This window comes from Lycium barbarum, chromosome 1, assembly GCF_019175385.1.
Source record: "Lycium barbarum isolate Lr01 chromosome 1, ASM1917538v2, whole genome shotgun sequence".
Taxonomy (NCBI): Eukaryota; Viridiplantae; Streptophyta; class Magnoliopsida; order Solanales; family Solanaceae; genus Lycium; species Lycium barbarum.
In genome coordinates this window covers 156,265,196-156,337,284 of record NC_083337.1, presented here as the reverse complement: position 1 = coordinate 156,337,284, position 72,089 = coordinate 156,265,196, and the positions used below count along the sequence as shown (strand labels likewise).

At 34.6% G+C, this 72,089-nt stretch overlaps 3 protein-coding genes across 5 annotated transcripts; 2 read left to right on the top strand and 1 right to left on the bottom strand.

Annotated features, from left to right (window-relative positions):
- Positions 1 to 645: 645 nt before the first annotated feature.
- On the top strand, positions 646 to 8,536 carry LOC132599093 (uncharacterized). Of its 3 annotated transcripts, none has more exons than XM_060312320.1 (6): positions 646 to 935; positions 1,890 to 2,144; positions 2,231 to 2,404; positions 2,536 to 2,642; positions 6,949 to 7,265; positions 7,747 to 8,536. In XM_060312320.1, exons 1-6 carry the CDS (start codon positions 789 to 791, stop codon positions 8,346 to 8,348), a joined length of 1,602 nt encoding a protein of 533 aa, XP_060168303.1. In that variant the 5' UTR covers positions 646 to 788; the 3' UTR covers positions 8,349 to 8,536. The 3 variants fall into 3 exon arrangements, with proteins under 3 accessions (XP_060168303.1, XP_060168311.1, XP_060168299.1); XM_060312328.1 differs by having other exon boundaries at positions 647 to 935; positions 1,887 to 2,144; positions 7,759 to 8,536; XM_060312316.1 differs by having other exon boundaries at positions 647 to 935; positions 1,887 to 2,144.
- Positions 8,537 to 31,933: 23,397 nt separating this feature from the next.
- On the bottom strand, positions 31,934 to 33,899 carry LOC132599082 (uncharacterized). The gene is made up of 2 exons (XM_060312311.1): positions 33,742 to 33,899; positions 31,934 to 32,945 (listed from the first exon to the last, which is right to left on the bottom strand). Exons 1-2 carry the CDS (start codon positions 33,827 to 33,829, stop codon positions 32,197 to 32,199), a joined length of 837 nt encoding a protein of 278 aa, XP_060168294.1. The 5' UTR covers positions 33,830 to 33,899; the 3' UTR covers positions 31,934 to 32,196.
- Positions 33,900 to 45,066: 11,167 nt separating this feature from the next.
- Positions 45,067 to 49,484, top strand: LOC132599071 (mitogen-activated protein kinase kinase kinase 20-like). Its single transcript, XM_060312301.1, has one exon. It carries the CDS (start codon positions 48,118 to 48,120, stop codon positions 49,366 to 49,368), a length of 1,251 nt encoding a protein of 416 aa, XP_060168284.1. The 5' UTR covers positions 45,067 to 48,117; the 3' UTR covers positions 49,369 to 49,484.
- The last annotated feature ends 22,605 nt before the right edge of the window (positions 49,485 to 72,089 follow it).

Sequence of the window (72,089 nt, the reverse complement as noted above, 5' to 3'; positions counted from 1 at the left end):
AGGGACTAATATCATAAATTTAGGTGTCGTTTGGTTTGAAATTATGATGGGATTAGTTATGCTGGATTAATTACACGGAGATTCGTCATGTTAGAATTAGTTATTCTAGTATTATTTCTTATTTATTGGTAGATTTTTATATTAAAAATAACATGCATTTCATAATTTTTAAGATGAACTTATTTGTGTTAAAAAAAAAAAAAACTCCAACCTTATTGTAGAAAAATAGTTTGAGGGATCTCAAAAATATTTTTGTTATTGTTATTGTTTTATCTAGGGATAACTAATCTCTGGTACTATATTATTTCTTATATTATGTTATCCTATTATCTTGTTGGTATTACTGTTTATTATTACTAATATTTTTTCATCTCTCCTTGAGTCGGGAGTCTATAAAAAACAGCCTCTTTGTCCATCACAAGAAAGGAGTAAGGTTTAAGTACACTCTAACCTTCTCATACCTCGGGATCGTATGTTTTTTGTATCTAAAAGATAACGAATTATGTTGTTGTTATTTCACTATCAGACAAAACTAACTTATTCAGATACTATATTTAATCATGATAAAACTTATCTCAAAATTAATAATAAAAGAATACTAAATTTTTATTCCAAAAATTATTTAAGCTTGTAAGCTGATTGCCAGCTAGTATCCAAAGTGATACAATTGAGCCCCAAAAAAGAAAAAGAGAAAAAAGGAAGTAGTAGCGAAAAGAGAGTTTGCTTTCCCTTTCACTGGAATTTTCCATCTAAGTGGACTCTGATATTTTTGGTATTTGTCTTTAGTGATGCCTCAATTGATGAACACCGCCGATGTGCCGCCGGAGTTGCGGTGGCAGGGGGGAAATATTTTGCCCGTGAAGAGAGAAGACTCTTCGGATGAACAACACTGCTCCCTCAATAAGCGATCCAAACTCATCTCCTCTTCTCTGCAAGTCAGTTTTCTCTCTCACTTTCTTCTCTTCCACACACATGAAAGAGAAAAGTTGCAAATTATACTAGTGTTTTTTTTTTTAAATTTTCACGTATATATAAATTTAATCTTAAAATATTAACTTAATCTAATCCAGTTTAGTCAACTCAAGTGACGGAGGGAGTAGTTTTTTCTGCTCTTCGTTCAAAGTGATGCTTCTTTCTGATCCCCAGAATTTTGCTGTTTCAATTCTCAACAGCACTTGTATTTGTGTTTTTTACGGGCAGATAGCTCGCAACAACACAACTTCCTATATCCACTTATCTTTCACGAGTATGTTTGTGCACTCGCTAATGATCATGGTTTAAAATAGAAATAGGTCGATTTTGTTGGAAAATCCAGGTTATAACAAGTTTCCTAATTGTGAACCGTTTAATTACTTGAATGTATCAACAGAAATAACATAGGCTCTGAATTTCACTACACTCAGGGATAGTGATGTTAGTTTGACTTTTATGGGTGTTAATCGGATTTGTGTATTATATTAGGTCTTGGGTAAGAAATAGTCTCAATAATGGTTTGATGTTAGTTTTATAGTGAAAATATCATCTTATTATATATGCTCTGAGTTTATGATGTTTTATTGGATTTGTGTATTATACTAGTTCTTGTGTAAGAAAATTTCAAAGTAATGGTGTAAATGATAGTTTTATAGTGAAAACATGTCAAGAGGTTTGAGTAGTTAAAATGTATTTGAATACCTGGAAATCAGATAGAAATAATACTATGAATTTAGTTGCATCAAACATCTGGGGACTTACCAAAGGGAAAGAGCTTGGTAATAATCATTTACCAATTTGGGAATAAGAAGTTGGTTTATCATTATTGATGCCTTGATACTGCTTAAAGAGATACCAGTGAATTTACGTCAATTATTATCTTCTCTGAGGTCTGAATCAAGGATATTTTGCAGCAGCAACTAGGTTTTGGAGCTTGTGGTTTTTCAGATTCGTCATCGCAATTTGGCCAGACAGATGAGCCCAGTCCATTAGGTTTGCGGCTAAGAAAGAGCCCCTCACTGTTGGATTTGATCCAAATGAGGCTTTCTCAAGGGAGCAGCTCCAAGGCGGGAAGTCATGGGAAAAAGGAGCAGAAAGGAAGCACTGGAATGACGGAAAAGCTCAAGGCATCGAACTTTCCTGCTTCAGTTCTGAGAATTGGGAGCTGGGAGGTATACTTTTAGTTTTTTTTTATATGATTTGTATATAATGCTCAGTCTGAATTTCCATAAGTGAATGGAATTTTTTGCATCTACAGTATAAGTCAAGATATGAAGGGGATTTGGTCGCAAAATGTTATTTTGCCAAGCATAAACTTGTTTGGGAAGTCCTTGATGGTGGTCTCAAGAATAAGATAGAGATCCAGTGGTCGGATATTATGGGGTTGAAGGCAAATTACCCAGATGATGCACCAGGAACCTTGGATGTAGTGGTAAGGGGTAATTAGCAATTTATTTTGCTATTGTCTTCGTGGAGTTATTTCCTTCACTGCATTAGCAGAATAGGCTCCAGTGTTGCTCTCCTTACTAACCTTAGTTGGTGTTATGAATCCTTGGATTGCAGCTGGCAAGGCAACCTCTTTTCTTTAGGGAGACAAATCCACAACCCAGAAAGCACACTCTGTGGCAAGCAACTTCAGATTTCACTGATGGACAGGCTAGCATACACAGGTCTTACCCATTATCCCTGTAGTTCTTTTCTTCCTCATCAGTAATTTCACACCGTTGCTAGTCGTTAGCCAATTTTATCTTGTTTTCTTGACATCTCTATGGACATCTTTTGCCTGGACACATCTGTTCTTTTCAGCATGCCTTTTCCCTTCTTTCTGTTTCACTTTGGAAAGCATTTCAAATAACTTGTTTGACCTGCTTAGTTGATGTATGAAGATAATGACATAAATCCAGAAAGGTTTTTTTTTTTGGTTTTTTGGATGACAAGGGAACTCGCAGCCGCTACCCTTCGGGTGTGCACAGGGTAAACCCCGTTCCTGTGCAATAGCCCAGAAACCATACAGGAGAGGTAACCCGCACTAGGCAAGCCCCGTGCGACGAGCTCGGCCCAGAAAGGGGTTTGCCTGAAATGAACGAACACTATTGACGGAGTAAAGTGCTCTCAATGGATCATGGCTATCACAGGGATTTTATTTATTTATTTATATGATAAGTAGTAGTCTTATTGGGTTTGGAGATTGATCTAGCAAGTAGCAATTGTTGATATGGAAAAGGCCAGGAAAAACCATTTTCTTTATTTGAACTTTTTAAAATGGTTTGGGATGGGGGTTTAGAAAAGATGGGCAGACTACATTGATTCACCCAGAATCTCTATCTTGAGTACGATTAGTTTATTTGACGAGTTAGTTTTTGTTAGGAGAGGTGAGACAAAAATTTGTGATTGAGGCTTAATTATTTTTGTAGACGAAGAGAGGCAATACTAGAAAGATAAGGTAGAGTGGGTTGCTTGTGCACTTAATTTAGTGAGTAATGGTTAATGTCTGTAGGAATGGCAACGGGGCGGGGCAGGTTTATGTGGTGTGGGGCAGGTTCAAAAATAGAAATTTTGTTATGTGGAGCCGGTTGGAGTCTTTGCGGGTTAAGGCTGAACCACACCGCAACCGCCCAGCCTCGCCCCGTCGCCATCTCTACTTAATGGTTCGCCTTGTGTCCTAATCTAACTGTAAGAGCATTTCAGTATGACAACCGAATGGAATGTCTCAGTAGATGCTGTTTCAAGTCTCACTAGCCGATTAAGTTTCCCAATTTCAGTTTAGTCATAGTAAAAAGTTAACACCAAAGCCCACAATTATTAGTAACTAGTAAATTTAAACTAAATTTAAACTAAGAAGATTTATAAAAGATTTCCAAGCTTCTATATAATGAATTCAGATACTACCTTTCTATTTTTTTTTTTTTTTGTGAGAAAGTAAACAGCTAAAAATAACACACATTAAGGTTAATTCATAACGCTACTTTACGTATCACATATACTTCTTTGTAATATATAGTTAATTATATTTTACGAATGAAACTTAATGAAATTTAATCTAATTGAGAAAATAAAAATATTTAAAAAATTAAAAGTACTAAATTTCATCTTTAAAACTGCTAATTACACAAAACAGATTTAAATTATTATTAGTTATATATTGAGTAGATGAAATTCTATGTAAATAAAATACAACCTTTTTAATTAGCAACAAAAAATGATCAGGGAAACACCATCTCTTGCCCTTGCAACGCCAATTTCAAGACATATTTGCTAAAGTCTTGGTACTTTTGTAAATAATTGCCTCTACTCAAAGCGCATAGAGTTAAGGTTACGAGACTATCGAACCTGTAACGTCTAACCATGAACACCCCTAGTAACATCACTAAAGACTATATCAATCGACAATTGTTCAGTGCATGATGTGGAAGTCCTAAGGGGTCGTTTGGTGCTGGCTAAATTTATTCTGGGATTATAATCCCGAGATTTTAGTCCTGAGACTAATTTATCCATACCTTCTATCAAACAAAGTATAAAATGAAGCCCAAACTTAATTCTGGGATATCCCACCTTATCTCGCGTACCAAACGACCCCTAAGAGACTGAACGGCTGCTTGCTAATATGCTCAAATTTTAGAAAGAAAATTCAAAAAAGGGAAGAAGGAAAAACCTTTGTAAGTGCTTCATAGAAATTCGCATTTGGTTGCACGCGAAGTTAGTGTCAAACCTGCTTCTACAATAGGGAGTTTTAGGATGTAGTGGTTGCACCCGTTTTGATCTACCTTCTTTGGTCTTTGTCTATGGTGGATATTTGCAGTATGCACACAAAAAATGGAAGTGCGGTTTTAGGATGTAGTGTTTGCACCCGTTTTGATCTACCTGTTTTGGTCTTTGGTTATGGTGGATATTTGCAGTATGCACACAAAAAATGGAAGTGCCCAGCGGTAAAGGGAATTTATGATTTCCAGCAGGTTTAAGCATATTTTTTTTTTCATCGGTTACAAGCTTACTACTCTGTCATAGTGGCCGTAATTAAGAGGTGCCTTTTAAGAAAATTCTTTGCAGTTTCTTTTTCAAAAGAGGTGACTATGCAACATTTTTAAGAAGGTACATAGAGGGAAAAAAGGCAAAATTGTGAGAAAAAAGATAAATAGAAAACTTACATAGGAGAGTGCCACGTCACCGGGCCTATGTCCCGGCTTTATATAAATACTAGTCCAGTGAAGCCCGTGCTGAGCCCGGGCCCAAGATCAAGATAATAATGCACTTCATAATGTTTTTAATTAAAAAAAAAATTGTGTACGTTTCTTAGGCACAACTCTTTTAAAATGATCGCTTCTTAATCATGTATTATTCATTAGTTAAATTTTTTGATCATATAATTAGATAATTTACTAAAAGAATTGTTATAAGAAAGCAAGTTTGCTTGGGATAAACAGATATCAAAGAGACAGAGATAACTTGATGTTTAGTAACAAAATTTAAAGTATGCAGAATGATTTCAAATTGACTATAGTCATAAATTGAAAAGGATTTTTTTATATTTTATGAATTTGTGAGCATATAATTTCTAGTTAGAGGTAGGAATAGCATGTTTTGCTATTCATTGATTAACTACTAGGGCCTATTAACTACTCATAATTTCATGTGACGATGGTTTATGCTAAACAAATATGGTGATTAAAGTCTAGGTTTAGATGAAATTCAAATTAAATTGAATTCTTTGAAACATAGTTTAAGAATTGATTTAGTTTGTCATCAACTCATTGATGCTTTATTCTTAAAAGAAAACCTCCTTACCCAACCAACTAAGGATTACATAATTTTTGACAAATTAAATTGTTTGCAAGAAAAGAAAGATGTGATTATCAATATTTAATAATTATGAGATTGAGGAGTTATCACTTGGTAAGCATCTTTTCTCTTTTCTATCCCACTTGATTAACCAAATTGAATAAAATTTAAAGGTTCTTTTTCTTTTATTTTCCAAGATTTTAATCTATTAATTGTTAAAAAGTTTTAAAATTTATTTTATATTGTATAGTTGTGTTAAATCATTAAATCTAACTTTATATTTTCAGCATAACACTTCTTTTTTTTTTTTTACCTAAAAATAAGATCAAGACGAATTTAATGTTAATTTAAGAATTACTAAAGAAAATTTGATCGATAGAGTACTCTTCTGGTACCAAATGAGTTCGTCAAAGTTATTATCATCACCATTTTAGATTATCTTTGTGCATAGTTATTTTTGTTAGATGACATCATCACTATTAACAATTTTTTTAGCATTTTTAAAGGGCTCAAAATTGATTATATTGAACAAATTGATTTGTTCAACCAAAGTAAAAATGAAATAAAGTAGGGGAAAAAATAAGAGATAGAAAAAAGATATGCTATCAAAAAGGGTTTCAAAGTATCTTGATTCATTGGAGTATACTTTGATACATGAAGTAATAAATAGCAACTCCAAGGACAATTTGAAAGAGCAAACCAATTTGATTGGGCCAATCAAATAGTTACAATGTAACTAAGTACTACAAAACTCATTACATTGCCCCATATATATATAGTAGTAATATAGATTATGAAGGGTTTTAATACCAGCCTCGCCCTGTCGCCATCTCTACTTAATGGTTCGCATTGTGGCCTAATCTAACTGTAAGAGCATTTCAGTATAACAACTGAATGGAATGTCTCAGTAGATGCTGTTTCGAGTCTCAATAGCCGACTAAGTTTCCCAATTTCAGTTTCGTCTTAGTAAAAAGTTAACACCAAAGTCCACAATTATTAGTAATTATGAAGGGTTTTAATACCATGTTGCACCGGCAGTAGCTTTTGTATTGTATCACAGTGATTGCAAGTATTATGATTACAACTAATACTGGTTGTAGGCTGTTTTAGGTCTGTTCACAATTTCTAGCATTTCCTTCGCTTTGTCTTAATGTGGTTTAGTTTTGATGTTAAAACACTCCAATTCTTGTTGTGTTCCAGGCGACATTACTTAGAGTGTCCGCAGGGTTTGTTGGGAAAGCATTTTGAAAAGCTTGTGCAATGCGATCCTCGTCTTAACTTCCTGAGTCAACAAGCAGAGATAACATTAGATTCTCCTTATTTTGATTCACGGATATCGGTATTCGAAGACTCACATGTAAGTGACCGTGAATTTGATCTGAATAATGAAGGAAGCCCCTACTTGCAAAGTGCCACTTCACCTTCAGGAGCTCAGTGTTCTTCCTCAAAAAGTGAGCAAGATCCTGTTAGTAGACCTTCGGAACGTATTCACCATGAAAAGCCATCCCCAAGCTCAGGTAAATATGTCAATTTTATTTGAGAACTAAAACATGAGTCTCTGGTGAGGTATGTCTTTGAAGATGTCATTATAGTTGTTCTCTTGGGCACAGCTTGGTTGATGATCATCATCCGTTACCCCCACTTTTCCAAAAAAAGTGACAAATTGATTGCCGTTTCCTTTTTAAGGAGTTGAGAGGAAGTCTGCTGCCTGTTTCCTTGGTTTTATTGTACTCCTATTTTGCCGGTACAGTTGTGTGTTTCTTGAATTTAATTCACATTTAGGAGGTTGTCTCTGTTCAAAAAGAGCAATATGACCGAAATCGGGTCTATGGACATGTTATCCTGTGTTGAGGTTTGTTGATCTCTGCCACTCTATGGTTTATTTGAAGTGATTAGGAGCTGGTTCTATATTGCTATCTGAATGTATGTTGTTCTTGTTAGTGTGCCGTTTCACTTGGATTTGTTTTGGTTGTCTGTAACTTTACATTTAACGTGCAGTTATTGATACAGGGGCAAGTGAAGATATGAAGAGTAGGGAAGTGGAGCAATGGAAAGGGCTCAGTAACCTCAATCAACTCAGAGTGCCTGGATTACATCCCTCCGTGTCAATGAGTGATTTAGTGAGCCAGCTTGAGCAACGCGTATCAGAGCAGAAGACATCAAAAGTCATCAACCTCGCAAGTAATGAACGGGAAAGCTTGGAAATACTGGAAGATATCTCCAAATCCTTGCTTAGTGACACTCAAAATGTGTCAGCTTCAGATGAGAAATCTCTTATGTTAAGGGTCAATTCTCTGTGCTGCCTTCTTCAAAAGGATCCTGCAACAGTTCAAACGAGTGAGAACTGTGGTGATGTTGCGATGGGTGAAAGAAGGGTTGATGGAATAAATTTCATTCCCACAGCACCGTTTGGAAGAAAAGTTGGAGAAGATCCTTCTACGCCGGAGGATGAACCAAACGATCTCTCTGGTTGCAAGCCGGCTTCAACAATGTCAAGAAAGGACTCAGTCGGGGAGCTGTTGCTGAATCTTCCTAGGATAGCATCACTGCCCCAGTTTTTGTTCACCTGTGATGACTCTGCAGGTAACCAGGCTAGATAGTTTTTGCTCAACTCTACATCAGATAATCATTAAAAAGGATGTCTCTAGTTCTGTTGTATATATATATATTTAAAAGTAGGTTAGCAACAGTATGTTCAGTTTAGGATTTGGATCTTTGATGTATCAGTTTAGGAATGTTCAGGTATAGAATGTTTTCGTGCCTTTGTATCGAAAGTTAGTGTTGTGTATGTTTTCCGATGCTTTCCTTGTTGGCACTGCTGCGTTATTTGGCTAAGTACTCCCTCCGTTTACTTTTACTTATCCACTGTACTAACAACGACGATGACATACCTCCTTTGTATAGAAAGTTAGTGTTGGGTATGTTTTCCGATGCTTTCCCTCTTGGAACTGCTGCGTTATTTCGCTAAGTACTCTCTCCATTAACTTTTACTTGTCCACTATATTAACAACGACATACCCATATTCAGTGTGATCCCACAAGTGGGGTCTGGGAAGGATAGAGAGGGAAGGATAGAGTGCACACAAACCTTAACTCTATCTTGGGAGGTAGAGAGGTTGTTTTCGATAGAACTCGGCTCAGAATAAAGCAAAAACAAGGCAGGTCAAAAGGGAAAAGGAGCAGTAACTACAACAAAACAGTACGCTAAGCGGATAAGAAAAGAAGTAGATAGTAACAGAAATCAAAGGATAAGAAACTACATGAGGAATACTACTTGTTCACTTTAGCATATCAAGAAAAAAACAATCTCTTTTTCTTGTTTTATCCTTAACATTGACTACTTAATGTCCGAATCTTTTTTCAATTCCATTTACACTATATACCAAAAAATATGGATATTATAATGAATATATAATTCATTTATTATTTCATAAAGAGAGTGCTAAGTCCATTGTAGATAAAGTAAAAGTGAAGAGAGGGAGTATAAAATTGCACAGAGCATGATCTTCAGGTCTTGCCCAAAGAAGGCAGAATAAAACATTAGATTCAGACAACACGGGACAATATTCTAACGTGCACAAGAAAAAAAGAAGAAGAGAATACTGGAACTGTTTTAAGATTCCCTTTACCCTCTGTTTGGATGGTTGTTTCCCGTGGTTCATTAATCTACAGTATGATATGGTGCAGTATGGTGTTGTATTGTATTATACTGTATTAATGAACACAATGTTTGGATAGACTGTATCGTTTGTTGTGGTTTAATAATATTTGTATTATTTGGTTTGACTGTATGGTACTGTATAATAACTTGTAAGTTTACTAAAATACCCTTAACCCTTAACTCTTAATTAGAAATTAATTTTTATATATTAATAAAACTCAAGTAAAAAATAAAATAGGAACTTTAAAAAATAAATAGATAGTGTGTGGTAGGGTCGGGGTGAGTGGGTGGTTGGGTGGGGAAAACTCACAGTTTTGATATCCAGAGTGAATGCTGAAGCTGATGGCATCAATTCCACAAACCTAATTTTAAATGTGTAGTCAATAATTAGTAGTTAATGTACATTCCAAGTGTCCCTAACAAAAAAAAAAAAAAAAAAAAAAAAAAAAAAAAAACATAAAATCCAACAACCCACTAGATTGTTATGATTGGGACATTGCATGTTGATGACCTAAAGGAAGATGAATCAAGTCAAGATTAATACTGTTACACAAGCTGAATCGGTCAACTTATCAGACCAGTATGACCTTAATTAATATTCATGGTCAACGTCTTAGTTTAACTTTTGGCCATTTTAGACATTTCAGTATCACTTCTTTGTTTTCCTCCAATTAAAAATTCCATACTTTTATTTTATTTAAACGTCTCCATGATTAAATCAATATGCGGGAGTTGCAGACTCAATGGACATGAAAGTGCCTATGTGAACGTGTACTATAACGGTGGGAAGATGCAGAAATTTCATAATCTCAAAGCAGAATAACCTCTTGCTGAATTTTCAAAAATCCTTATTCCCTTTGAACAGAGACGACCAATACACAAAAGATTGACCACTAATATACACGATAATTGAAGTCAATAAGCTGATTGTTAATGGCATTTTACTTTTCAAAGCAGTGTGTATATATTGACACTTGACAGCAAACTATACATTACTTTACTACTATATAGAAGCATGGGTCGACCCATGCTTCGTCGTCCGTTTGGCATAAAAAAAAAAAGTATGGTCCCCATATTAAACACCAACCAATATTAAAAAATTAAAAAAACCCCAACCAATATTAAAAAAAAAGTAAAAAAAGTAGAACCCACCATCTCCAAAAAAGTAAAAAAAGTAGGACCCCATATTAACAAAATCAAGCAATATAAATGTAACACCCCGTAAACTTGAACTAGGTGTGAATGTGTAAAAATCTAGTATTAAGATGATATTATATCTATATGAATCCATTCTTGATGAATTCGGGTGGAAGATGGTCGTTTTGAAGTCAAACCAACTAGTGAAGTTCTTAAGGGCTCTTAAATTCGCCTAAGTTTTGGTAGGTCTGTCTTCTGGGCGATTTTCATGAAAATGTGTTGTGAATTTGGAAAAACTTCCTTCATGAAAGTTGTATCTCTTTGAAATAGCTTTCCAACGGTAGGTCGCCCAGCCCAAGCAAATTTACGTACAAAAAGTTATGCCCGTTTTACTGAAGCTTGTCTTCGCTGGAAATTTGTCCTGTGTTACGGTGAGACGTTACGAACCGTAACACGTGTCAAAAAATACCAGAACTCTCTGGAAATTTTCACTAAAGGATGGTCCAAAGAACGGTCCGTAACACAAAGGACAGTCCATCCTTCGGGGGCGTCCTTTGGCCCGTTTTCACCAGAAAAATATAAATAAGACACTTGTTTTGATTATTCCTCCACTTTCTAAACAACCCTAAGGACGAAAATCATTCCTCCAAGTCTCCAAATCAAAGGTAAGAACATCCCTAACATTAAACCCATGATTCTTAACATGATTCTTGTGACCAAAACCTAGGGTTTGCAACATAATTCTTCCCAAAGTGATTCAAGCTAGGGTTTGGGTGTTCTTCATTAGAAAAGTGAATTGTTAAACCTTGTTTAACAAATTAAGGTATGTCTCTCTTTTAAAAACCTTATTATGGATATATGTCTTTTTTCTCGAAAGTTCTTTATTGAATAAAAAGGGTGAACTTCTCATACAAAACCTTAATGTATGGCTCTTTTAAAATCCTTTTTTTTTTTTTTTTTTTATATAAAGACAATTTGCATGTCTCTCTTTTAAAAACCTTATTATGTATATATGTCTTTTTTCTCAAAAGTTCTTTATTGAATAAAAAGGGTGAACTTCTCATACAAAACCCTAATGTATGGCTCTTTTAAAATCCTTTTTTTTTATATATATAAAGGTAATTTTTATGTCTCTCTTTTAAAAACATTATTATGGATATATGTCTTTTTTTTCTCGAAAGTTCTTTATTGAATAAAAAGGGTGAACTTTTCATACAAAACCCTAATATATGGCTTTTTTAAAATCCTTTATTTTTTATTTTTTTATATAAAGGTAATTTGTATGTCTCTTTTAAAAATCTTTTTTGACTATGAAGGTGATTTGTATGTCTATATTCCAAAAATCATCTTTTCAACTATGTCTACTCGTGAAGTACGCTTATATTGTGAAAGCATGAATTGTATTTGAGAATCCTTCCTTGATTGTTTGTATAAGTTATAACTCTTATTTGGTGGAATTTATTCTGGAATTAAAGATGGTTTCTTTTAGATAAGGTCATGCGTGTGTAGGGTCAAGCCCGCATCGAACCTTATACGAACTATACTACTTTGTGAAACTCATTTTTTGCCATTATTGGATGATTGAACTTATTTTTCTAAAGGTTGAACCTTAAACTTGTTTTGCTGTTGAATGGATTTTGTTATACTTAAAAATTGAATAAGAAACTTGAATAAGACTCTAAATCGGTTATAACTTGAAATGCCTCTATTTTGAGATGATGACTTGAGAAGTGAGATTCGGCTCTAAACCATGATTGATAATTTGGTAATATGACATGATTTGTATTTTGTTTGTGTTTGGGCTTGTATGGGCAAGCTGTGCTAGTCCAGAGGACGATTAGCCGTTATGGATCCTAACGTATCGATACAAGTATTGCTGTGTCAGTCCAGAGGACGATTGACCTCCGTTGCTTCCTAGCGCGGAGTATCTATTGCTGTGCTAGTCCAGAGGACGATTAGCCTCCGTATCTTCCTAGACCGGAGTATCTATTGCTGTGCTAGTCCAGAGGACGATTAGCCTCCGTTGCTTCCTAACCCGGAGTATCGATTGATTGATTAGTTTGCCTATGAGTGGCTTATTTCGTATATTGTCGCCTGTAAGTGGCTTGTGGTGATATTGAATTCGTAAGTGAAATGCTTGGCATGGTAAATGGTAAGGAGTTAAGTTAATATGCCTTTTGTTGTTGGATTCTTTCATGACTCTTTAATGTTGCTGACTTACGTTATTCCTGGGTTTGAATTGTGATTTTCCTTAATATCATTTTATTAATTTTATTCATCATATCTTGTTTGTAACTATTGCCCCTTAGACACTCACTGAGTACGAAGTACTCAGGCATACCATTGTTGTTTTTGATGGTATGTTAGGTAACGGAGAAGAGCAGGTTCTTAACACTTCAGGCGCTTAGGAAGGACTTACTGTTGCTGTTGATTTGGTGAGCCCACACGTTCATTCGTGGGACACCCTATTTATTTGTTTGTTCATTAATAGTTTGGGCTGCGTCCCAATGAGTCAAACTATTATTCCTTTATCTTAGAAGCTCCATAGTATACGTTCTTGTGGGTAGTTGTTGAGTTATTGATTAACTCTCGGGCACGTTATTACGTTTGACTAAGTATTGGATGAATAAAGACTTCCGCTGATTTAATTCATATATTCATGATTTGTTATACTTATTTTATAAACTGTTGGAGGAGAATATTGAACCTGGCGGGTTCAAGTGTCATTATTGCACGGTTTAGGTTCTTCCGATGTTGTTCATGACGTCGGATGCCGGTCACGTCTAGGGTGGGCTTTGGGGCGTGACAATAAAAAAAAAAAAGTGAATCCCATATTAAAAAAACAAACAATGTCAAAAAAAAAAGTGCAGACTTCGTATTCGTAGCAAACTTAATAAAGTTTTAAATATGGAGCACAAACTATAATGTTATATTAATCGTGTTTTGAACATAGTATCCCATATTGAAAAAATCAAGCAATATAAAAAAAAAGTGAATCCCATATTAAAAAAACAAACAATGTCAAAAAAAAAAGTGTAGACTTTGTATTCGTAGCAAACACTAATATAATAAAGTTTTAGATACGGAGCACAAACTACAATGTTATATTAATCGTGTTTTGAACATAGTATATATATATATATATATATATATATATATATATATATATATATATTATATGCATAAAAATACTGCAAACTAATAATGTCCAAAAGGGTGGGCCCCATACTAAACAACACCAAGCAATATAAAAAAAAAAAAAAACTATATAAAGCATGGGTCCATGCTTCGTCGTCCGTTGTCCCTTAAAAAAAAAAAGGACCCCATACTAAATAACACCGAGAAATAAAATAAAGAAAAAGGAAGAAAAAAAAGTGGAACTCACCATCTCTAAACTCATGGGAAAAAAAAATTGGACCCCATATTATCAAAATCAAGCAATATCAAAAAAAAAAAAAAAGTAACACCATATTAAAAAAAATATAATATTAAAAAAAAAGTGCAGACATTGTATTCGTAGCAAACACTAATATAATAAAGTTTTAGATATGGAGCACAAACTACAATGTTATATTAATCGTGTTTTGAACATAGTATATGTATATATATTATATGCATAAAAATAGTACAAACTAATAATATCCAAAAACACAAAGTGCACCCCATAAAGGGTGGACCCCATACTAAACAACATCAAGCAATATAAAAAAAAAAGCGGAACCCACCATCTCTAAACTCACGGTAAAAAAAAGTGGACCCCATATTAACAAAATCAAGCAATATAAAAAAAAAAAAAAAGTGAACCCCATATTAAAAAAAAAAAAGTTTAGATTTTGTATTCGTAGTAAACACTAATATAATAAATTTTTAGATACGGAGTACAAACTACAATGTTATATTAATCGTGTTTTGAACATAGTATATATATATATATATGCATAAAAATAGTGCAAATTAATAATGTCAAAAAAAAAAGTGCATCCCATATTAAAAAATCAAACAATATTCATGTAATTTCCAAAGTGTCTCATTAAATCAATAATGATGGATTCATTGCCACGTGCGTATTCGTAACAAACACTAATAAAATAAAGTTTTAAAATACGGAGAACAAAGTACAATGTTATATTAATCGTGTTTTGAATATAGTATCCCATATTGACAAAATCAAGCAATCTATATATATAAAAAAAAAAAGTGAATCCCATATTAAAAAAACAAACAATGTAAAAAAAAAAGTGCAGACTTTGTATTTGTAGCAAACACTAATATAATAAAGTTTTAAATACGGAGCACAAACTACAATGTTATATTAATCGTGTTTTGAACATAGTATACATATATATATACATATACATATATATATATATATATATATATATATATATATATATATATATATATATATATATATAGTGCAAACTAATAATGTCCAAAACGGTGGGCCCCATACTAAACAACACCAAGCAATATAAAAAATAAAAATAAAAATAAAAAAAGAAACTATATAAAGCATGGGTTTAGACCCATGCTTCGTCGTCCGTTATCCCTTAAAAAAAAGGGTGGGCCCATACTAAATAAGACCGAGCAATAAAAAAAAAGAAGTGAAACTCACCATCTCCAAACTCATGGGAAAAAAAAAGTGGACCCCATATTATCAAAATCAAGCAATATAAAAAAAAAAAAAAAAAAAAAGTGAACCCCATATTAAAAAAAATATAATGTTAAAAAAAAAAGTGCTGACTTTGTATTCGTAGTAAATACTAATATAATAAAGTTTTAGATACGGAGCACAAACTAAAATATTATATATTATATGCATAAAAATAGTACAAACTAATAATGTCAAAAAAAAAGTGCACCCAATAAAGGGTGGACCTCATACTAAACAACATTAAGCAATATAAAAAAAAAAAAAAAGTGGAACCCATCATCTCCAAACTCACGGTAAAAAAAAATGGAACCTATATTAACAAAATCAAGCAATATAAAAAAAAATAAAAAATGAACCCCATATTAAAAAAAAATAATGTAAAAAAAAAGTGCAGACTTTGTATTCGTAATAAACGCTAATATAATAAAGTTTTAGATACGGAGTACAAACTACAATGTTAGATTAATTGTGTTTTGAACATAGTATATATATATATATATGCATAAAAATAGTGCAAATTAATAATGTCAAAAAAAAAATGCACTCCATATTAAAAAAATCAAATAATATTCATGTAATTTCCAAAGTATCTCATTAAGTCAATAATGATGGATTCATTGCCACGTGCGTATCAATCCATTAGTGGGAGCAAATGAAATTGCTTTTCTTCAAAAATTAAGTAGTCAAACCATACAATTTTTTTTTTATATTAGCCTGAAATCTAATCTAGATATTAAACTGTTGTATTTGCTATTCCGCCATGTGATTTATTTGTTATGTTTACTAAAATAAATATACTTAAAATATTTATATTTTAAAATAAGATAAAATTTAATTACTTTTTTATTTTTATTCTTACTCTAATAAATGTGAAAAGAGATTAATGTCGTAAAAAAAAATATCAAATGAAGATCAAATAATGAATAAGGTAAATTAGTCAAATTATAATTCTAATCGACGTTTTCTTAAAAAACCATACAAAAGACAACATGACAAGTAAAATGAGCTAAACTGAGTGTCGCACCCCATTTTAACCGGGCCAAAATTAGGAAGTATGACGTATTGGTGATTCCTATTTATTTTGTTTTAAGGAATCGCCACCTAATTAATTTAACGGTGAATTAGGACACCTAGAGGTTAACTAAGGCAGAGTTAAAATCTGAACCTCAATTAATAGTCTGCTCAACCAGTATATTCTAGGTAAGGGCTCTATATTATCCTAAAGGGAAGGGGTTAGGCATCCTTTAGAATCCGTTGACTTACGATTATCCGACCAAACTTAGGTTAATTAATTGAGAGTAAATAAAATGTTGAAAATTTAGAAAATGATTTTTAGATATTGCTAAAGTTTTAAAAGAAAATAATGTTAGTTAAAATAAGATTTATAGAAAATATAATAATTTGTATAACAGAGACTTTGAATGCCATTTTTTGAAAATACGATTTATGAATATTGTTAAGGTTTTAGACGAAAGTATAATAGTGCTATTTAAAATAATACTCAGAGAAAAAACATAATAACGTGTGTAAGAGAAGATTCTAAAAATTTAAATGGGACTTGAAAATATTGATGAAGCCTTAAATAAAAGATAATATTTAATAAGATTTATAGGAAATGTGATAATTTGCATGAAATAAAACTTATAAGCATTGTTAAGATAAAAAATGTCATTTAAAGAAGACTTATAAATGTGGCTAAACTTTAAAATAAAGTGCTGTTTAATATAAGATTTGTATAAAATATGATAATTTGCCCATAAATAATAGCTGTTGAGAAGAGATTTGACAGTTTGAAACTTTGAATAAATCGTATTATTTGATTATAGCAATGTAGAAAATCTAAGCTTATAAATAGGAATCAAAAGGAAGTGAATTTTTTTTTATCATTTTCCTATTAACTATGATAATTATGCTTAGCTGAAAATATGCGTGATTGATTCAAACTTGAAAAGTTATTTATAAAATATACTTGAGTTTATACCTGCATATTAATGACGTTTCGAAATGTTTAGGATAAAAATGAAATATGATTCTCTTAACTCAAAATATAGTCATGCTATTTTTTCAAATCAATTATTCCAAATAAAATAATATTAGACGTTATAAATAATTTTAACATAAAAAAGAAGAGAATAAACTTATGGAATTGAGTGTTAGTCTTTCTTAAACTAACTACCCGTTGCTAAAACTAAACCTACTAATTCATTGGGATTTATCTAAACTGAGAAAACAAAAACAAACAAAAAGGTTAGTTGCATAATACAAGTGAAATGCACAAAATGAATAGAAGAGTAGATAATTTAAATGGGCTCAGCCCATTTTTTTCTTTTAAAAAAAAGAACTGCTGCAATCGGGGCTGCTGTTGGGTTTTGGCCCAATAATAATTTATATGCTGCTGCGGACGTTGCTGGACATGGAAGATGACCCAAGGAGATTATGTTGGGCTTTTAGCCCAACACCAAATGCGGAAGAAGACGAGTCCGAAGGACTCGCATGCGATGGTCATGCATAAAAACGAAAGGAAAAGGATTAGAAACAATTCTCAACGAGGAAAGAGAAGTCTATATAACCCTAATTATTAAAAGCTAGATAAAAGAATCAAATGTAAAAAATAACATATAAGGCAAAAATAATTTAGCATATTAATTGCACCCGAATTTGAGTATAGCAGCCCCACTCTCTTTTTACGCAAGTTTTAGGTGTTCAAATCAGTTTAATATTAAAGCGTAGCAGCGGCATATTTTCAGCGAAGCAACAACAGCCCATCCAATACCATCCTTGACAAGGTAGTGACTTGGTCATAAATGGACAGTATGTATTTTGTTTTTTTTTGTTTTCAAACTTGAAGTGCCTCGAATCAGCAAACATTACAATATCAGTAGTAGCAACAGATAGCTATAGCATGTAGCAACAGGATGACAATATTTCAAGGATGTAGTAGATCATCGACAAATAATGCAGTAACTATTCGCCGTGAAGTATCTCATGAATGCAACTCATTTAACCCTTTAAGGTGCAGCAATAGTTCATCAGATAGCAGCTCAAATGCAACGTCTATTTGCCACATATCGTAGCAGCACTTCAGCTCAAAATGAAGCACCTGCTTGCCTTGAAATGCCTCAGCAATTCGGCTCAGGGTGCGGCATTTGCTTTCTTCGAAGTGCGGCTACAACTTAGCTTAAGATGCAACAACTATTTAACATTAATTTTGCAACAACACAAAGCCAAAACCAGCAATTATTTGCCTTCACTATTGTCGCAAAATGCCACATATTTCAGCTCAAAACTGTAGTAACATTTCAGTCAAGATACCTTCAGTGAAACACTCCAAAAAGAGGTGTAAATGACCAAGATTTCAGCAGTTGTTTACAGCGAACCTAACAGCCAAGTAGCAGCTCAAAAGTGCAGCCATTTGGATTCAAAGATGGCATCTTTCAATCTCAAAATGCAGCATTTAACTTAATCGCATAACTCAACTCAAATTAATTAATATTTAGGCCAACAATCTGCCCTTGAAGGGCAGCGATAAATGGAAAGAAAGCAGTGACAAAATGACCAAAAAACATTGCAGCAAAGTCTTGGCCAAAATAAGTCCGTAGAATGGCCAAGCAGCAACCCAAAAAGAAAGTCCAACCTCAAAAATCATTTCAACAAACAAGCTACACTTAATCCGATCTTGAGCCCTTAAAAGATCATTTTTTTATGCCACTTCTTTTAGCAACCAAACCCAGATTAATCTAAAGATACTAGTTAACACATAAGCATAAGTACAATACTGTGGCATACATATATGGCCTCAACCCATTTTTTCTTACATAAATTTAAATGACACAAGTTTGTAGGAAACTTGCTTAATCACACCAGTTTAGTCAACAGCGCTATCATATTTATCTAAGACTGTTTAGGCTATAAATGGTATCTAAGTCATGATTATTCAAGTGCATTAGCATACTTAGTTTGTTCGATCCAAATCACAACATTATATCAATTAGCATATTTAGACTTATAGACTAACATCAGGAAAGTGTAAAAATGCATCACTGATTAATACCATATGCAAGACGTACTTTATCCTGAAATAAATTATTGAAGAATCACGACAAAATATGAACAGTTCAAACAACATATAGGAACAAAATAATACTTTAGACTATCATTGATGTACCACATACCGCAAAAGAAATTAAATAAGTGCACAGGCATTGGTGGATCATTTGATTATGAGGTATTTTGTATGCTTAACTTCAGATTGGCATAAAGGAATGGATATAGAATGCTTTGTCAAGAGACTAATGCATATTTTCTTTATATAAAGCAACTCAAGGCACTTTCTATACCAGATTGGGTGAACGCAAGCTTTAGTAATCGTACTAGAGTTTTAAATACTACTTCAGATCCATTTTATATGTAAAGGCTTCATGCAACTGATCGAAACCTTTTCAACCTCTTTGTCAGATCTAAACCCCTCGCGAACCCCTTAAAGAAAGAATTTCCTGGCGAGTAGATTTTGAGCATGCTTCTACTCGAATGACTAAATCATCTAGCATACAAAATGATGAATTATAACACATAAGGCATCCAAAGCTGACAAACTGATTGGACCTACTCATAATCCAACATCAGAGTCAAATAACAACAGTTACGCACCTATACAGACTTGGGTTTAAACTGCTAAGCATATGAACAATCCGAGATTTAATCATGCCTGAATCATACGAAAATGCATGATTAAGCAGAACCCAAGAATACTCAAGCAAAATACTAACTAGTATTTAATAGACATCTAGATTAACAGCACTCCGACTGAACTGGTCAATAAACATATCACTGATTAATACAACATATCAAATCCTGCTTAATCAAATGATGACTGCTCATGGAACCAAACCATTCTAAACATTATAGATGTTAAACTTCACACATAAATCATGTAGAGCCGTAAATTAAACTGACATAGAACAGATAAACCTAAAATGCAAAACGTAAACAAAAGAGGATTACCTTCTTCGGGTGCAGCGAAGTGGGTGCGGGGTTTCCAATCAACCTCGAAGACTACCAAATCCGAGCTTGCGAGGTTCGGATTTACAACAACAACAGAGCAGACGAAAAAATATATATATATATATATTAGTATTTCGACTCGATATTTTGAATTATCACAAACACTGAAAACTAATATTTGAGGGAATTTTAGGTGGCTCAAGAACTTGTATTTTCAGGAGAGATTTTCGATTCAAAAGCTTCAATTCTTGAGGGAGTTTTCTGAACTGTGATTCTTAGGGGGGGTTTCTTGCGATTCTAGAACTCAATTCTTTGGGGGGTTTTCTTGACTTTAAGGTTTCAATTCTTGGGAAAATCTTGAGGGGTTTTTGCTTTTCCGAATCCTCCGTTTCTTGAGGTAATTTTATGAACCAAAAAAAACCCCCTCTAACATGGATGATGAAACCAATACTTATAGACTAATTTTGGGTCTTGAGTTTGAGAGGAGCGGGGAGAGACAAGATTAAGTGGGGAACAGAGAGAAGTGGGAGTGGGGGTAGGCGGCGAAGAGGGAGAGGGGAGCGGGAAAGGGGGAGAGACGAAGAAAGGGAGCGGCGGGAGGTGAAGAGGAAAAAAATGAAGGGAAACCCTTTCCCTTATTGTGAACGGGTATGGGTCAGACCCGGCCCATTTGTGGACTGGGTCAATTTTTTTTTTTTTGGACCGGGTATTAAAAGAATGGGCTAGCGAATTAAAACACGGAATGGTCTAAAAATTGAGATCAAAATATGGGTTGGTCAGGAAATATTTATGAGTTGATTGGGCTTTGATTTGGGATCCGATAAATCAAAAATACGGCTTGAGTGCACGAAATAGTTTGGCTTCTAAATTTAAATAAAAGACCTGTTTAAATAATTTGTGTTAAAATATTGCTCAATATGAAATGTGCAATCATTAATGCTCAGATAAAAAAAATGGCGTTGTAATAGCCGTGCAATAATATTTCGAAAATCCACAGTAAAATAAATACTATTATTTAATTACGCAAAGATAAATGTGATGTGAGTGCGTAAACCGGTAAAATGTGCTAAAATGATAAAATAATAATAATAGTAAATAATAATAATAATAATAGTAACTGTAATAGAATAATAAAACGTGAGTATTAATAAGAGGCTAATAATTATAGTAAAATATAAATATATATTTTTTAATTTTCCCAAAATATTAGAAGTGTAAATAGGTATTTCGGAGGAGAGGCGGGACAAAATTGGGTGTCAACACCGAGAATATTTACCAAAAATTAAAAAATAGTATTTCTTCGTTTAAATAGAAAATCAATTTCTACTTTGTTTCGTTTTAAACATGTAAAATTAATTTAATAATTTGAATTAGAATTATCCAAATCAAAATTTGATAAAAAATAATAAGTATTTTACACCTTTAAATTAATCGAATTAAAATTGAAAATATCAACTGATGCTTAAATATTGCTATTATTTTATCTCAAAGAGAGGAAAATAGTTTCATTTTAAACAAGTCTTCTCTTTTAAAAAATATTAATAAATTTGCCGATTTTGTATTCGTAGCAAACATTAATATAATAAAATTTTAGATACGGAGCACAAACTACAATGTTATATTAATCGTGTTTTGAACATAATATATATATATATATATATATATATAATCACTATTCAAAGATAACTACATACATATAGATGCACTATAATCTAAAGTGTTGGGCAATACAACTTGAAGTTATATTTAAAATTTGGAAAACAACCAAAATCTTGTTTTTCATTTTTTTTCACTTTTTTGATTTTCTGTTTTGGACCTTTACTTTTGTTTTTCTGTTTTAATTTTTTACCTCAAAAGTTTTTATGTTGTTCAGTTTTTACCCTAAAAGTTCATACAACTTTTTTCACTGGTTAGAGGCAACTTATGTTGCTTAGTTGCTTTCCATTAATCCAATAAACATTGAACATCATGTGCTAAAAAGTCTGTAAAAGAAAAGAAGCATGTAGGAACTTTGCAACAAAGCCATATTTAGAGATGCTATATTTTCTGTGTACGCCAGTAAGCTTTCCAGTTGCAGCCTTTTGATGGAAAGAAACCATCAGTCTTGAGCACTCCATAAGCTGATCTCGAGTATAGTTGCTACATTTCTCGCACTTATTATGTTTATTAATTGTTTTGAGTGATTTTGCAAAAATTATGGCCAAACATAACTCCAACTCCAACTTTAAAAATTCTAAAAAAAGGTGAATTTTTTTTTGGTTTCTATGGCCAAACGCCTACTAAATAGTTTCTTAAAGAAAACCAAAAGGAACCGTCCAAGTCCATTCTACAGTATGTGCTTGAATATCTCGCCATTTGATTTTTGAGTTTAATTATTTTTTAAACTTCTCGTGTTTTCTGAATTATACTGTTATATGGATGTTCAGGATATATACAGGGGACACTTTACTGTGTTAAAAATTGCTAATTGTAGCTCGTAAGTATTAAGTGATGATTAACTTATGTGAAAAAAGTGGTAATATAAAATTTGCAAAAATTTGCAAAAAGTTACTACTAACATTTAAAAAATAAGTTTTACTGTGTTAACTTTCTAGAATAGTGGAATAAATTTCTAATCAAACTAATAAAAACTGTATTCGAGAAACAACTAGAGAATCATCGATCACGCACGTAAGTATTTTTAATAGGTGTGTTATACGTACTAATTATCACTTGCGGATGAACTTGATAATAATATGAATGATTCATGTTCCATATGGGCGACTCAATGATTAATTAAACGATGAGTGCTCATAGAATCTAGTGCTATGTTCTTAATTTATCTACAATCTAGAAAACTGTTTGATGTTTACAAGCACTAAAGAAAAGGCTAAGCAGGTCCCATAAGGCTAATAATGCAAATGGACAGACTGTAGATTTTCTACTTAAAGAATAGTTTTTTCAAATGTCCTTGTGAGATGAAAGAAACAGGGATTTGCATGTATTTTTGCTTTGTCACACTCTTCTCTTTTGACTATCTTAATTTTATCGTGCATCGTAGTCCAAAATCAAATTAATTTTTAAAAAACTGTATAGGTTCTTAAGTTCTTGAACTAGAATTTAATGCTTTTATGATATTTTCAACAGGTGATTGCTATTGTATTCACAGTTTTGCAAAACTAAACTTTTTATTCAAAAAAATTGTCAAATAAATTAGACAAATGAACATACCGTATATAGGGAATATTTAGACGAAATGGAACTAAAGACAAAATTAGCCCATGAAAGTATGGCTCGTTCAACCCGTGCAAGTTTGAGCGAGTTAATAAGGGGAGAAGAACACAAATGTTCATTGCACTCAAAATAATTACTCACCCCTGCCTTCTTACTTTCATACCCCTAAAACTATTTACCTGGATGCCTCAAAAACTAGGATACCAGCATGGGATCTCTTATATACCATGAGTATCACATAGTATTTCTTCCATTTCTTCAAAAACACTCATCAGCCCTATATGAAACTCATATGGTATATAATATATTGACAAGGTATCATAGAGGACCATGTTCATTCATTCATTCAAAAAAACACACTTTCCTAAAATAAAATAAAACTCTATGATACCATCATGTTATATATATATATATATATGCTGACACATGGTATCACGGAGGACTGGTTCAGTCCTCTAATGAGACATTCCCTCAGTCCTCCATGCTACCATCATGGTATATAGTATACTGAGATGGTATCATGGAGGAAGGGTTTTGGGCGAGGGAGTACTCGGGTAAATAGTTTTGATCGACTGGGTAAAAAGGAAATTAGTTTATAAGGGGCCATGACCATGTAAATATTTTACCTTTTATGTGTATTTTGTGTTGTTTACTCGTATAATAACCAGCTTAACTCGCTCATTTAGTAAGTCAGTCTATTTTGACCCCCAAATTTAATAGTACATCTAAAAGTTATGTTGATTTGGCTAATCATCTAATCCAAATTAACCTTGAGAAACACTGTTAAAATATTTTTTGAAAAACTTAACTTTGTTATTACTTACTACTATATATAAGGGACAAGGGGCTTTTGTAGTCCTCACAAAAAATTTCAATAAAATGTCAAACTTTTTAATTAATTACCTTAGGTCCTAATATTATTTTTTAAAGTCAAATTTACTTTTTGTTCTGAAGATCTACTTTTCAAAAGCTGTCAAACCTCCTATCTTATTTTCCCTATTTTTTGGTTTTCTATCCGGTGCCCCGTATTCGTATTTGTGCCCGATTAATCCAGATAATTCGCATTGTGTGGCGTCCATTCGGGGAAAGCACTCCCTCCAAAGATTTTTTCATAACTCGAACCCAAGACCCTTGATTAAGGGAGGAGCAGCTCTATCCGCTGCACAAATTCTGTATTTGTCTTAAAAGTTTATTAATTAATTTAGAACTAAATAACTTTGAAAAATTAGGATCCAGAACTCATAAACGTCAAATTCTGGCTCTGTGTTTGATTATTTGAAGAAAATAATTTCATCAAAAATGAAAGTTAAAATATTAAAGGAGTGAAATGAAAATTTTGCTTTTATATATTCAAAATATACTTATATGAAATTTAATTATTACTAGCATAAATTATATTTCTTTAATTAAAATATCTACTTTTATATCTTGAGTTTGGGCCCGGGCTTAGCACGGGCCTCACAGAACTAGTATATCTTATATATACCTATAATAAAAAGAAGTTCTTTTAGTTTTATTTAGTAATTAAATAAATTATAAAAAAAATAAAAAAAATTATTGGATAGGTTGGGTTATGACTATTGTTTAACCCATCTTGACCAAACTTTGGTCCAGTTTGAACATGATTTGAAATTAGTGACTTGAAATCGGGTTTATTTAAAGTTGGAGTTTTGTTTGGACATGCAATTTGAATTTCTTAAGTTTGTATTTTTTCTCACAAACACGAAAACTCCACAAGTTGTAAAAACTATCAAAACTTCCCCAATTCTTATACAATCTTACCAAATGAGCAAACTATAGTTCGTAACTAATTTAATACGCTATTAGAAGACAATTCTAAAAAATACAACATCTATTGATCGAACTTTAGTTCAATAAAAAGGAAAATTGAACAAGTTGTAGTGTAACTACTCTTTAATATAATCCTTCCACGTGATACCGACAATCTCTTCATGTCGAGCATGCATTTCCGATCAGATGACCAAGAAGACGAACCAACATTGTTACTTTGAGTCAAGTTTTACATTTAAAAAATATATTAACCAACTTATGGATATTTTTAAATTTATTGGTCAAGTTTTACATTCTAAAAAATTTGAAATCATGATATAAAGTTGAAATTTTGTGTAAACTTCATAAACAAATGCTGATTTAAAATTAAAATATAAAATCATGATTCCAAATCGCAAGGCCAAACGCTTGCTTAATTATCTAAGCCTAAGTAACTTTGGGCAAGAGATGTGCAATAACTCATTTATTGATTCATCTCATTTTTCACTATCCAAATTCTATCCGAACCGTACATTTACCACTTACTCCAAAGTCACTACTCTTGGTATGTTGTCCCATTAACACAATAAGTTCAATTCATTATGTTAAACGAGGCCTTGGCCTAACTGACACCGCCGACGCAACGGAAATTAGAGCTTTCAACAATGTCATTTTTCTTGTAGTAATAGTATATTTTCACTTGATCAAATACAAAATCAAAATTGCAGTCACATGTTATTTACAAGAGCATCTCAATAAACAGACAACTGGGGAGTGGTTGGGGCTGGCCGTGGAGATGGCGGAGCCATTTGTGAACTTCTTCCATAACCACTTCTTTGGTAATAACTCAAACAGTTACTAAACCATTTGTATTTGCATACGTTGTTTCTTGTACTTACACTGTCTATATCAGACAAAAAACTAATCAACTTTTTCAATGTGAAATCCTCTGAGATTTGCTTGGAAGGTGGTGATGAAACTGATGGAGTGATGGTCTTTCAATTATTTTCTTTGTCGTGAGAATTTGTGTGACATGATGATTATTTGGTAATATTCGAGCTTCAGTAGTTCTTTGTAGGAAAAAAAGGAATGTCACGAGAATGAATATTGATGAAGTAGACGTAAGTGCGGGAATCTGCATGTTTCTCAATCTGCTTGATAACAGTACTGTTTAGTTAGTTATATGAGTCAAGTGAAGAAGTGCAAGGGGTATTTGTAGATGTACTTGGAAGGGAAATGGGTGTAGTAGGTGCAGTGTGAAATTAAATGAGTGAATGTTGAAAGTCATCTCTTAAATTAAGACTTGACCACGCTCAAGAAAGGAGGCAAATTATGACCATGCTCAAGAAAGGAGACAAATTATGAGCGAAAAGCGGATTCATGATCTAAATTGTATGGGTTCAATTTTTAATATTCTTAATATTGGTCTCGTTTGATTTTTGAAGTGATGAATTCGTAACTTCATATCTCGTATTTATTATAATTTTATACATTTTTACATATAAATTTATGCCTCGCGTGAAAAAGATTGGGTTCATTTGAACCCAGCACTGACAAAGGCGGATCCATAATTTAAATTTTGAGTATTCAATTTTAAGATTTTTATACTGAACCCATTATATTTTTAAAGTTATGAGTTCATATTTACTATCTATTACAATTTTAATAATTTTTTACACATAAATTTATGCTTCGCGCCGATAGTTAGGGATTCAATTGAACCCCACTTTCTATGCTAGATACTCCACTGGTACTGATACATTGGATGCGCCCCTTGATTAGGAGTCAAAGTATTGTATTTTTCCTTTCTACGTGTTCGATCCTTTCCCTCATTTGAGTACATATCTTTTTGCTGGTTATCAAGTATCAACAATTTGCAACTCGCTTACTAAACTATGAACCAAGTAGTGAGAGGCAAATGGAGGAGCGAGCTTATACGAAGAAGGTTGGGGACTTTAATTTGTTACTACTCATTTTTTAATTTAATTAGCCTAAAATCTATTTATTTATTAGGTCAATTAGTTAAATTATTAATAATGAGATCACAAGCAACATAATATCTAAATTGTGTTAATCTTTATTAGATACGTGAATATAATATACAAAAAATGTCGTAATATGAATAGTAATGCAGATAATCAAAGCCAAATAATTGAGAAGTAAGATATAGATGAATTCTTATTGATTCTCCTGGTTTAGATAATGACGATCTCTAAAGACCTAGTGATAAACTACAAAAATGATTGAAATTAAGTATAAAGTCATGTGTAATAAGGTGAAATCAGATAATTACAATGGTCCGGAAGTGGAAAATTGTCACACCCCGACGAGAAGCATGACGGGCACCGATCTATAATCCGGATACCACCTGGCGTAACAGTTACCATGATTATCATATAACCGTTATTCGATATAATATGACTCTAACATGACTGAAAGGACACCTGCACGCAGAAAGTGCCCAAATATAGAAATATGCAATGCTCTGGCATATATATATATATATATATAAGCGAGCCGACAAGACCGCAACAAGATCATAAGTGTCATAAACCGGCAAGGCTATCAGGAGAATATCAAAACCCCAAATCAAGGCTGACAAGGCCAAACATAATATCTACATACCCCACTATGTCTATGAGCCTCTACGAGTGTGCATGCAAAAGCGTAAAGGTTGGGACAGGGCCCCGACGTACCCACAACATATAAACATATATCATACTAACATAGGTACACCAAAAGATAGAAAGCCTGGAGTAATGGTAGTTGCTGACGTCGCTGAAACTGGAAGTCCTAATGTGGTGGAGGTCCTCCGCTATAACTTTCAGGACCCGCAGCACGAAATGGAGTGTCCCGTGCAATGGGACGTCAGTACGAATAAAAGTACTTAGTAGGTAAGGCAGGAATCAATAACCTTAGTAAGGCAAAAGTATAAAGAGGATAGAAGTAACTTGAGCCATTTGAGAATGTACGATATGCAATGCATGATTTCAAAAAAACAAAAAATCTTATGCAAGTATATGCATATAGTAGTATCATCATCGTGTCATCATCATATCATCATCATCCCACGTCCGGGGTATCATCATAACATGGCTATTGCAGTGGTGTGCACATCTACGTGCCTGCTCGGCCGACTATAGCGCGACATAGTAAAATAGTGTGATATATATATATATATATATATATATATATATATATATATATATATATATATATATATATATATATATATAGGAGTGACGTAAGATTGGTAACCTCCGAATGAATTATGGAATTCATATTGAATCCAAGAAAATAACTTAATGGTGATAAACATGATAATATTTCAAGAATCAATCAAATAATTAAGGCATTAAAATTTGAAATACAAAGCATAGGAATGGGGTGAATTGTTATAGAGCGTTCGTGTTCATATTCTAGTTAGATTCGTGCCAAAGAAAGAGGGGAACAGACACTTTACATACCTAAAATCGCCGATCGCTACTTGAAGGAATTCCTTATTCCAAAGCCCGCTTGTCCCTTGCCCCTACATGACGATATATGACCTTAGCTAAGCCTTAATTGATCATGTATACCAACACATATATATAATGTATCTTTGAGGCTACTTGGGGTTAAGGGAATTCGAGCAGTATTTCCTTTACAACTTCTACTTCCACCAATCTTCCAAATGACTCCCAACTGCCAATAATAATGTCATCAATAACATAATCAAGAGATTACATTCAAACTAGGATTCTACCCAAACTTCTTTTCGAATTCCATCCATAGCCAACAACTATCATACCGTACTTTATGATCTTTCTTTCACAACTAATTTCACATTTGGGACTTGCTAAGCCTTTTTATCAACTCAACATAAGAAATAAAGTGAGAACCATAGCTTATATCTTGAACAACTTCACTTCACACAATTCACTCTAAAACTTATCCACCACAACTTCAACTAGAAGTAAGAACAAGCTCCTTCCATAGACTTGTTAAATATTTCTAAGCTTGATCTTTACTTGAAATAGTTTAAGATGTTTATGGAGAATTTGGGAGGGTTGAGAGAACTTGAAAGGTCTAGAAAAATCTGATTTTGAAGGAAAAATATGACTCTAAGTCGTGGCCCATTCTATTTATAATAATTAAATAATTTTTTCCACCACCTCACAACTACGGGAAGCTCGACGGTACCGTCGTTGTTCGACGGTATGTCGACTTGCAATTGTCGAGTAACGGCAGCCTCTGATTCTCAAAAGGCAGCTCGACGGTGAAGAACAACAGTCCGTCGATCAATCGACGGTTCGTTGACCATCTCGTCGAGTTGCACTGCCCAGTGCCTTCTTCTGTCGTCAGACTCACTTACCATCTAGTCCTTTTTAATACTTGTCATATGTTACCCATGAACTTAGACCTTTGTATACTTGAAATAACATCTCTAACAATAGTTTTAAACCCTTGACAAGAGTTCGTCATGGCTTGCACCTTCTGTAACCTCAAAAACACCGTTATTTTACGAGTATATAATACAAGGTACGAGACATGCTAGCTTTTCGGAAGACGAGATGTAACAGAAATATATAGGATAGCTAATGTCACCTGCTTCCGTGATCCTCGCTCATTTCAGCCATTACATGGTTGAGAATCTAGGGGTGTACAAAGCAAACCGACAAACCGATAAATCGAGTCAAACCGAGAAAAAAACCTGAGTAGTGGTTTGGTTTGACTTGGTTTGGTGTTGAAAAAAAAAAACCCGACCATAATTGGTTTGGTTTAGTTTTAGCTAAGAAAAGTCAAACCGGATCAAACCGACCCGACGTTACGTGTATTCGATTTTTAAAATATCCTATACATAAAAATATTTATTTGTAATCTAATTTGTAAATATTTCTTAAAATTTTTCATAGTTTTTTTGTCTTTTATCATATTATTTTAAGCTTGAACTTAGAATTTTGAATGCCAATAAGTTTTATAAGCCATGGATGTTAGTAACTCAAATAAAGTCCCAATCAAAACCAACTCAACACTAGTGCTAACAAAAGAAATTCAATTCTAACACCAGGAATGACAGTAATATTGGATATCTATTCTTTAGTTTTGCATAATTGGTTTAGAACGTAAAAATACATAGCTTAATTTTTTTTTTTGTCATGTAATTAATACTTATTAGCCGTACTTATTTTAGTATAACTTAGTAGTTAGATTAAAGTCATTTTCTTTGTGGCTTATTAATTAGCAATACTTATTTTAACCGATTTTATTATTTTTTTTGTTAAATATTTTAATACCATGTCATCACTCATCTCACATTTTATGTCATTTTCTTATGAAACGCCTTAGTCATATAGTTGTATTTTACTAGGACTAAAGAAATATTTGAAGTAAAAGTCCTATGTTTTGTGTGAAGACTTTTTCTGAAAAAACCCAAAAAAATCGAATAACCCGAGAAAACCCAAAGTTGAAAAATCCGAATTTTATTGGTTTGGTTTGGTTTATAAATTTAAAAACCTGACGCTATTGATTTGGTTTGATATTTGAAATCCGAACCAACCCGATCCATGTATATCGCTAGTTGAGATCGTGGGCATCATTTTCTGCACGTATCCTCACGGGCTCCTGTTGTCTGGTGTGAATATGGCATGTATGGGAATTGTTTCTCGTATGGTCTAATATATTAAGTCCTTGGTCCGACTGGCACTGACCACTCAACTGTAGTGCTCTTTATGCTGCGTGTATGATCAAATTATATTTGCTTTCGATATATTTTCACCAACATATGCTTGAGGGGACAGTAAATTAGGACGACTCTTATAATCTGATGAAATTTATTAAAGTGTTGAAGCAAAATAAGAAATTAATTTAATTGTTATGATATAGACAGAGATATTTTAATAAAGATAAACAGTATATTCATCTGTCAGATATGCAATCTTTTACCAATGGTGCCCGGAAATATGTTGTTTCTTTATGGACCAAGTAGGGGCCAAATGTGTTTGTCTTTAGATTTTGTTCTTCACTATTACCAACATATATCTAACTATTTACCTCAATAATTGTACGGGGAAAATTAAAGCTAGCATTAGCTGTAACGCTTGAGTTGCTACTTGGCAACTTTCTTAGCAACGCAAACATAAAAAAGAGAAATCATAACGATACTCTTACAAGGTTATATAACCTCAACAAAACCTTTATTTAAATTTGTCTTTTTATTTTTGTCATCCCTTTAAGAACTTTGATGCATTCATTAATCATTACATATGAATCTAATAGAGACAAACAAAGAGTATATACCTTTACTTTCTCGGTAAAGATAGTGGCTTGTCCGGCCCACTTCCACAAATTTTACCGAAGTTGCCATTATAATCATTTATATTCTGTCAGCTCTTTACTTTAAGAGTTAATTTTGAAGTGTATAATACTAACTCACATTCATGACTTTAAAGCCTACACGAGATGTACCCGTTTTGTTCAATCAGTTTTAACCCGCTCAAATTCAATTCAAGATTTGCCACCACTATTCTTGACATTAAGGACTGAACTAACTACACTAATAGAGTAGACTCCAACTTGTAATTAAATAGGTGATCAAAAGATCAATCAAATCATTAATTGACGACGTTGCTCAGTATTCTGGTATCATTAATATATGTTGCAAATAATTATTAGTTGTTCCATTCTTTCCGTTAACATAATAAATATCTCACCCACAATTATTGAATACATTATGTGATATACTCCTTTTCTGGATTGATAGCAATGCATTATAAGTCAAAACCAGCACTCCTCAAATTCATTTACTGCGTAGTTACTATATTACAAGACTATATATAGAAAATGCAGCCTGCAGGGTAGGATAACACTAAGTTACAACTTAATTATCTATTACACAATATTCTTGAGAGCTAGCTAACTCATCAAGTGAACCAAAACCAGGTTATATTATACATATACTGCCTTAAAAAAAAACAACTACTAAACTACTTAGTACTCAACTTAATAAAGTTCCGATGTAGAGGAAGCTTAATTAATAGGAAGCCTGAAGATGTAAGTGTTGGGCTGCACCATAGTTGCTTGAGAGTTGATTGATGGGTGAATCATGATGAGGGGAAGGAGGTGTACTTCCCTCCCTTCCATAATTACTATGGTGATCATCATCATCATGAGTAGTACTAGTACTAGAGATAATAGTCTGATGGTGCTCATCAGATGGCCTTGGAGTGGGAGGTGGCCGTATCTGTTCCTCCCTTCCATAGTTACTGTGGTGATCATCATCATCATCATGAGTATTAGTACTAGAGATAATTGTCTGACCGTCGTTATGAGATGGCTTTGGAGTTGGAGGTGGTTTTTGTTTCTCTCTTCCAATTCCATTTCCATCATGACATGAATTAGAGGAAGTTGTGATAATTATCTGACCCTCTTCATCTGCTGGTTTTGGTGATGGTGGATGTTCATGATCATGCCTCCCAACGGGTATAGGATCATGCCTCCCACCAACTATCTCTGATGAATAACTTGGAAGCAAAATTAGCACCTCATCATGACTTGTTGTCATCAAGAGCTCACTGCTATATAACTCATTTTTGTGAGGTTTAAGTCCTTGGGTGGTGCTTGTGAGTTGACCGATTGTCGGATCATGCTTAGGAGCGGGAGGTAGTAAATGATGGGGCCTCCCTACTATTTCCTGATTGTGTGGTGGAGACGATGCTGGTGGTGAAGGTGTTATATATGGCTGCCTTCCATATTCTGCCAGCTTCTGCCCATGATGTTTTTCTGAAGACATAAAGTTATTCTACGTTATAATTACGAGACAAGCCGATGAATTAAGTGCATGTAAAAGGAAATTAATAAACAAGTTTATAAGTTCTTGGGTTAATTACACTGACACATGCAATAGCTAATAGTGACAAGCGCGCATCGTTTATATTTTAAAGTTTATGAGTTTCTATAACAATCATAAGTTAATATATATAGTAACTATAATAACTAAATTCACAAGCTGCTGAATTTCCATAAACATGTAGATTCTACTCTAGATCCGCCACAAATTACTATAACAAAAAGATAGAGGAAGATCAACTCTATGAGAGGTTGATTCTTCCCAAGTAGAGGTAGATTGATGGGGGTGATCAGCCGCTTTTGGCTCAAATTATGTATACGTATAAAAAAATTGTACTATATAAATTAATCACAGCTAGTCTAACTCAGTGATTCTAAATTCTGAATTTGATGTTATCCCTGATAAGAATAAATGATAAGGAGGCGGTAATACTAGATCATCTTCTCCAGATAAATAAAATACTACTCCTGCAACTTAGTAGAAGACAGGCGGAAAAAAAGGTAAAATAGAGAGAGTTGCATGATATCTGCTTACTACACTTTAAATTCTCCATGCAGTCCACTGTACAAAAATTATAGTTTAACCTTAATATTTTCAAGTGGATTAACAAAAAGGATTTATAATGAATACTAATGCTAAGTGAAACTCCGGAAAAGGAGTAGAACTGCAGTGTCCATTGGTGTTATGAAGTGTGTGGCAAGGATATTGTAAAAATAATTAAATTAGTACCTAGCAAAGTTCTTGCTTCAGCTCCTACGAAAATGAGGAAGTAGATAAGAAAGGAATTAGCTCTGATGGAGAGAATCATTTTATTCATCGTTGTTTATTGCTTAAAACTGACCTCTTTCAAGTCTCCATTTATAGACAAAAAGGGTTCGCTAAGTGCGTAGTGCATTATCACCAAACTTTCTTTATTCAAACTGATGTTATACTGTTAAGCATATCTTTTAAATTGAACAATCTATCAGAAGATCTAATATGCTGCAAAAAACACATTTTTAATTAGTCTTATTGCGTTGGTATAATAACATATAAGTATATTATATTTAATAAGTTGATAAAGGCTAATACGCTGATCAACTCGCCCTTTTATTTTCTAGCTCTCTTTTTATATTCTGAAAAGGATTTAGCTTTTACTCCCTCTTTCTCAATTTAATAAGTGAAGGTGTTTGATTTGATATAAAATTTCAGAAAAATAGGAAGACTTTTGAAACTTATGATATAAAATAAAGAATAAAAATTTATGTTGCTATAAATTATGTCATTAAAGATAAAATAAAGAGTTTGAAGTTGAATTGTTACTAATTAAATATGAAAAAATGTCATTATTTTTAGACAGATAAAAAAACAAAGTCACGTAAATTGAAATGAAAGGAGTATATATTATAGTGCGAAGTTTTTTTACACGATCAATATTTGAACAATTATAACAAGTTACTTACTGCAATTTTTAGATTAACAAATAGGATAAGCAATTACCTTCATTATTGTTATATATATAGGCTACGTTAACTTGATGGTGTAATTAAAGTACTCCCTCTGTCCTATTTTATGTGGCACACTTTTCTTTTTAATCTGTTCTAAAAAAGAATGTGATCTTTTTATAATTAGAAACAATTTAACTTAAAAAATATCTTTTTTTACACTTAATGAAATGATTTATAGCCACATAAATGTCTAATCTTTTTTTGCGCGGATTGCCCTTCATTTGGGGTGGTCTTTAATTTTTGGCCTTCAAATTGGTGGTCTTTAAGTTTTGCTCTTCGCCTAATACCCCAATGTTGTGGGTTCAACCCCAGTTTAGTAACAAAAAAAAAAAAACGCAAGGCAGATGTTTGGATTCGCAAGGCAAAATTTTGCAAAATTCTTCCCATAAGGCAGAATTTTGCAAATTCTTCCCATAAGGCAGAATTTTGCCTTAAGGCCAAAATCCTTCAAAACTCTTGTCTTGCGAATCCAAACTCTACCTTGCGATTTTTTTTAAAATTTTTGACTGAGTGAGGAGTCGAACCCGAAATCAAGGAATTTTTAGCGAAGGACAAAAATTAAAGACCACCAATTTGAGGAATAAAATTAAAGACCACCTCCATCGAATTGCCCAATGTCTAAAACTTATTTTAGACCACAAATCTCAAAACTTTTTCTTAGATTTCTTAGACTTTATATCAAGTCAAACGGTTGTTACATAAATTTGGGACGGGCGAAGTATACGCTATCAGCGTCACGAAAAAAGTTTAAACTCACGAGTGGTCAGTCTTTCTCACTCGTTTTTGAGTTGTGACTAGATTTAATGTACGAGCATTCTTTAGAAACAGCACCACTGCAGTAGAGTCAATTACCACGTGATAATTACTTGATTTTACCCTGTAACTGTTGTATATCAATAATTAATCTCGACCACTTTAGGTGAATTATTAAAACATCCGTACAATGTTCTCTCCATTTTCACCCATTACGCCTATGTTAGGTCTAATTCAATCGGCCTACCTTCTGAGAAAAGCACCTTTGGTAAAGTTAATAGAAAATCATGAATTTATACACTGGGCCTTGGTGAGGCAAATTTTAATATTTTGAAAAGAAAAAAAAGGTCATAAATTCCACCCAAACTTGTTCACCCTTAAATTTTGCGAACTATCTAGAAATATTATGAAGCAAAACCTGAGAGAAGGTGTATGAAATTATCTCTAATATATTTAACGAACAATGTTCTTTTTGTTGCTATAATCATAGTTCTATACTTCTACTGCTCATCCTAATTAACTGAGGTTTTTTCGACAAAGGATATATAGCTCAATTTGATTGATTAATTACCAATCAAAATTTTATTAGACTTTGTTGATTCCTTTTTCTAAAAGATTATGCATCAAATTGAAGGACGAAGATTAGAATAAATGGATCAAGACATGCGATGCTCCACACATATAGTTACTTAAAGTAATAAAGCAAAAGTTGTAGCACTAAAATTTAAAAAAGATGGACCAACCAAGCAGCATATCACATGATAGGGGTGTAGGGTTGGTTGGAATTTTTTAAACACCAAACCAAATCAATTGCGTCGGGTTTTTAAATTTATACACCAAACCAATAAAATTCGAGTTTTTCAACCTCGGATTTTCTAGGATTTTTTGGGTTTTTTTCGGAATAGTCTTGATGCAAAACATATAACTTTTATTTCAAATATTTCTTTAGTCCTAGTAAGATACAACTATATAATTAAGGTTTTTCATAAGAAAATAATACAAAATGTGAGAATAGTGATGACATTGTATTCAACAAAAGAAAATAAAATCGGTTAAAATAAATATTGCTAATTAATAAGCCATAAAGAAATGACCATAATCTAAAAATACTAAGTCATGCTAAAATAAGTACTGTATTAATTACATTACAAGAAAAAAAAACTTAAGTTATGTATTTTCATTCTCTAAACCAGTTATGCAAAACTAAAGAATAGATATCCAACATTATTGTCATTCCTAGTGGTAAATTGAATTTTTTTTGTTAGTATTAGTGTTGAGTTGGTTTTGGTTTGGACTTTATATGAGTTACTAACATCCATAGGATATAAAACTTGTTGACATTCAAAATTCTAAGTTCAAGCTTGAATAATATGATAATAAATGGAAAAAACTACGAAAAAATTTAAGAAATATTTATAAATTACATTACAAATAAATATTTTTATGCATAAAATATTTTAAAAATTGAATAAATGTAACGCCATGTTGGTTTGGTACGGTTTGACTTTTTTTAGATAAAACCAAACCAAACCAATTATGGTCGGGTTTTTTTTTTAACACCAAACCAAGTCACTAGTCGATTTTTTTTTTCCGGTTTGACTCGGTTTATCGGTTTGGTGCGGTTTGTCGATTCACTTTGTACACCCCTATCACATGACATGCAAGGATTAATTAAGCTAAATATATCATAGTTTATATCAAAGATACTATGTTCAAAAAAGCTAAGATACTAGCATTAACTATTAATTAATTTTCCTGGTCATTCGTGGGATACCTGGGCAAATGAAATGTTTCCACAGCCATTAACAGGGAAATAATTAGCATATCTACAATCAAAGTGATACTGCAATAGTAGATACCAACTCCACCGCCACATGAAAGGGCAGGTAATAATATATTCACGCTCAGTATATCGCTATGGCTTCATTTCCCCACCAGGCCATTGTGTGATCATATTGGCACTTTGAAGAAATTCCAAATATAGAAGACATACTCGAGTAAAAGCTGCTTCTTGGAATTATTCCCTTTTGCTTATGTGGTCCTTACGCACTTTGGAGAGGAAAATATTATGGCATTGTTCGGTCAAAAGAAAAGCACTCAGTTATATATGCGGGTGTAGCTCGCTAGGAGCGTAAGAGGTTTATCTAACTTCTGTTTGTCAAAAAATTATACTGTATATATAAGGTCAAAATTATATTTTATGTAAATATAATAAATGTTAAATCCCATTACATTGTGAATTTCCTTAGTGAAATCCACCATCACCTAGCTAGTGCTCAATAACGAATTATCCTAAAAAGTGTTAGACGAAGTTTATAAAGTTGAGAAGATTTATCATTATCAACCCCAAAGTAAGCATTTAAGATACTTCATTTTCGATTATTTTTTAGTTTAGGCGTTAGATCATGTCCTGATTGTGTCTTCCCCAAATGAAATATACGTACAAGCGTTTCCACCTATTACACTGATCACCCTATGGAGAAATTTCTTGTATGATCTACAGAATATCTATACTTAGCCTATAGTGCGCACTCACAGTTTAGTTTTTGATATTTTTTGGAATAAAGAGGGATTAGGCTCCCCTCCATTACATCTTCCCTCCATTTCCTCAAGTGCATAGTTAGATGATTGACGCCTTATTTCTAATTTTAAAGGCTTAAATTGAATTAACTTAACAACATACATCTTAACTATGGTTAAGAGTTTAATTTGGGAAATCAATCTCCAAGAAAATCTCAACTTCCATAAAGTTAGAAACCCATTAATACCAATTATTATCGATAATATCTTTAACACCTAGCTATAAAATTTATCTTAATAAAATGGACTATGTAAATAAAGAGCAATTACAAAATTATTGCTTTTTAACTATAAAACTGATATTATTCCACATTTGATATTTTTCAACATATCTCTATAATTTTATATTAAAAAATAGCTAGTTAAGGACCACTTACTAATTCAAATCCAAATAGAAAACGATTCATAAGAAGTTTAAGATGGGATAAAAATCGACTGCCCCAAAGTACGGTGTATATTTTTTCAAACTTTTTTTATTTTTATGAATGATCGTTATATTCTTGATAATAAAAAAGGTTGATTAATCAAAAAAGAAAAAGAAAAGAGGATTACGTTGAAATTTTACTTATTTTCATTTCATTAAAAAAAAAATCTGAATGTAAAACATATAAAAATGCAAGTGATGACAATAGTAAGAAACGATATTAATGGTTCCCAAATTTATGGGAGTTTGAGATTTATCTTACCAATATTAGTGATTATTTTCCTAAAACTTGTCTAATTAACCATAGTTAATAACATTTGTTAGTTAATTCAATCTAAGCCTTTAAAATTAAAAATAAGACAAGTGTCAATCATCTAACTATGCACTTAGGAAATGGAGGGAAGTTGTTTTGGAGGGGAGCTTAATCCTATAAGGAGAACTCCTCTGTACACACTGCATAGGGAAATCATATAAAAATTATGTTATTACTCCCTCCATTCCATAATAAGTGGATTTTTAAGCTCATGCACATTCCTTAAGAAATTGCTCATTCCTAAAAAAGTAAGAGTGTTTTTACTACCTTACCCTAATCAAGTTTTATTACTTTCTAGAAACAGAAACGGTAGTTAATGAATCTTGGCTGTTTAAATAAGGGTAATCTTGAAAGAATCTGCCCAAAGTCTTCTTGAAATCCTAAAGCACCACTTACTTTCGAAAAAAATAAAATGCCTAAAATACCACTTATTATGGAATGGAGGGAGTCTATAAGATGTTCAATATTATTACTTTGATTTAGCCGTATTTAACTACTCATTAAGAGTTTTATTTTATTTTGATGATTTAAGTTTCATTTTACTTAAATAAATTTGGTAAACTTAATTAAACTTTCATAATAAGCGTTAAAAATCTATTTAAATAATATTTTATTTTAAAATGAAAATTTACGTGTTTTTTTTAAAAAAAAAAAAATTAATACTCAAAACACCTCTTATAAATGTTGATCAATTTCCCAAACATAGATTGCTAATTTTTCAAAGCATTTTCTGAAAATTCATTTAGACAGTACTCTGATTTTGAAAACTTGACCAACATCCCCTAAATTTGATAAACAAAGAATAACCAAGTTTGGGCCCTTATTGGACTATATTCAGTCTCGATCTTAAAGGGCTTACATTAATCTTGGGCTAAAAATAAATAAAAGTCCAACTACACCGTTAACATTCATTTTTTTGCGCGGATTGCCCTTCGTTTGGGGTGGTCTTTAAATTTTGCCCCTCAAATTTGTGGTCTTTAAATTTTGTCCTTCATATTTGTGGTCTTTAAATTTTGCCCTTTGCTTGGAAAGATAAGCGAATACATGAAGTTCTGGGTTCGAATCCCCGCTCAAGCATAAAATAAAAAAATAATTTCGCAAGGCAGGACTGGGGGAATGTATGCCGGATCCAGCATACAATCTTTAAGAAAAAGTTAAAGTTATGCCGGATCCGGCATAACTAAAAGTCTGCCCCTCAAGGAAAGTCTGCCCCCTCCGGCAGACTTTTAGTTAAACATAACTAAAAGTCTGTTGGAGGGGGCATACAAAATTTAAACTTTGCCTTATAAGGCAAACTTTTAGTTATGTCTTAAGGAAAACTTAGCCTTATGGGGCATACTTTTAGTTATGTTTTATGGGCACACTTTTAGTTAAGGCATTACTAAAGGTTTATCTTGAAAAGTTAAAAAAAAAAATACATATATATGCTTCAAGGCAAAGTTTGCCCATAAGGCATAAGTATGCCCCCATCGACATAAGTTTGGTAATTCCTTAACAAGTTTATGCCGATGGGGGCATACTTTTAATGGGCAAACTTTTATGCCGGATCCGGCATAAACTTGTGAAGGAATTATCAAAGTTATGCCGGAATCGGTATACTTATGCCAAGTCTGCCCTTAAGGCATAAGTATGTCGGGTCCGGCATAACTTTGCTAATGGGGGCATAGCGAAATTTAAACTCTGCCTTGCGATTTTTTTAAAAATTTTTGACTATGTGGGGGTTCGAACCTGAAACCTATGGGATTTAGCGAAGGGCAAAATTTAAAGATTTCAACTATGAAGGGCAAAATTTAAAGACCACCCCAAAAGAAGGGCAATTCTGCGAATTGCCTGTTAACATTTCATCCTTTTGGTCGGTGATCGGACCTCATATAATCATACTAGATGGCCTATGCCCGTGCTGCGCACGGGCCTAACATTTCGGATTATAGTGTATCTATGTATATGTAGTTGTGTTTAGATATATATATATATATATATATACATACTATGTTCAAAATACGATTAATATAACATTGTAGTTTGTGCTCCGTATCTAAAACTTTATTTTATTCGTGTTTGCTACGAAAATTTATTAATACTTTTTAAAAGAGAAGATTTGTTTAAAAGAAAACTATTTTCTTCTCTTTGAGATAAAATAATAGCAATATTTAAGCATCAGTTGATACTTTCAATTTTAATTCGATTAATTTAAAAGTGTAAAATAATTATTATTTTTTATCAAATTTTGATTTGGATAATTCTAATTCAAATTATTAAATTAATTTTACATGTTTGAAACGAAACAAAGTAGAAATTAATTTTCTATTTAAACGAATAAATGCTATTTTTTAATTTTTGGTAAATATTCTCGGTTGAACTCATTTTACTTGTCATGTTGTCTTTTGCATGGTTTTTTAAGGAAACGTGAATTAGAATTATAATTTGACTAATTTATCTTATTCATTATTTGATCTTCATTTGATATTAATCCATTTTCACATTTATTAGAGTAAGAATAAAAATAAAAAAGTAATTAAACTGTATGTTATTTTTTAAATATATATATTTTAAGTATATTTATTTTAGTAAACATAATAAATAAATGACATGGCGGAATAGAAAATACAACAATTAAATATTTTGAAGAAAAGTAATAATATGAGGTCCATGTTTTTTGCTGTGCAATAATTTCATTTGCTCTCACTAATGGGTTAATATGCATGTGGCAATGAATCCACTATTATTGACTTGATGGGGATACTTTGGGAATTATATGAATATTTTTTGATTTTTTAGTATATGGGATGCACGTTTTTTTTTTTTTTTGACGTTGCCTTTTTTTTTTTTAATATGGGGTCCATTTTTTTTTCATGAGTTTGAAGAGGGTGGGGTCCACTTTTTTTCCATGAGTTTGGGGAGGGTGGGGTCCAGTTTTTTTTTTTTTTTTTTTTTTTTAAGAGTGACTGTCGACGAAGCATGGGTAAACCGATGCTTCTATATAGTAGAAAAATAGAAATATAATAAAGTATTTCTATCTACTTTTTAGAAGAGTTGGTAATATAAAGTATAAAACGTCATTTTTTTTTTGCCTTAAATAAAAAAGTGGGTGGGACCACAAAGGATTTTTTTTACTCTTAAATAAAAAAATAGGACCGAACACGGACGGCAATGTTGCCTCTATAAACTGGCTCTTCTATATAGTAGTAATAGTAAAGTAATACATATAATTTTTTTATCAAAATTTGATTTGGATAATTCTAATTCAAATTATTATATTAATTTTATATGTTTAAGATGAAACGAAGTAGAAATTTGATTTTCTATTTAAATGAAGAACTTCTATTTTTTAATTTTTAGTAAATATTTTTGTTTAACTCATTTTACTTGTCATGTTATTTTTTACATGTTTTTTAAGGAAACGTCAATTAGAATTAGAATTTCACTAATTTACCTTATTAATTATTCGATCTCTATTTAATATTATTTTTTCTTTTATGACATTAATCTCTTTTCACATTTATTAGAGTAAGGAAAAAATAAAAAAGTAATTAAATTCTATCTTATTTTAATATATAAGTATTTTAAGTATGTTGCTATACAATAATTTTATATGCTCCCACTAATGGGTTGATACGCATGTGACAATGAATCCATCATTATTGATTTAATTGTTTGATTTTCTAAGCACTTTTTCTTAACATTGTTTATTTTTTTAATATGAGATTCATTTTATTTTAATATTAGTTGTTGTTTAATATATATGGGGCCCACATTTTTTTCCCAAGAGTTTGGATGTGGTGGGTTCCACTTTTTTTTTTTTTTTTTTTTTTTTTAATACTGGTTGGTGTTTAATATGGGGCCATGAAGAACTTCTATTTTTTAATTTTTAGTAAATATTTTTTGTTTAACTCATTTTACTTGTTATGTTATTTTTTACACGGTTTTTAAGGAAACGTCAATTAGAATTATAATTTCACTAATTTAGCTTATTAATTATTTGATCTCCATTTAATATTTTTTTTATGACATTAATCTCTTTTCACATTTACTAGAGTAAGGAAAAAATGAAAAAGTAATTAAATTCTATCTTATTTTAATATATAAGTATTTTAAGTATATTGCTGTACAATAATTTCATTTGCTCCCACTAATGGGTTGATACGCATGTGGCAATGAGTCCATCATTATTGATTTAATTGTTTGATTTTCTAAGCATTTATTTTTTAACATTGTTTGTTTTATTAATATGGGATTCACCTTTTTTTTTAATATTGCTTGATTCTATTAATATGAGATCCACTTTTTTTTCCCGTGAGTTTGGATGTGGTGAGTTCCACTTTTTTTTCTTCCTTTTTTTTTATTGCTCGATGTTATTTAGTATGGGGCCCACCCCTTTTTTTTTTGAAGGGATAACGGACGATGAAGCATGGGTCTAAACCCATGCTTTATATAGTTTTTTTTTTATTGGATTCACTTTTTTTTTTAATATTGCTTGATTCTATTAATATGTGGTCCACTTTTTTTTTCCCTTGAGTTTGGATGTGGCGAGTTCCACTTTTTTTTTTTTTTTTTTATTGCTCGGTGTTATTTAGTATGGGGCCCACCCCCTTTTTTTTTTTGAAGGGACAACTGACGATGAAGCATGGGTCTAAACCCATGCTTTATATAGTTTTTTTTTTTTTTTTTATATATATTGCTTGGTGTTGTTTAGTATGGGGCCCACCCTTTTGAACATTATTAGTTTGCACTAATTTTATGCATAATATATATATATATATATATGTTCAAAACACGATTGATATAACATTGTAATTTGTGCTCCGTGTCTACAACTTTATTATATTAGTGTTTGCTAAGAATACCAAGTCTGAACTTTTTTTTTTTTGACATTGTTTATTTTTTTAATATGGGATTAACTTTTTTAATTTTCTTTATTTATTGCTTGATTTTGTCAATATGGGATACTATGTTCAAAACACGATTAATATAACATTGTAATTTGTGCTCCGTATTTAAAACTTTATTATAGTAGTGTTTGCTACGGATACGCATGGTGTTTAATATGGGGCTCACAATTTTTTTTTATGTTCAAAACACAATTGATATAATATTGTAATTTGTGCTCTGTGTCTAAAACTTTATTTATTAGTGTTTGCTAAGAATACCAAGTCTGAACTTTTTTTTTTTGACATTGTTTATTTTTTTAATATGGGATTAACTTTTTTTTTTTTTTTATTTATTGCTTGATTTTGTCAATATGGGATACTATGTTCAAAACACGATTAATATAACATTGTAGTTTGTGCTCCGTATTTAAAACTTTATTATATTAGTGTTTGTTACGGATACGCATGGTGTTTAATATGGGGCCCACAATTTTTTTTAACATTGTTTATTTTTTTAATACGGGATTCATTTTTTTTTTAATATTGCTTGATTTTGTTAATATGAGGTCCACTTTTTTTTTTTTTCCCATGAGTTTGGATGTGATGGGTTTCACTTTTTATGGGGGGGCCTAAATTTTTTTTTTTTTTTTTATATATATATTTTTTTTGTGGGCTTGTTTAATATTGGGGGGGGGGGGTAATTTTTTTTTTAATTTATAGAGGGGCCCACGACGGACGACGAAGAGTGAGTAAAACTCACTCTTCTAAATAGTACTAGATGGCTTATGCCCGTGCTGCGCACGGGCCCAACACTTCGTATTATAGTGTATCTATGTATATTTAGTCGTGTTTAGATAGTGATAATATATATATATATATATATATATATATATATATATATATATATATATATATATATATATATATATATATATGCTCGAAATACAGTTAATTTAACATTGTAGTTTGTGCTCCGTATCTAAAACTTTATTTTATTCGTGTTTGCTACGAAAATTTATTAATATTTTTTAAAACAGAAGACTTGTTTAAAAGAAAACTATTTTCCTCTGTTTGAGATAAAATAATAGCAATATTTAAGCATCAGTTGATACTTTCAATTTTAATACGATTAATTTAAAAATGTAAAATACTTATTATTTTTTATCAAATTTTGATTTGGATAATTCTAATTCAAATTATTAAATTAATTTTACATGTTTGAAACGAAACAAAGTAGAAATTAACTTTCTATTTAAACGAAGAAATGCTATTTTTTATTTTTTGGTAAATATTCTCGGTTTAAATCATTTTACTTGTCATGTTGTCTTTTGCATGGTTTTTTAAGGAAACGTGAATTAAAATTATAATTTGACTAATTTACCTTATTCATTATTTGATCTCCATTTGATATTAATCTCTTTTCAGATTTATTAGACTAAGGAAAAAAATGAAAAAGTAATTAAATTCTATCTTATTTTAATATATAAGTATTTTAAGTATGTTGCTGTACAATAATTTCATTTGCTCCTACTAATGGGTTGATACGCATGTGGCAATGAGTCCATCATTATTGATTTAATTGTTTGATTTTCTAAGACTTTTTTTTTTAACATTGTTTGTTTTTTTAATATGGGATTCGTTTTTTTTATTAATATTGCTTGATTTTGGATGTGGTGGGTTCCACTTTTTTTTTTTAATACTGGTTGGTATTTAATATGGGGCCCAATTTTTTTTTTAATATTAGTTGTTGTTTAATATATATGGGCCCACAATTTTTTTTGCCTGATTCTGTTAATATGGGGTCCACTTTTTTTTCCCGTGAGTTTGGATGTGGTGGGTTTCACTTTTTTTTTTTTTTTTTAATACTGGTTGGTGTTTAATATGGGCCCATAATTTTTTTTAACATTATTTATTTTTTTAATATGGGATTCACTTTTCTTTTTAATATTGCTTGATTTTGTTAATATGGAGTCCACTTTTTTTCCCGTGAGTTTGGATGTGGTGTGTTCCATTTTTTTTTTAATATTGGTTGGTGTTTAATATAGGGCCCACAATTTTTTTTAAATATTAGTTATTGTTTAATATATATGTGGTCCACAATTATTTTTTATGGGCCTGTTTAATATGGGCCCAAAAGTTTTTTTTAACATTGTTTGTTTTTTTAATATGGGATTAACTTTTTTTTTAATATTGCTTGATTTTGTTAATATGGGGTCCATTTTTTTTAATACTGGTTGGTGTTTAATATGAGACCCATAATTTTTTTTTTAATATTAGTTGTTCTTTAATATATATGGGGCCCACAATTTTTTTTGCCTGATTCTGTTAATATGGGGTCCACTTTTTTTTTCCCGTGAGTTTGGATGTGGTGAGTTCCACTTTTTTTCTTCTCTTTTTTTTTTTAATACTGGTTGGTGTTTAATATGGGCCCCACAATTTTTTTTTTAAACATTGTTTGTTTTTTAAATATGAGATTCACTTTTTTTTTTAATATTGCTTGATTTTGTTAATATGGGTTTCACTTTTTTTTTTTTAATACTGGTTGGTGTTTAATATGGGGCCCATAATTTTTCTTAAAATATTAGTTGTTGTTTAATAATATGGGGTCCACATTTTTTTTTTTTTTACAATTTTATTTTTGGATGTGGTGGGTTTCACTTTTTTTTTTTTTTTTTTTTAATATTGGTTGATGTTTAATATGGGCTCACAATTTTTTTTAACATTGTTTTTTTTTTAATATTGCTTGATTTTGTTAATATGGGGTCCACTTTTTTTTCACGGGATGTGGTGGGTTCCACTTTTTTTTTTTTATAATACTGGTTGATATTTAATATGGGGCCCATAATTTTTTAAAAATATTAGTTGTTGTTTAACTTATATGAGATTCATAATTTTTTTTTTAGGGCCTATTTAATATGGGGCTCAAAAGTTTTTTTTTAATTTTAATGGAGCCATCAACGACGAACAAGGACCCAACTCGTGCTTCTAATAAAGTAGTAATAGATGCCGTGCAATTCTTTCGTAGGTAGTCACATATCCCTCTTCGGACAACTTTGTTGAGTTGCTCTATGAATGTTTTCTGTAAAGAAATTGGTAACAGCCAGCTTTGTCATATGAGATTGTAAATTGTTTGTGGTGTTTTAACTATCTACGTACAAAACAAGGCACAAATTAATACAATTAAAATTCATCCTGAGAGTATTGTATTTAAATCGTGATGATTTGCCTTGCTGTTAGAGAACGAATATAGTAGAAATTTTGAAGCTGTATATTGTAGATGGGTAAGAAAATTCAAAATTGTCTCTTAACACTGGTAGTTTATCAAATATTATATATAAGAACTTTATATTTTTAGACATCAATTTGAAATACGGAATGTTAGTGACGAAATTACTGCTGAGGTGAACACACTGAATATAATGCATGCATCGTCATTAACTTTGTTGCTGTTCTCATTAAAATTAACTGAAGATGAGCTCAGCCAGTGGCGGAATTAGTAATTGCATTAAGGAGAATCGAAATATAAAAAAGTAAAGAGAAGCTAAGATCTACATATACAGTGCAATTTTTCGATGAAAGGGTGTCGATTGACTTCCCTTGGACAAGAATACTTCCGTTATTGGCTTTAGCCCTGAAAGACCAAAAATTCACCTTAAATCTTGATTTATTTATGGAAGAAAATTTAGAATTTGTTACAGATTTCCTTTGTTTTACTTTCCACTCTTCCTTTTCGAAAGGAAAGTAGCGTTACAATTAAATAGTTATTGCGTATAGGGCATTTTTCTTTCTATATTTCTATTCATGTGATGCATATAATTACTTTATACCACTAGTATTTGTGCATATGAAATTTATTTACGCTCGATGTTTAGGCCAAATTGGTGAATACATGATATATTTCTTCTTCAGAAAGGCACTTAACTACAATTAATTAATGTGTATTACCATTTCAATTTTTCTTATAACCATGATAAATTAATATAGTTTCATGTGAATGTTGGTTGTGATGGGGTAAAGTATTTTCATATCTTGACTCTTCCATTCAGTCAAATAAAATGTATTAGATTAATTCAGGAGAAGCTGTTTCTAACATTCCAAGTGTTGTTGAAAAAGTCTCTGATAAATGTCAAATGGATCATTCTATGCGTATTTTACCTAAACAAGGCATTAACAAGTTGAATATGTAAAAGTCGTGCCCAAAATTTGGTAACGTGAGAAGGCAAGTTTTCTAACCAAACTCACAACTTCATTCATCATACGTTAAAAAGTACACATGACAGTTATTCCAGTTATAAATTAGCAACAACTTTTTTTGCAAACTTGCTACTTTCGTCTCTCTCTTCAAAGAAACGCAAGTCTTTCACATATCAAAACTAACCTAAGAAAAAAAAAAAAAAAAACTAAGCCCTAAATTTGCTCATTTTGTTTTGTGATACGCACAGCTTGCTTGCAAATTTTTGTTGCTTCCACATTATACTAAGGAAGCCCTAATCTAATCTGTCCTGAGGTATTTTCAATAGCTTTGTTTTGTTTCCTTCATATTTTCTTATTTGTTTTGTGTTCAAGCAAAAACAAAGCCAAGATTTTTTGCCAATTCAAGTTTTACTATATGGTGGAAGAAGGTAATTTGGTGCAACAAGAGATGGAAAGTTAAAAAAAAAAATTGAAGTTAAGGGAAAGATGGAGCTAAAGAGTACTGTAAATGAATTTGGAGATGGGGTTTCATGGTATAGAGGAGCAATGCTAGGGAAAGGAAGTTTTGGGTATGTTTATTTGACAAATTTGAAGAACCCCAAGTCGAAAAATCGATACTTGCCATCAGTTATGGCTGTGAAATCTGCTGAAGTTTCAGTTTCAGGTTCAATTCAGAAGGAAAGGGAAGTTCTCAACAACATCAAGGGTTGTCCTTACATAATTCGCTGTTTTGGTGATGAAACTACAACTGGTAAGAATGGTATGATGACTTATAACTTATTGCTCGAGTATGGTTCTGGTGGAAACCTAGCTGATAGGATCAAGAATTTAGGGAACAAAGGGTTGCCTGAATTTGAGGTAAGGTCTTATACTAGGTCTATGCTTAGAGGGTTGAATCGTATTCGCGCGATTGGTTATGTTCATTGTGATATGAAACCTGAAAATATCCTGCTTGTGTCGAATTCTAGCAAGGGAAGTAGTACTGAATTTAGGGCGAAAATTGGTGATTTGGGATTGGCTAAGAGAGAAAATCAGAGTAAAAAGAGGAGATTGGAGCCTTATTGGAGAGGTACTCCAATGTACTTGTCACCCGAAGCTATAACTGATAATGTACAAGAGTCTCCTGCTGATATATGGGCTTTAGGGTGTATTGTGCTTGAGATGTTAACTGGAAAACCTCCGTGGGATCGGAAGGAAGATATGGTTGCCGAGGATGTACTAAGAAAGATTGGGGAAGGGCATGAATTGCCTGAAATTCCAGGGGATTTTTCTACGGAAGCAAAAAAATTCCTGAAGGGTTGTTTCGTGAGGAACTCGAGGTATAGATTGACAGCTGAAATGCTGTTAATACATCCATTTGTTGAGGGTTTAAATGATGATGATGGAGTTGAAGAACTAGAGGAGGTTGAAGATATAAATGAAGTTGATTCTATGCAATTGGTTACTGACACTGACGATGAATTTTGCTATTCTCAAGAAGATTGGAGTTGCATATCTGAAGAGGACGACTGCCTCGGTTACTGGTCGGAAGATGACACGATTACGGAGGATGAAATGACCTCTTATATTTCTGAAGAAGAGATATTAAAAGTAGAAGAAAGGATGAGCATTAGAAGCTCTAGCATTGATAGTGGTTTTAGTAGTATGATTGATACATCAATGTGGGTATCTTCACGGAATCCATCAACAAATTCGTCAAAATGTCCATTAAAATTTACAATTCCTGCAGGTGTCTAGCATTAGGTGGTAGGGTGGAAATATGATTCATTTATTCCTTATTTGTCTACACTCTCTGTAGATCCTATGCAACTCAAATTGACTGAAGTTTAATAATATGTTATTATTCTTATACTTATGGCTTCCAGCTCTACCTTTTAATCTTTCTATTTCCACCTCCTAAAATTTTTTGTTTGTTCCTCCATGTTTCTTTCAAGACTTACTGCTCTTTCATTTCTATATTTCATATGTATAAAGCATAAGTATATATTAAAATAAGCTCTTTGTGTTGTCTGGAAATCTAAACATGGATTACTTTCTGGAATTAGTTATTTCTCTTTGTTATTGGAACTTTTATATTAACCACTTAATTCTCATGGTTATTGTAGGAAGCTGACCAGATCATCAGAATTTTTTCTCCATTGTCTCAAGGCACTGTGTTTCTAGTAGCAAATCTTGATAAATCTCATGTTTTCATCATTGTCTGCTTATCTTAAAATTTATGATAGTGATTTTAATAGTATGATTGATCTATCAATGCAAGTGCTTTCACGGAGTCCATCATTTAAATCGCCTAAAAGTCCATTAAAATTTACATCCTGAGTGTCTAGCATTAGGTGGTAGGATGGAGATAGGATTCATTTATTCCTTTATTCTCTACAATCTCTGCAGATCTTATGCATCTCAAATTGACTGAAATTTAATGATAAGTTTTTAATTCTTTTATACTTATGGCTGCCATTTTCTCAACCTTTTAATTATTCTATTTCCAAGTCCTAAACACACTGATTTCATGTTTGTTCCTCCATGTTTCTTTCTAGACTTATTACCCTTTCATTTCTGGAATTCATATACATAAAGAATATGTGTAAGTTAGCTCAGATTCATTCTATCAGCCAATTGTTGTTCGGCAAACTAAGCTATTTTTACATTGTCTGTACTATGCACTTGGATCTAAACATGGATTACTAGGTGGAAGCAGTTGTTTTTCTTTGTTATTGGAACTGTTATATTAACCATTTAATTCTCATGGTTATTTATGGAAGCTGGCAAGATAATCAGGATATTTTATCACCATTTTCTCAATGCACTGTCTTTCTAGTATCAAATCTTGATAAATCTAGTGTTTTCCTCAGTGTCTGCTTATACTAAAATTTTTGAACCACCTAGCAAATTGATGAAGATTTCTGTAACCAGCTTTTGCTCAACAATTTTCTGACTGGAAGCCAACGGTTAGTTTTCCTAATGCTCACTGCAGTGTGCTTATCCGAAATTTCATGAATACGATCCCGATTGTATATGTCCACCATGAAGGTTCTTTTACTAGCCATTTTTTCCAGGGACTGAGGACACTTATCCCTTCACTCTATTATCACCGCTTTCTGCATTTCCTATCTATTGAGGTCAGTAATAAAATTCTGTTTGATGCTTAGATTCACTATTAGGGAAGGAAGAAACAATAGGTACAATAAAGTAGTCAATCTTCAGTAGTCATCTGTGAGCTATGATTAAGCAACCTATACAGTGAGGGAGAAGAAGTTATTTTAGATTAAGTTTAGTTACTATAGATTAACCTATAGTATCATAATTTTTCAAGTTTTCTTCATTTGCATCACGTCAGCTTTGAACATGTCGCAATAACAGTGTATTTTGTCATCATTGCTATTGATAATGTTCTGTATAGCATAAGTATACTGTTCTCTAGATAACATTCACATGTCATGCTCATGATCTATCATATTAGTTTTATCTGTTCAAAGTGCAGAAGAAATTCTGGAAGTTAACCGTGAAAAAGTCTGTTAGAATCAGAGAAAATCAAATGAAGTGAGTGTGAGCAGGAAAACTATTTAAACATTGTGCTCCTTTCGGTTGTGTAGAACTAAAAGATCTTCCTGTGACCCCTGATATCTTCTGGTGAACTCACTTATCCTCATTTCAAGCCTCTATATTTGCATTTCAGTTAGTTTTCTGTCTTCGTAAGACTGTTACTTGTGCAACCCCTAATGAAGTAGTTCTCTTTAAATTGCAATTCTAATTTTCTTACTTAGATAATGCTCATCTGAAAGTTGAAAAACAAGAGGAATCGTCCGTCCTGTTCTTCTTTAGGAAGGGGCGATAGTCTCCATATTGTTGGTACTAGAATTCGACTAATGTTTGATCCAAATTCTTTATAACCCATTTTGCAGAAACTTAAATGATAAAAAGATGAGGGATAATTGAGAAAAAAAAAACAGCTGAATCAAAATTGCTGCTGAGACAGAAGTGAATTGCTAGCCTGATGAATGGCTTCTGAATCCAATGCCGATGGTACTGATGATGATGAGGCATGTAACTTGAAAGTATTATCTTTTCCGAAAAAGGGCCAAATATACCCCTGTACTATCAGAAAAGGGTTAAATATACCCCTCGTTATACTTTAGGTTCAAATATCCCCCTGCCGTTATGCTTTGTGCAAAATATACCCTTTCTCCGTTAACTTTGCCCAAGTTGGACATCCAATTCTACTTGACAATGACATTTGATGAGGTAGATGTCACGTGGCATGCCATCTCAGTGCCCCTCCCCTCTATTTGTTCTTCCATCACTAATATTTCTTTCCCCAACACCACTATTATGGCCATATAATTAGAGCTCTGGAAAAATGTTCTTCCGGTGGACTGTAGCAGGGCATTTTAGTTAAGGAAAAAGGGTCAAATATACTCCTCTGCTTTAGTTTATTAGTCAACTTTGCCCTCCGTTAGCGAAAGTAGTCAAATATACCCCTCCATTAGCCAAAGTGTACATGTGTACACTTAAGTGGATGAAAATCCCCAATTCAACCAAAATTAAACATTTAATTAAAAATACCCATGCCCCAGCGGTTGACCCGCCCTGACCCATCACCAAATAAATTCACCCCACCCTAATATACTCCTCTACGCGTAGACTTGGGGACTTATAATTTTGGATTGGGAGAGCACAGAGAAATACAAACATCAAGGGTAACATCGTACTTGTCCACAAACTAACTGGTTTCTCTACTAACTAGGCTCATAACTCTGGAACAAATTGGCAATACAGAGTCCCTGTAGTACTCGCTAACATATCAGGAATAATTACAGCCAGAACTAAACATTATGTATGTAGGATCTGATATTAGACCATGAGACCAGAAGTATTCTGCCCTCGAATTAAAGTCAGTAGAGAATTCGAGAACTGGATTTCCTAGCTACAACAAAACGGAAAAAGAAAACAACAAATGGGATTAAACAATATTTTTATTTTTAAATTCCTTGATGACATGTAATTTCAAACACAATGCATATAAGCAATAAAGAAATACTTATGATCTGCAGCTTATTTTTTAAACTATAGAACGCCTAGAGGGGTATATTAGGGTGGGGTGAATTTATTTGATGATGGGTCTGGGCGGGTCAACCGTTGGGGCATGGGTATTTTTAGTTAAATGGTTAATTTTCGTTGAATTGGGGATTTTCATCCACTTAAGGGTACATGTGTATACTTTGTCTAATGGAGGGGTATATTTGACTACTTTCGCTAACAGAGGGCAAAGTTGACTAATAAGCTAAAGTAGAGGGGTATATTTGACCCTTTTCCCTTTAACTAATCATCTTCAAATACAACTACAACAGTTACATTCGCTGTCACATTCTAGTTCAATTCATCACATTTATTACATCTTCTCTTCCACTGGGACATTAAGCAAAACGAACGAGAAGTTGAGAGAAATATAGAGAGAGATTTTTTAAACAAAATACAGGTCAGTTCTCCATTTTCATGGCGGGATTTTGATTTTTTTTTCTCACAGTACGAGTAAGAACAATCCACTAGAAGAGTATTTTTCCAGAGCTCTAATTATATGGCCGTAATGGTGGCAATGGTGGTGGAGGGGAAGAAAATTTTAGTAGTGGAAGAACAAATAGAGGGGAGGGGTAAAATGGGTTAGGGGCACTGAGGTGGCATGCCACGTGGCATCTACCTCATAAAATGTCATTGCCACATAGGATTGAATGTCCAACTTGGACAAAGTTAACGGAGGAAGGGTATATTTGTGCCCAAGGTATAACGGCAGAGGTATATTTGGATCTAAAGTATAACGAGGGGTATATTTAACTTTTTCTGATAGTACAGGGGTATATTTGGCTCTTTTCCGTATCTGTTCACAGTGAGAAGAAACTGCAGGTATTGCATCGATCTACTTACTATTTCGAAGTGTAGCTACTCCTCTATTTTCCTTTCCTTTTATGCTTCTTAGACAAGACTTTCCAAGTCTCACAAAGTACTTACCATCTATTTTTTCTGCTCTTTAATACTTCATGCCAGCTTGTATCTTGTTACTTTATGTACTTGGCCTCAACTCTCAAGTATATTAATCACGTGGAAGTTTTACCCTCATAATGCACTAACATGATTGGATGTTTTGGTTTTTCAGGTTAAACAGAGTTGGCATGATCGGTCAGCATTCGTTGATAATATTGAATCGATCAGTCAATGGATATGAGTGTATACGGTAAAAATCGGATATATGCTAGACCGTTGAGACCGGAGACCGAGGGAAGAAAGAAACATGCACGAGCATGGAGACTTTCTTTTGGGATCGGAGGAGTGCTTGATCCGAAGAAAGCGAAGGACATCGTTTGGTCTGGTTACTCTATAGCCGAGCTGATCGTTGCCGTTGGCCAGGTTGATCGTGGCTGTTGGTCCGGTTGATCGTGGCCGTTGGTCCGGTTGATTCGTTACACAATTGCCCCGCGTCAATACTGTTCTGCCACATTGTACTACCAATCGTACGGGTGTCAGACCGTACGACCCAACCTTATCCTTTTTAGGGTTTTTCTTTATTCAAAAGGGCTTATGTTGTAGGAGGCCCACAAGGAAAAGCTATAAATAGGAGACATTATTTTACTTTCAAGGGTTGGTTTCTTGAGTTCTAGAACATTGAAATAGCAAAATATATAAAATCTGTCTCTCATTCTCTGACTTTGGTCCGGATTTAGTTGTTATTCTTTAGCTTTGTTCAATTAAACAATACACATATATTATTAGATACATATATTTAGAATAAATCACCAATTATTATTCGCTCCTTCATAGCATATCCTTATATATCTTTTTTCAACCAAATAGATCAAAGTTCAACCACATATCCTATACCTCATTCATAAATTTAATTGATTACCTAAATTCGGGGTAAACAGTTTGGTGCCCACCGTGGGGCTAGGATAATAGTGGTCTTTGATCTTGATCTCTATCTTACCCGTCAGAATTAAAAATATCTTTTGTTCGTCTCTGTAAAAACAGACCAAATGGTTAACAGTGGACAATCTGGTCACGTCAACAACAACGAGATTGTGACCGAAAATGAAGACAGCGGGCCCCGAGGATTACCAGCAAACCCCGCTGACCCAAACCCCGTTAATTCGAGAGAGGGCCTCAACCGGCAAAACACCGTGAATCAGGAGAATGCCGCCCAGCCGGCCATCGATCCTTTAAATACTCACAATTCAATTACTTTGTCCCGGACACAGGGCCGGAAAGAACCGGATACCCCGAATGATAATATTGACTTACGTTTAATTTTTGAAATGTTGCAGGAATAGAGAGCAGCGATTGTCGAACAAGGAATCGCAATAGCCCAGTTGCAAAACAGAAGAGATAAAACGACCCCGGAGAAGGCGAAGGGTGTTGCTGAACCCAGAAGGGATGAGGCACAGATGGTTGAGAGCAATGGGTCCAGAGCTGGTTCATCCACCGAGGTTCTGAGAATGCTCGAAACATTGGCGAAGCGGGTAGACTCGACCGAAAAGAGGGTGGAAACATATAACTCTCGGGTGGATCAAATACCGGGGGCTCCGCCCATTCTGAAAGGACCGGATAGGCCTTTTGCTCCGAGTGCGGCTCCGAAATTGATCCCAAAGAGGTTCACGATGCCGGATATCCAGAAATATGACGGTACAACGGAACCTCAGAAACACGTGACTTCATACACTTGCGCTATAAAAGGCAATGATGTGGAAGATGATGAAATTGAGTCCGTGTTGCTAAAAAAGTTCGGGGAAACTCTGTCAAAGGGAGCATTGACTTGGTACGACCATCTGCCTGAGCATTCGATCACTTCTTTCGAAATGCTCGCCGATGCTTTCATAAAAGCTCACGCCGGTGCCAAAAAGGTGCAGGCCCGTAAGACAGATATTTTCCGTATAGCCCAAAGAGACGATGAGTTATTGCGTGAATTTGTCAACCGATTCCAAAGGGAACGAATGGAGCTCCCTCCGGTTCCGGAGGAATGGGCTGCACAAGCTTTCACAAAGGGGCTCAATCCTCGGAGCTCGACGGCTTCGTTTAAATTAAAGGAAAATTTGCTGGAATACGAGGCTGTGACCTGGGCGGATGTCTATAACCGATACGAGTCAAAGATTCGAGTGGAGGATGACCAACTCGAGCTTCCCTCGGGGCCCGTAAATATGAACAAAAGTTTGGAAAGACCAAAGAAGAACTATGAACCGGAGGCCAGATCATCGAGGGAAAGGTATCGGCCATATTCTCATTCGGAAAAACCAAGCTTCAGGTCGGAAAAATCAAGGTTTGGCCCGAGTCATTTCTCCGGTCGGGGTGATAAACGGGCCGAGCGCCCGTCGAACAGTCGAGGTCTCTCATTCAGGAGCGATGCCGGAAGCTCGGCCAGCAACAAAGACTTGCCGAGGATATCGGAGTACAACTTCAATGTCAACACTTCAGACCTCGTCTCTGCTATTGGCCGTATAGCAGATGTAAGATGGCCGAGACCACTAAGGTCGGACCCGGGCCAACGAGACCCGAGCGTAATGTGTGAATATCATGGAACTCATGGACACACAACTGAAGATTGTCGCCAGCTAAGAGAGGAGGTGGCTCGGTTACTAAAGAACGGCCATCTCCGAGAATTGCTGAGTGAACGAGCCAAAAGTCACTACAAGGAAAGAGAGACTCATAAATGGGCATAACCAGTGAAACCTCAGCTTATAATCAATATGATAATCGGGAGTACCGATACCCCATGAGGGCCGGTGATGAAACGGACCAAGGTTTCTATTGTGCGTGAGAAGCGCAACCGGGATTATTTACCCGAGGGTTCCATCTCTTTCAGCAACGAGGATGCAGAAGGCATCATCCAACCACACAATGATGCATTGGTAATATCTATACTTATTTTTAAAACTCAAATTAAACGTATTTTGATTGACCTAGGTAGCTCGGCCAACATCATCCGGCGGAGAGTGGTCGAACAGCTAAGGATACTCGATCAGTCGTACCGGTAGCCCGGGTACTCAGAGGGTTCAACATGGCGAGCGAAACCACAAAGGGGGAGATCTCATTGCCGGTAAACATTGATGGCACTATCCAGCAAACGGTGTTCTATGTAATCGAAGGAGATATGAAGTATAATACATTGCTGGGTAGACCTTGGATACATAGCATGAGGGCCGTGTCGTCGACATTGCATCAGCTGCTGAAATTCCTGACCCCGGAGGGGATAAAAACCATCCGAGGTGAACAACCCGCTGCAAAGGAGATGTTCGCGGTCGAGGAAGCGACACCTCAGCCCAAAAAATTGGATCAAAAGGAAAAAGATTCAACCGGGGGAAAGGACACCAAATAGCAATCAAAGCACACGGGGTTGGATCCGGGGTATGAAGAGGATGATTTCGGTGTACCCAGATCGTTCGTCATGCCGGATGACTCGGATGCAACCAAGTCAACAGTAGAGGAGCCGGAGCAGATCATCTTGTTCGAATATCAACCGGACAGAAAGGTATACCTGGGCACGAGGTTAACCTCGGAGCTCAGGAACAAGTTAATTGAATTTCTTCGAGCTAATGCCGATTGCTTCGCGTGGTCCCATATAGATATGACAGGCGTGCCACCGGGAGTAACAACTCACAGGCTCAGCTTAGACGGGAGGTTTCCCCTGGTGAAGCAGAAAAGAAGGCCCATGGCAGAGGCAAAATACGCCTTCGTGAAGGATGAGGTAACGAAGCTTTTAAAAATAGGCTCTATCCGGGAGGTAAAATACCTGGACTGGCTAGCTAACGTAGTAGTGGTGCCGAAAAAAGGTAATAAGTTTCGAATGTGTGTTGATTATAAGGATCTAAACAAAGCATGCCCGAAGGATTCATTTCTGTTGCCTCACATCGATAGAATGATCGATACGACGGCCGGGCATGAGATGTTAAGTTTTCTCGATGCTTACTCCGGGTATAACCAAATCCGGATGCATCCGGAGGATCAAGAGAAAACATCATTTATTACCCGATATGGGACTTACTGTTACAATGTCATGCCTTTTGGATTAAAAAATGCCGGTGCAACTTACCAACGCCTAGTTAATGGGGGTGTTCGAAGAATAAATAGGGAAAACAATAGAAGTTTATATTGACGACATGGTGGTCAAGTCCCTGGAAACAGAGGACCATTTAAAGCATTTGCAGGAAACCTTCGATGTACTCCGCAAGTATAACATGAAGCTCAACCTGGAAAAATGTGCCTTCGGTGTCCGGTCTGGTAAATTTTTGGGTTTCATGGTGTCAAACTGGGGGATTGAAATCAACCCGGACAAGATCAAAGCCATCGAGGATATTGAGGTGGTGAATAACGTCAAAGGAGTGCAGAGGCTCACCGGAAGGATAGCGGCACTGGGTCGTTTCATATCGAGGTCCTCGGACAAGAGTCACCGCTTCTTTTCCTTACTGAGGAAGAAGAACGACTTCGTTTGGACACCGGAGTGTCAAAGAGCTTTATAAGAATTAAAAAGGTACTTGTCTAGCCCACCGCTATTGCAAACACCAAAAGCGGACGAGCAGCTTTTTCTCTACCTTTCTGTCTCCGAGGTGGCGGTAAGTGGCGTTTTGGTCCGAGAAGAATCAGGTACGCAATTCCCTATATATTATGTAAGTAGAACTTTGGGGGATACGGAGACCCGTTATCCCCACTTGGAAAAATTGGCATTTGCATTGGTAAGTGCTTCTAGAAAGCTCAAGCCCTACTTTCAATGTCATCTGATATGTGTAGTGACTACTTACCCACTAAAAAACATCATGCACAAATCGGAATTATCAGGTAGACTAACTAAATGAGCCGTAGAAATTAGCGGATATGATATCGAATACAAGCCTCGGACGACCATCAAGTCCCAGATCTTGGCCGAATTTGTGGCGGACTTCACCCCGGCTATGGTCCCCGAGGTTGAGAAAGAACTTCTGCTAACCTCGAGGAAAGCTTCGGGTATTTGGTCGCTACACACGGACGGAGCCTCGAACCTCAAAGGTTCCGGGCTAGGAATCGTCCTTAGAACCTCTGCCGGGGATGCCGTTTGACAATCCATTAGAACTATTAAATTGACTAACAATGAAGCCTAGTATGAGGCTATGATTGCAGGTTTGGAATTAGCTCGGAGTATGGGGGATGAAATAATTTAGGCAAAGTGTGATTCTCTTTTGGTTGTTAACCAGGTGAATGGCGTCTTCGAGGTCAAGGACGAACGGATGCAAAGGGATCTGGAAAAAATCTAAGTGATACTACACCGGTTTAAAGAATGGACCATGCAGCACGTACCGAGGGAGCAGAACAGCGAAGCCGATGCATTGGCCAATTTGGGATCTTCGGTTGAAGGGGAAGAAATCAACCCCGGGACTACGGTGCACTTGATGAATTCAACAATAGAAAACGGGCATGCCGAAATAAACTCAACGGGTTTAAGTTGGGATTGGCGCAACAAATACGTCAACTACTTGAGAGACAGAAAGCTCCCGAGTGACCCAAAAGAATCACGGTCACTAAGGACAAAAGCTGCGCGTTTCTGCTTGGTAGACGACCAACTGTATCGACGGTCTTTCTTTGGACCCCTGGCTAAGTGTTTGGGTCCTGGAGAAAAACGGAGTATGTGATGAGAGAGGTGCACGAGGGGACCTGTGGAAACCACTCCGGTGCTGAAGCCCTGGTCCGAAAGATTATCAAAGTCGGTTATTACTGGAACCGGATGGAGGAAGATTCGAAGAATTTTGTCCGGAAACGCGACGGGAGTCAAAGACATGCCCCGATGATTCATCAACCCGGGGAGTTGCTGCATTTGGTGGTGTCACCTTGGCCTTTCATGAAGTGGGGAATGGACATTGTCGGTCCACTGCCATGAGCACCAGGTAAAGCCCGTTTTATTCTATTTATGATTGACTATTTCTCCAAATGGGTTGAAGCGCAGACTTTCAAAAAAATTAGAGAGAAGGAGGTCATTGACTTCATATGGGATCACATCATTTGTCGTTTCGGCATCCCGACTGAGATAACTTGTGATAATGGCCCTCAGTTCGTGGGCGGCAAAGTCAATGATTTTCTCGAAGGGTTAAAGATCAAGAAAATCGTATCAACTCCATACCACCCGTGTGCAAACGGACAGGCGAAATCCACGAATAAAACAATAATTCAAAATCTGAGGAAAAGACTTGAAGCGTCGAAGCATCACTAGAGGGAAATACTACCGGAGGTATTGTGGGCTTACAGAACCACATCGAAATCTAGCACGGGGGAAACACCTTTCTCGTTGGTCTACGGGGCCGAAGCCCTCATTCCCGTAGAAGTTGGTGTACCGAGTCTCCGGTTCAGGTATACCATCGAGGAGTCAAACGAGGAGGCCATGGCCGTAAAACTCGATCTCACGAATGAACTTTGCGAAAACGCGTTGGTCCGTATTGTAACCCAAAAGCAGAGAGTGGAAAGGTACTATAATCGGAGAGCCAATTTTTTGACATTTCCAAGTTAGGGACTTGGTGCTTCGGAAAGTTACCTTGAACACCAAGAATCCCAACGAAGGAAAACTGGGTCCGAACTGGGAAGGACCGTACAAGATAACTGAGGTAACGGGCAAAGGATCGTATCAGCTAGAATCCATAGACGGAAAACGGTTGCGCAATAACTGAAATGTGGCTCATTTGAAGAGATACTACTGCTAAGGTATGGACACCTCGTGTTTTAGTATTAACCCTTTTTCTTTTTTGCAGGAAGTACCGGATAAAGCTAGAATCTAGGTCTGAAAACACGTGTGACACTCTTTTCCTTAGTACGGTTTTGTCCCAAAATGGGTTTTCCGACAAGGTTTTTAATGAGGCAACAAGTACAACGTGTTACTTGACAAAGACAAGGACAAACGCCCGGAAACTCGGGGTCACGACCTACGAGTGGGGGCTTAAGAGCGCTTACCCGATCTTGCAGCTCGGATAAGTGCTAGGGGACTATTATACCCCGGTTAGTTGAAAATGGAGGAGCTTCACAAATCAAAACCGGACCTTCTATATTAGGTTTCGATGTAAGGACCAAACGATCAGAATGAATCGTGTCCACACAATATTTGCTACGGCAAAACCAAGACCGGACCTTCTGCATTAGGTTTCGATGTAAGGACCAAACGATCAGAATGAATCGTGTCCATTTAGTATTTGCTACGGCAAAAGCGGAAGGAAACAAATTCTCATATCATGTATGTACAAAATACTTGCAATACAAAAATTATCGAAAATTCGGATTACGATATTTCATATGTCTTTTTGTTAAAATACCCTACCCCGGTGATTATCGCCGTATTTTGACATCGCTTCATTCATATACCCTATTCCAGACACTACGGTCGAAATTCGACAAAGGCAACAAGGTCACAATGAACCGAGCCAAAATCTTTAAACTCCCTCGAATGGGGACTGCTACATCAAATTTTGCTAAGGCTATAAAAAATACTGTCCCTAAAAAATAGACTAAAAATACCGGCCTTAGAAAATTCCTATCGTGATTCGGAGTCGTCTGAATTCAATAAGCATTAGATAAGTCGCACGGGCAAAAAACTTCATCAAATTCCCGGACAAAACGTACCAGACGAAGAGAAAAGCTGATATTTAGGCGCAGTCCGAAATAAGGACTAAGAGTCTGCATGTCCTTAAAACGGACCGACAATTCGGGCAAAAGTCATAACAAATATTCAAACAAAAGAATAAAGAAAACAAAAATGCATGTTCCATGTTGCACCCCATTTTAACCGAGGCTAAACAAAGCACAACTTATGGAGCTCTGAAATAGTTAATTATGTACAGAGTCACCACCTAGCATTTAAGGTATACTAGGGTACCTATAAATTATTAATAGATGCAGCTTAACATGGTCTACGAAAATAAGTGAGATTCTAGGTAAGGGTTCAAATTATTCCGAAGGGAAGGTGTTAGGCAGCCTTCAGAATCCACAAATGTGGTTCCCGGCTGGACCAATTTAACTATACGAGGGATGTGTAAAAAAACTTGATTATTATTTACAAAAAATTAATAGAATTTAGACTAAAGAATAACCAATATGACTATTCACATAAATAATCATGCAATACGTATTTTATACATATGTGATATAATAATTATTTAAAAAAAAAGTTATGTGCAACTTAGAAGCTTGGGTATGTGAAAAGGGTATAAAGAATGGACATGAAATTACTCAAGGTGAGTTAACTAATTTAACTAGCTAAGTATGTACGCCTAATCAATTAATTATGAGAGTACATTCCAAAGCCTAAATATTGAGGCAAATCACCCTATTTATTTACTTAAGTGTGCTAAGCTATTGAATTAAAACTCTAGCGAAACATGATAACTATAAGAATATTAGCTACGAAAATAATAACTGCCTAATATTGATTTGTCTAAAACACATAAAATTTAAATCACCTAAGCAGATCATAAATAAATACCACCAACCTGCACCCTAAAAAGTAAAGTTTCACTATATTTCATGCTTGTATAATTTAAGAATGTAAAAAAAAAATATAAACAGAGAATTTAAGAAGCTATTTGAACTTCTTTTGAGTGTCATCTTCAAAAAGTAACTCCGGATACCTGCATGAGACTTAATAAAAATGTTAGTAAGAAAATAAATAACCATCGGATGAATTAAAGAAATAATGAATAAACTTAAAATAAAATCCGTCTTTGTACATGGAAGACCTTGGAAATCGACGAAAATTTCTTCATCGGCCATTTGTGGGTTTAGTATTCGCCCAAATTAGTTAAAAAAAAAGGTGTAAAAATGTCAACAACAATCCTGGGCAACGAGAATGTTTAACACATGCATATTCACTATTATTAACATTAAGGAGCACTTCCCAGTTTATTAGCAATCAAATTTAACAAGCGAATTAACCAAATGGCCGCAAAACATACATGTTATTTATAAAACAGAGAGAGCAAAATGCTACTACAACATTTAATAAGAAACTAAACATAATCATCAACCTAAGAATAAAATGCTCAAACTAACAAGCAAACAAGCAAAGAAATAAACAGATAACAATATAAGAATAAAACATGAGTAATAAAGAATGGACGTTTTTGTGCCAAATCTCCTTTATAAATTCGAGTAGCAAAAGCAGTTTACGAGCAAAAGTGTACAACAAAAGTTGTTCGGAATCAACGAACCACGACTAGAGCTTTACAAGCGACCTCGACCGGACATGAACTTGGACCAGAGCTCAGTTTTATACTACTCGACGACATCCTCGAATGGTATTTCGACGCTGCTGTTATTGGTCGTTTTGTGGTGTTTATGATCTGGATTTGTATAGGTGTTGACGGGGTGAACCGATGGTTGTTTTGTGACTCGTTTCGCTGGGGCCGTTTTCTTGCTGGCTGCTCCGGTTCATCGGAGCTTGAAACTCCTCGCCGGAGCAGCGAAGAAGACAAAAAAAAAGTTGTTTTGGTGGCGTTATGGTGGTCAGAAAACAGAGGAGAAAAGCTAAGAGGAGAGAAGGCAGCGTTTTGGGAGAGAGAGAGAGATGACGTGGTGGGATCTGGTGGCGGTGATATGGCAGTTGTTGTGGTGGTGGTCGGCGGCTGTTGGAGAGAAGTGGGGGGAGAAAGAAAATGTTTAGGGTTTTTTGGGAGAGAAGAAGGGAAAAAAGAATCTGAAAATTAGTGTGTAGAAGATGAGAATTGAAATTAACCCCTCCCGTTTCTTTTATAATACAAAATGGACCCTTATTTTGTCCAAAGAATAAAAGAATGCACCCCCTTGTCCCCTTTACCTCTTTTAATTAATATGTAAAGATACATTAACCAATGGATCAAGACCCCAACCATGACCTCAAATGTCAACTTTTCAAAAAAAAAAAAAAAAAAAGGTAACGAGACATTTACTTGATTAAATTTACTCTGCATTAAAAAATTAATTGTTCCAATTTTCTCTGCAATGTTGGGCTGTATTAAAATATAGTTAATTAATACATGTATAAATAATAACGTAAGTATAAAAAATATAAATATTAATGTGTAAGATATGAAAATGTATTGCTATAAAATTAAGAAACAATTATTAATTGCACAAAAAATGGTAGTATTACGCTGTACATGTGCAAAATAATGATTCTTGAAAAAATGACAATAAATTGATAAAATTCCTAAAATAAGGAAAATCATCAATAAATTGTTGAAAATGTAAAAAATGTATTTCGTGCTCTTTAACGAATCAGGGCCCCCCAAAACGTTAATTTTAAGCACGTCGAGCCAAAATTAGGTGTCAACAGCTTGTTCCTCTTCGACCGGAGACGATGAAAGAGTTTTCGGACGAAGACGTTGACATGTAGCCTATTTTGGCTCGACAGAGAATTGCTAAAAGGATATGTGTTGACACCCAATTTTGCCCGTCCTTTATTCTAATTTATTTCCTTGGGCTTTTAAATTTATTGACGAACTAAATACTTTATTCTCACTATTATTTTTTCTTGCTACTACTATTAATATCTCTACTTTCATTTTCGCTATATTACTTCAACATTACTAGTATTACTTTATCACAAATTTTAAATGGTTCGTCATCGTTTCATATAATATATATTGTACTGGTTATTAAATTAGAAGCCCAAAAAAATAACTAAATGAAGGAAGAATGACCACAATTTTCAGCCAATTAATAGCCCAAATCAGTCCACTACCCGTTAATTCACCAGTCCATATGTTAACAGACCATCCCAATAACGCTACCCGACCCGACCGGCCCAACCTTTTCACTTCTAAACCTAATTCCTTCAACAGCCGCACAGTTTATTTCCTCTCCCTTTCTCTCCCTTTCTCTCCTCTCCTTGTCGTCTTCTCCACTCTCTCTCTTCGTTCCTCTCCTCTTTCCATTTCCAGCAAGACCAAACCCTCCTTTAACCTTGTACAGACCTTGCCTCCCTATTTCCATATCAAAACGTCCCCATATCTGCCTTTCTCTGTCGTTGATAGAGAAAGGACCTCCCATTTTTTTCTTTCAAACACAACAGATTCAAAAAGAACAGAAAAATCGAACCACTTCGGGTAATACTCGAATCGAATCACGTGACCATCTGCTTTGAACGGTCCATTTGATTCAACTTTGAATAAATTTCATTATCCCGCCCAAAAACGAGTGAAGGAACCCTAATTTTCGTCTATTATAAAATGGGGATTTAAGCCCTCAGCCGAAAAGAGAAGAAAAGAAAGGAAGGAAGGACTGGTAATAGAAAATCCAGAGTTCTGGCCCTTTCTTCATTGGATTCACCCAAGAAGAAATACGAAAACTTTAGTTCTTTAAAGCCCTCAATACTTTCAATCAACTTTATTTGGCTCGAAGTTCGGATCTATCAATACGAGAGAGGGGATTCGAGACCTCGTCGCCTTAGTTCACTGTACCCGCAGAAGGTAAACAATCCTTCTTTAAGTAGTTCAATTTCCAGTTTTAGTAGCTTAAGAAGTGATTATGCGTTCATATATGTTGGTTGTTTCAGTTGGTCGGGTTGGGGTTTAGTAACTTAGCCGGGTTATGTATATTCATGTTTTAATTAGTTTAACATCGGTTCTAATAACGTTCATGTGTTCGCGACTTAGTTTAATTTTCCAGTTCAGTAGTTAACAGTCCCACACGTTTATGTTTAAGCTGGTGTGTTTTAATTTCAGTTTATAAGTGTTCGTGCGTTCACACATGTTTGTCATTTCAGTTAGTTTAGTTTGTTTACGGGTGTTATGTCGTTAATGAATCTAGTCTTAGTAGCTTGATAGGATTCATGTATATTCGTGTTTGCTACTTGTTTAAAGTTTAACATGGTTTGATTGATTTGATTCTATAAGCATCTTAGTATTACGCGGATTTGGTATGCGAATTGAGAAGTATGAATCATTTGCAGTTTTTAGTATTCTTTCCATCTGTTCAAAAAATGATTTATTTTAAGAAGATACTCAAAGTGTAGGCTATTAGATAATATGATCTAATCTTCGGATGCATATGCATTTTAGTTTTACATTCTTGTTTTCGCTTGAACCTGTCCTCTTCCGTTTGTTCTTCTTCTTTCTCTTCGTTTTACCACATTTTAGAAATGATCCGAACTTGCAAATGCCCTTGAATGCCTCTGTTTTTCCAAAATCAGTTTGTTGCGTGTTCATTAGCATGCCTGCGCACCTTGAGTCAACTTAGGAAACTCTTGCGCATTGAATAAATATTATCGTCTTCTTGCCTCATCATCGTCATTCGTTGCTTCATATTTCATACATAGAGTTTAGATGCTTCTGTCGTAATATTTGTTAGTGTTAAATATGGTTAGTAAAAGGAACAATATGAAATTTGTACCATGTGTGATTTCCAGTTGTAATATCCATTGTACTAATACCATTATATGCCTATTGGATTAGATAATTTTAATGTCAGTGTTGTAAAAGAAATTCAGTATCCCAAACACAGATTCCATGGATGTTGTTCCCTACATATCTTCTGTTGCTTTTCATTTCTTGCCTCTTTCTGTATGTGCCATAAAATTAGCATATGCCGCTTGCCTAATTTCTTGACAATTAATAACTGACTGTTCACGTCTTATGTACTGAGTCATGTATATGTTTATAGGGTCTTCCTTGTACTTATATGTTGATGTGAATTAAATGACAATGTTGCTGCACTTGGTTCACTCGTCTTTCTTTTATAAGAATTACATCACTGTACTAATCCTTTTCTTTTTATTTTTATGCATGACTATCGCATACGAGTCCGAGGGACTTGTCCTCTTCACATCCGATGTGTCACGACCCAACCCCGTGGGCCGCGACCAGTGCCCGAGCTGGGCACCTATACGTACCCGATACCCCAAATTAGCATATTAACAGAATAATAATATAATAATAATATTAGTGGTCGCTACAGAATTTAGCAGAAAAACAGACTTGGCACGCATAGGCCGATAAGGCCATCACAGAACAGAATATCCCAAACATATGTACAGAACCCACACAGATGTATCCACAGACCTCTACAGAACATATCATAATCATAAGACGGGACAGGGCCCCGTCATACCCTGAACAAAGTACATATCCAGATAGCAGTGACAGACTGTACCAAAAGATGGGCTCTGTAGAAGAGAGCACCCCAAATAGCAGAAATAGGATCCTAAACGTGTGGATCAGCGAACCTGTCGTCAGTACCTGCGCGGCATGAAAACGCAGCCCCCGAAGAAAGGGGGTCAGTACGAAATATGTACTGAATATGTAAAGCGGAATCACAGAAGTCAAATCATAATGGTTACAGAAAATGAGTACAGAATCCAGAGTGTCAAATGCATATTTCCAAAACAGACAGAATGCGTACAGAAACATATGTCATATCATATCATATCCGGTCCCTGACACGGGACTCGGCAGACAGAAGGTGGCCACCCTCCCGACGCTGGTGCCACTATACAGAGGAATCAGAAAAAGGGGCGTGGCCCCGTATCATATAATGTCATATCAAAATGGCCATACAGATCAGATCAGAATAGGCGGACATAGCACATCATACTCCACAGACCCATGTACGCGTATACCTGCCCCCTCACATCGGGACGCGGCGAACAATGCAGAGAATTACGCTTGACAACATATCCTGGCCCGGGCTCAGTGTGGGAAACATTGGGACATCCACGAAGGGAGTAGTGAGAGACTAATGCAATTTAAAAATATAATAAATGTTTTCAAAGACTCGATGAAGCGTATCAAAGACAAACAAATCCAATGGGGTCGGACGGAATCATAATAAATGTATTTCGGATATCATAATAAATTACAGAAGTATAACTTTCCCGAAGTCATTCCGAGTGTCAAAATAATTTATAATATTTAACAGAATATTTAAAATAATATTCGTTAAGCGATTAGTAGGGTAATTAAAACATTTCTTTCAAAAATCGCTTAAAAAGGAAGCTTTAACACCTTTGGGGGCAAAACCGTAAATAGCGGGCCCGCCTTGGGACAAACAAGGCGGCGGGCTCAAATTGTGCCCTCTAAGCATATAGTATCACCTAAAAAGGTTATACAAACATTCTATGACTTTCTGAATAATTTAGAGCAAAATTGCATAATTTCAGAAAAAGCGTATCAAAATGGTTCAATTCTACTGAAGGAAAAACTGAAATTTTGTCTTGCGGATTCCGAGGGCCAAGAGGTCCTTCGAGGCCCGGATCCGACCCTAACACACTAGGGGCATGCCAAGGGAAGAATTGAGGTTGCTTTACATACCTTTCGCGCTCCTTAAGCCTTTCCAAACTCACTTCCCGTTTCGTCGAAAAACTGCAATTGGTCAAGTTTACCAATTGTGAATTATTAATGCCATTATTTCAACTTTAAGCATATTTGGCTACCGAAATTTCGGCAGCACTTCCCCTATACATATGACACCCCGAGAATTCAACTCGGCTATAAATCATCAACAACAACCCAAACGACAACAACAATATCAACAATGAACATTAAAAACACAAATATCCTTCAACTAGTCATTTTTCTCACAAGTTGACATAATCTTCAATTCAACCCAACTTTCAACTAAGATCAATAATTTCATATTCAACAACCATCATGATCATCACCATATAGTTCTAGAAACATTTCATATCGTTTTCCTTAAGATATACACTCGATATACATGATATACAATCTTCCGCCAAAATCATAACTTATGCAAAACATCAAATCTTTGGCATACAACTTCATAACAAGTTTCCAACTTCCAAATTCATCAATGGTCATCACAACTAACAACCAAACAACTTCATTTCCTTAATGTCGGAAAAACCATACTAAAACGACATAAGTTTCTACATTCCAATTCAATACAAACTTATATCATTCTAACTTCATTTACATATCAAGCATTACAACAACACTCCAATACTCTAAACAAACTTAATCCATTTCATTCCCAAGTCAAATATACCACACGGCCATATGCTATTTTTCTCCATTCAATCAAATTTATTCCACTTTCATTCTCAACATAAATTCCATCACATTCACAACTAGAATACAACATGAATTCTATACATTTTTGGCTATACAATATACAAATACACATGGCTACACATATATACCACACACCCACTTTGCAAACCTCCATTTCTCCATACAATCAACACATTTCTATATACTACAACCCAAACAAAACTCCATAACACAAGAATAAAGGATAAATTCTTACCTTTTCCTCTAGTCTTCTTTACTTGAATTTGTGATCACTTTGGTGAACCAAGGCCTCCTTTCTCCAAACCAACTACACCAAGTTGAAGAGGGGACTCAACTTAGTAAGGAAACCACAAAATACAAAATTTTAACACAAGATTTTTGGTGGTGAATTTTCCACACCAAACCCGAAATGCCTTCTTTTTTTTGCTCTTGTTTTGCTCTTCTTTCTCTTCTAAGTCTCTTGAACCTTCTAAGGGATAGTGATCCCTTTATAATTAATCAGCACATGGAAATATTCATTAAAGCCATGGGTTGGGCCTCACTTGGCCGGCCACCCCTTAAACATTGGGCCTAAATTTTTATTTTATTTTTTTGGGCCAACTCGGTTGGTCCCGAGTTGGGCCTAGCCCACTGACCTTTCGACCTTAAAACGTTCATAACTCCTTGTACCGACGTCACCTGGGAACCCACGACCTATGGATTGAAAGCTAATTCAATTATCTATAACTTCTATTTCTAGGTATTTTCGAAATTCCAAACTTACAATACAGTTTTTGCCCCCCAAAGTCAGGTCACCCGAAAACGTTTTCTTAAAAATATTCGTTTGGAGGGTTTCCACTTTGATTTGGTCCAAAGGTACTTCATGAGTTGTGTTTAACTTTACATATGTGATTCATATGAATTTTCAGATGTTCCAAAAAAAATCTCGGTATGTGGGCCCCACCCCAGCAGATGCTCCGAGGTTCAAAAATACGGGATATAACACGATGCTGGGCTAAAAGCCCAACGTAATTTCTCTATCGAGTCAGCCCATCAGCCCATCCGCAGCGGAATCTATTAAATTTCGCTGGGCCGAAGCCCAACGGCAGTGGACAGCTGCAGTCCTAAAATGGGCTGAGCCCATTTAAACCATATTTACTCTTCTAATTTATTTCTTGTGCCTTTAATTTGTATTGTGCAACTAGTACCTTGCTTGATTTGTTTTCTCTATTTGTTTGTGTGGTATTTGGTGAACAATAAGACTAATAACCGATTTTATTTAGTCATGCTAAAATTTATCTACAACTAGTAAATTAATGGAGTATTTTTATCACAGGTGGTAGTATACTTCCTTAAGGGCAGTAGCTAAGATATTTTGGTTATTATATAGAATGTGATTTAAGTTTAGAGATTAAAATCAACAACCCAACTGTTTGAGTAAAGGAATTAATTATCGGATGAATAAAATATCCAAGAAATATTGATAAGTAGTAATAATCAAGAATCCATAAAGAGGAATACATACAACAATGTTGTTTATTGGGGATGAGTTAAGTGACACTTTAACCATAGATTTTATGCAATTCAGTTAACACAAAATAGAGAGACCCAAGTTGGAGATTTTAAGAAATTTAAGATATAGAGTTGCATCCACATTTTTAGCCTTAACTAATTAATTTAAGTCCGGTCGGTTAACCATTATTAATGGAATTTAGAGGATGCCTAATACCTTCCCTCTAGATTAGTTGAACCTGTACCTAGAATCTTTTTTTTTTGGTTTCGTAGACTCTAAAACAAAATTAACTTTAGATAATTACTTTAATTAACTTTAGGTGTCCTAATTCACCGTAAATATTTAGGTGGCGACTCTTAACTTTAATTAATCCCGGAATTACCCGGGATGTTGTAAACTATTTTGACCCCAGTTAAAATAGGTTATAACAATATGTACGGAGAAAGAGGCCAGACGTTGGTAGAGCTTTGACAATACTCTCAGTCCGTCGGCAGGGTTGTGATAAAAAGAAAAATGATAAAAAGGGAAGGATTGTTCAGGGCCGAAAAAACGTTCGCATACCCACGTCGTCGCTTCCAAAATTGCCCCAGTATCGAGCTACGAGATGCTAGGGAGGTGCAAGATTGTATACTTGCTGGGGAAAGAATGATTCTCGTCCCGATGTGACCGAACTCTGCATAGAGCTTCCTACATATCTCGCCAATCACGAGAATCAGGTCAATGTAGTTCGAAAGGTGATAACTAATGGATGTTGTGGCAAATTTTGATCGTCCAATCAAAATTTTGCCCCAGTGTTGTTAGAATGGTCCTAGCAAGTGTTGGATGAAGAACGGTCGTGCTCAAATTTGAGCTACCTACATATCCCTGAGATGGGAGTCAGACCGACTGTAGTTCGGGATGTCATGCTATGTAACGCCTTTGCTTCGGCGAAGAATGCAGGTGCAGAAGATGATGCCTTTGCTTTGGCGTGAATGCAGGTGCAAAAGATAACGCCTTTGCTTCGGCGTGAGTGCAGGTGCAAAAGATAACGCCTTTTCTTCGGCGAGAATGCAAGTGCAGAAGATAACGCCTTTGCTTCGGCGTAAACGCAGTGCTGGTGCGAAAAGTAACGCCTTTTTTAAGCCGGCATGATGCAATGCGTTTGAAGGGTATCTGAAAGTGATAATGCAATGTATGTGCAGTGTGTTTGCGAGCATTCGCAAAGTAATGATGCAATGTATGTGCAGTGCATTTGCGAGCATTCGCAAAGTAATAATGCAATGCATGCGCGATGCACTTGCGAGCATTCGCAAGGCATTTGAAAATAAAGCAATACAAGTGCGGTGCGATGCGTCTGCGAGCATACGCAGGGCATTTAAAATAAAGCAATGCAGGTGCGGTGCAATGCGTCTGCGAGCATACACAAGACATTTAAAATAAAGCAATGCAAGTGCGGTGCAATGCGTCTGCGAGCATACGCAGGACATTTGAAAATAAAGAAATGCAGGTGCGGTGCAATGCGTCTGCGAGCATACGCAGGGCATTTAAAATAAAGCAATGCAGGTGCGGTAAAATGCGTCTGCGAGCATACGCAGGGCATTTGAAAATAAAGCAATGCAGGTGCGGTGCAATGCGTCTGCGAGCATACGCAGGGCATTTGAAAACAATAAAGCAATGCAGGTGCGGTGCAATGCGTCTGCGAGCATACACAGGGCATTTGAAAACAATAAAGCAATGCATGTGCGGTGCAATGCGTCTGCGAGCATACACAGGGCATTTGAAAACAATAAAGCAATGCATGTGCGGTGCAATGCGTCTGCGAGCATACGCAGGGCATTTGAAAACAATAAAGCAATGCATGTGCCGTGCAATGCGTCTGCGATCATACGCAGGGCATTTGAAAACAATAAAGCAATGCAGGTGCGGTGCAATGCGTCTGCGAGCATACGCAGGGCATTTGAATACAATAAAGCAATGCAGGTGCGGTGCAATGCGTC

What these genes read in the sequence shown, in the direction of transcription:
- LOC132599093 (XM_060312316.1), top strand. Translation starts at nt 789, where the DNA reads ATGCCTCAATTGATGAACACCGCCGATGTGCCGCCGGAGTTGCGGTGG. An exon ending in TCATCTCCTCTTCTCTGCAA is followed by an intron (nt 936 to 1,886) that starts GTCAGTTTTCTC and finishes GATATTTTGCAG; the next exon opens with CAGCAACTAGGTTTTGGAGC. An exon ending in AAAGCCATCCCCAAGCTCAG is followed by an intron (nt 7,266 to 7,746) that starts GTAAATATGTCA and finishes TTTAACGTGCAG; the next exon opens with TTATTGATACAGGGGCAAGT.
- LOC132599082 (XM_060312311.1), bottom strand. Translation starts at nt 33,829, where the DNA reads ATGAATAAAATGATTCTCTCCATCAGAGCTAATTCCTTTCTTATCTAC. An exon ending in TGAAGCAAGAACTTTGCTAG is followed by an intron (nt 32,946 to 33,741) that starts GTACTAATTTAA and finishes TTATGTCTTCAG; the next exon opens with AAAAACATCATGGGCAGAAG.
- LOC132599071 (XM_060312301.1), top strand. Translation starts at nt 48,118, where the DNA reads ATGGAGCTAAAGAGTACTGTAAATGAATTTGGAGATGGGGTTTCATGG.